This window comes from Apium graveolens, chromosome 8, assembly GCF_009905375.1.
Source record: "Apium graveolens cultivar Ventura chromosome 8, ASM990537v1, whole genome shotgun sequence".
NCBI lineage: Eukaryota > Viridiplantae > Streptophyta > Magnoliopsida > Apiales > Apiaceae > Apium > Apium graveolens.
In genome coordinates this window covers 183,327,061-183,399,149 of record NC_133654.1, presented here as the reverse complement: position 1 = coordinate 183,399,149, position 72,089 = coordinate 183,327,061, and positions in this window count along the sequence as shown.

Here is a 72,089-nt window from a genome sequence, read left to right as displayed (position 1 = left end):
CTTTATGATGATGGTGGTAAGAATGGGACTCCAAGCATCATGTTTATAGCAAAGGAGGTTGAGTATGTTGTTACTCTGGCAACAGTTCGAAAAGCTCTACACCTACCTGAAAACTGTCAATTTAGTTCTGCTGTTGAGGATCCATTGCTACAGCAAATGATGGCTAATCTTGGGTATGAACAGAGTTTCGCAAAGTTGGGTCAACTCAAACGCCCGTAAATTTAAAAGGAATGGAGCTTCTTCTTCGATTGCATCATGAAGACGTTTGCCAACAAGTGCTCAAATTTTGATGCCATTCCTATTCTGACATAAAAAATTGGGTATGCACTCTTAAACCAGTCTCATTTTGATTATGCAAAGATTGTGTTATTTTTTTATAGGAGATAGAATGAAAGAGGACAGGAATGTAGTTTATTTTGCTAGGTTCTGTCAATTAATTTACAATTACTGTACATCAGATGAACCACAATTAGCAAGTGAACAGATAGAACCTTTTAGATTAACTAAGAGAGCTTTTACTGATCTTTTAACTGCTGACAACAAGAAGGGAGTTTTGAGACCCCTTAGCATTCCTTTATCAGTAAAGCAAGCCCTTGTAAATGCTGATGTTGCTACCTATTCATTTCTATATCCTGATGTCCAACCCACCAACACACAACGTCCATCAACACCTACTACTGTCACTCAACAAACACTCACATCAGAACATGCCAACCAACCATCAGCACATAATCAAGTGAAGCCTTCTTCTTCTAGAGCAAAGAGGACTAAGACAGTTCCTCAGTCACAGCAGAAAAGAAGGAAGATAATTTTAAGAGATGAGTCTGATAATGAAGTACAGGTTCAACCATCAGAACCTGTTGCTGAAGTAGCTGAGAAGGTCTCTTATCAGAAAGCTCAAGAAACTGGGAGTTCTAGGCCCCTAAAAAGGCTTCGAAAGCTAAACTCTGATGATGAAGCTCCCAGAGTCTCTCCATCAGCTAAGAAACTTAAAAAGAAAAGAGCAAGGGGGGATGTAGAATCATCAATCTCTGATGAAGGAATGGAATCAGCAGCTGAGGAAGGAGGTCAGGAATCTCTGATCTCAAAAAAACCAATTGTGATTGAATCTCTTCCCACTGCTGAACCAGACTTTACTGAAGCTCACAAATCTTCTATTCAAGAGTCAGAGAATACTCAAGAACACATGCCTACGCCTCATGTGTCTCCTATCATTGATCAAGTATATGCTGATAATCCAGGTATAAGTGCTGAAATAGATATTCACAACTTGAATGTGCCTGAGGTTCTGTACTTGGAAGCTCCAACCATTTCTCAACAGACTCCACCAACAACTCCACTGCTAGATGTTGATGTCAATGCAGATGAATCTTATATTGCTTCACATACAATTATTCTATCACAAGATGCTGATACTGAAGATTCTGCAAGTTCTGTTAAAATAAATGCTAAAAATACTGGTGAAGCTGCTACAAATGAAAATGCTAATGCAGCTGGTCCTTCAGGACATACACCTCTACAAACAGTTAATAAAGCTGATTTGATTAAAAAGTTTGTGAGATAGGATGCACCAGTACCTTGGAGTGAAACCTCAAGAGGAAGAGAATGGATCAAGGAGTGGAACAAAGTTGATTTTGTTCCTACTGCAAATATTCTTGCTGAGCACCTGGCTAAAGCTGATGAGATGCTGATGAATGATGACTTCAAAACACAGCTCAGAGTTACTGCATTGAGTACCAGGAACCTTCAAGGTCAACACTCAATAACTCAAGCCAAGGTGGACAATTCAAGAAACACTGATTCAGCAAGACATGAATGTCAAATTGGACAAGAAAAGGTTTTTTCAGCCAGCCTTTGACCGTATTGGGTATATAGAAAAGACTCAGGAAAAGCAACAAACTCAACTATCTGATATTTTAAAGAATCAAGCTGCTCATCAAGACCAACTCAATGAAATCCAAAACTCAGTGGAATTGCTTGTCTCCCTGCTTCTACCAGATGATGCCAAAAAGGGGGAGAAAGTGATTAAGTCCAAATGCAAAACTGATCAACCACTGAAGGGTAAGGATGATGATAATGAAGACCAAGGAAACTCTAAAAGGAGTAGAGGTCTAAGTCAAGGCAGGGGTTCTTTATCAAGCAAAGCCAGAACTACAAGTCAAAGAACAAGTTCTGATACTGGGAGAAGAACAAGTTCTGATACTGGTAAAAGGATAAGTTCTGATGAACAAACTCTGAAACTTGATGAAGAGATCTCCAAAAGTCTGTTCTTAAAGGACAATCCAGGCATGGATATTGAAAGTCTGAAGGAAGAAGAGATTAGGCTGAAAGTTGAAAATGACAAATCTAAGTCAAAGTCTAAATCTCAAGTCATTACAAAGAAACCACCTAATCCTAAGGGCATTGTGATCAAAAAGAGGAAAGATACTGAGGCATCTAAGGCCAAGTCCAAATCACAGGTGGAAGTTGATCTTAGATTCAAGGGAAAGGCAAAAGTTGATGAACCTGTAAAGATATATATGTCAACTATGGATCTGGAAGCAAAATCTGATGAAGATGCAACTCTAATTTTGAATAAAAAAGCAATATTCAAGCAACCTCTGACAGAGCTCAAGTTATCTTGACATCAGAAGAAAAGGAAACCTCTGACATTGCTCATGTTAAACCTTCAAAAATTCTACTACCTGGGTTTACTAAAGCTCAACAATCTGATCAATCAATAAAGACTTCAACAAAAGTTTTTAAGGGTAGATTGCTCTAGGGGAAAGAAGCTAGAGATAAAACAGGATTAGGTAATGCTGATGAGAAGAGAGTAAACAATTCTACCTTAGATCCTACATCTCTTTCTGAACCAGGAGTAGGGACAACTCCAGAAAGACTAAATTAATTAGAGTCTATACAGATGGTTTACAATTCCAAGCTGGAAGAAGACATAATGCTTTATTTTATGACAGATGGAAGAGTATTCCAGATAAGAAAGGAAGCAATTTGATTGAAGTATTATGAAGAACTGCAACATGTTTTATTTCTACTTCAAGTGAAGAATAGGTCAACAGATGGTGCTGCCAGTTATTTAAAATCTGATATTCAAAGGCAGAAGAAACTTTATTCTATAAAGTCTAACACACCATACTATCCAAAGTACAGAGCTCACAATGGTGAATTAGTTGAGATGAAGCCTAATACTGCCAAGATCACTACATTTCTGGGTATTAAGGGTATTGAATTTAATCTGGAGTCTGACAAAGCTTATCTGATCAGACTGGATTAGGAAATAAGGAAAGCAAAGATTAATAATCTCAGGGCTGCTATCTTTCAGACAGGAGAAGATAAAGTTGAACTTAAAGATGTTAAAAGGAGGATGATAAATGAACTTGAATATGCTGAGAGAACTCTTTTAAAGAACTATCTCAGAACAACTCCTGACATTCAAGAGATCAAATACTAAAGCCAAGTCAAGGACTACAACTGTTGAATTCTGAAGAATATACAGGCTAAAGCTGATATCAGACTTTAAGGATGGTAAAAACTACAAGGACTGTGAGTTGTAGTTATCTAGTAAAATTCTCATATGCATTTGTACTTAATGTTTTTGATATCATCAAATATCTATTAAACTTGTATATTATGCTAATTTACAAGTTGGGGGAGATTGTTAGATATATTTGTGATGTCATGTCTAATAATGATTTGTGTTTAGTTTTTAAATCTTGACTTACAGGACAAATCAGGACTTAACTGGAAATCAGTACTTATACTGAAGTCAAAACTTAAGATATCAGAACTTAAGTTATCAGAACTTAAGATATCAGAAGATATTCATCAGAAGATAATATCAGGACTTAAGAAGACTTTCAGATAAGGAAGGCGGCTGATTGAAAGGAAAGAAGATCAAGACTAAAACAAGAAGAGATATGCATGGAGAAGAATTCTATGAAGAATAGAAGACTTGGAGGAAAAGATAACTAATTAATATTTTTAGGATGCAGACTTATATTCGATATCAATTAGAATATAATCTTGTAACTGTGTGTCTATATAAACACAACATAGGATTTATACTAGAAGTGTTATCTTAATCGAGAATATTATTCATTGTAACCCTAGCAGCTCTCGTGATATTTGTTCATCACTGAGAGAGAACGGTTCCATTGCAATACTGTTTTATTAATAAGATTATTATGTGTTACATACTTGTGTTCTTAATTCGATTTGATTGTACTATACAATGTATTCAACCCCCTTCTACAGTGTGTGTGACCTAACAAATGAGTTAAGTTTCCTGATAAGCAGTGATTAGACTTGGATATTCACTTTTATTTTAAAAATCAAGGTTAGGTTGCTGATCAGTCAGGCACCAACCCCGAGCAAGGCTCGCAGCTCTGCTCTTTCTACTGGATCCAAGGCACACATTGGCCTATTATGACCACGAATATGGTCCATATTTAAAAACAATCCAATTCTATAATAACAACATGATAAATAATGTAAATCAATGAACTGAATCATAAACAACATTTGTCTCAAAGCATAGGGTGATTCATAATACCATGAAGTTATAACAAGGTAAACATGATGATTGGCTTTCAGCCAGGGTAAGAATTAGGAAGTAGAAGGCCAAAGATTTAGTGGTTACAAGGATTGGTCTTCTGTTATACAAGGTATGAAGGTTCGTATGTTAAGCAATTCCATATCCAGGATCAATATGTGGTATATATGTATTTTTGGAGTAGTATCGTATGTATGTGGTTCATATATGAGAATTCACCAATAAATGGTTTACAAAGAATAAGGCTTATGGCTCAAAGATCAATAGCAATTATCTGGGTTTAGGGTTAAGTACTTCAAAGTACTTGCAATATAGAACATGAACTATTTGGAATACTTGCAATATATCATAAGAAGGTTCAAGAGTACTTGCAGTTATACTACAAGAAAGTTCAGGGATACTTTCCTTATCAATCCGCTTTTACTTTACTTGTACTCGTCTACTGATTTTCACTCACCGACCACTTGTTTTCCTTTTCTATGTCTCGCTTCCTCTGTTAGACATCACATGTATTTATCAATACTTATTCTTATCTCATTCTATTCGTTACAAGCTTCTATCTACCATTCATTTTACCAAATCCGACTTACAGATTAAAAGTTGCGATAAAATTGTCAAACAATGCACATAAGGCATATTACACATCAGTCTGATCACATATAGCACATAGCACGTAAGATATTCGATCAAAATAATTTTTTCAAAGAAGATTCGGGGTTAAAATGATTTTTTAGTCATTTAATACGAATTTTTAAACAGTTTTCGAAATTAAAATGGGTCGTTGAATCATTTTATAATTAAATAACGAAGTTCGAACACCCGAATATGACTTTAAAATCATTTCATAATAATTATCGAGCCTTGAAAATAATTTTAGAATAATAATTTAAAGCTCGAAACTATTTTTCGGAACTTTTAAACAAAATAAATAATTAAATTTAATTAAACAATCAATTAAAATTAATTATTAACTAATTAAATTAATTAATCAATTAATATTTAAATTAATTAACTAATTAAATAATTAATTGTCAACTAAAATTAATTAAATAAATAATTTCGATTTATTTTGGAATTAAAAAGAATTTTCTGAATAATAAATAATGAAATTTTGGAATTTAAAAAAATTAAAAAAAAATTATGAAATTATTATAAAAAGAAAATACAATCTTTGAAAATAATTAAAACAGAAATCCTAATTTTGTAAATTCTTAAAACTACAGGGAATAAAACGTAAAGGTTGCAAAACGACAGGGATTAAACGGTAATTTGTCACCGTCTTTTTCCCCGTCGCCGGTCGCCGTCCCCGCCTGTCAGTAGCTATTAACGGCGACTTGAGCTTTTTCGGCAACTCCAAAAACCACCCAGAAACGTGCCAAATAATCAAGAAGTAAAGTCCATGCTACCAGGAACTCATTCGTGCCAAAAATACGATCAAATAAGCGGTAAATCAGCCGTAAATTCAATCGGAATTTTCCGCCGCCGTTAACTTCGATTTTTCGGCGAAGCCTTTCCCGGAACCCTCTATTAACCACATATACATCATTCAATTCGTCTTTCCATGATATACACACTGGTGCAATCAATTTTAACTAATAGCCCTTGAATCAAAAATACTTAAAATTCAATTAAGAACACTCAAAGTTATAAACCCTAATGATCATGTTATACCAAAATTCAACTCCAAATTAAACCCAATTTTCTACATGTTATTGAACTCCAAATTCATCATATAATATACCAAAATGATCAGGACAAAAGTATTTATAAGATTCAGCCATCAAATCACACAAACAACATCAAAATCAAAAATTAATATTTTAATCATTAATTAATTTGAATTAAAATAAATAAATAGGAACAAGACCTTGATTTCTGCACTGAAACTGATGCTTGATTTCAAAAGAGCTTTTCGAGAGCTTTGATTCGGTATATGGCACGCTTGATTCCGAGTTCGATAACGCTTTCGTTTTTAAGTTCGATTCTCAAGAACGCGACGGATTTTCGGTTTCTCTCTGTAAATTCTATGTTTTTACTATTAGTTTATCATTATACGAATAAAATGAAATAAGAAAAAGGCTATTTATATCTATGGAATATTAATACATATTGGATCGTATTGGATCGGAAAATAGGTTACTTAGTCGCTAAGTAACTGCAAAAACAATCCGATTTGATACCCGTTTTGGATAATTATCAAAACCGGGCTTCTTAAAAAATACTTTATACGAAGATAATGTAATAATATCCGGGTCTTTTGAGAATACGGGTTTTATTGATCTATCAAAATGATTATCGTATCAAAAATTTTATGCCTGGACTTGTACGGGTCAAACCGTACTCCGGATCGAAAAAGTCAAAACACAGAAAATTTTCAGAATAATTAGATTAGATTATGAAGGAGTTTTTTGAAGAGTTTCGGGTTGTAAAAATGGTTGAAGTTGGACGATTCTAGTTTTAAAAATAGTTTTGTAATTATATAGAAAATAATTATTAAATCCATAAATCATTATAAAATCATATAACAATCTAAAAATTACCAGAAAAATACAAAAATTATCTATACTTTATTATGGACATATTAAAATTAAAATACTCAAATTCTACCACATATAAACATGTAAATATCAATACCAATCATCAGATAATTCACATAATAATCACATAATAATTATTTATTGATAAAGATAATTATACGATATATCCCGGATATTACATCCTTCCCCCTTAGAAGGATTTTGTCCTCGAAATCTCCTAAGTAAACAAATGAGGGTACTTTTCTCGCATATCACTTTCTAACTCCCAGGTTGACTCTTCAACCTTTGGATTTTTTATATAAGATAAATACTCCTGGAGTTCTATCATCTCATACTCGATTACATGCCTAGAGTCTGGATTGTACTTCTTAAGCATCGATACGTGAAATACATTATGAATGTGCTCCATATGCGGAGGTAACGCCAACTCGTAAGCTACCTTACCGACATGTTTTAAAATTTCAAAAGGTCCAACGTATCTAGGACTCAACTTTCCCTTCTTTCCAAATCTCGACAATCCTTTCCACGGTGACACTTTCAGTAACACTAGATCTCCTTATTTGAATTCCATATTTCCTTTGACGATCTTGTGCTGTAATTAACCTTTTCTGAATAACCTCGATAACTTCTTTTGTCTATTGCACCAACTCTGGTCCAAGTATTTTACGTTCTCCAACTTCATCCCAATATACTGGTGATCGATATTTGCATCCATAAAGAGCTTCGTAGGGAGGCATTCCGATACTGGCATGATAAATGTTATTGTAAGCAAACTCCACTAAGGGCAAATGCGCATCCCAATTTCCTTTGAAATGAATGGCATAAACACGTAACATGTCTTCAATAGTCTGGACATTTTCTCGCTTTGGCCGTCAGTCTAGTGGATGATAAGTTGTACTCATATTCAATTTAGTTCCCAAACATTCCTGAAAACTTCTCCAAAATCATGAATTGAATCGTGGATCTCGATCTGATACAATAGACACAGACCCTCCATGACGAACTACTATTTTCATCAAATACATGTGGACCAACTTGTCTAGTGAAAATCTTTCATTAATAGGCAAGAAATGAGCTGATTTCGTTAGTCTGTCCACTATAACCCAAATGGCGTCGTGGTTCACTTTCGTTCTTGGTAAACCGACTATAAAATCCATAGTAATATGCTCCCACTTCCACTCTGGAATCTCTAATGGTTGTAATAATCCAGTTGGTCTCTGGTGCTCTGCCTTAACTCTTTGACACGTGTAATATTTGCTAACCCATTCCGCAATTTCTCTTTTCATATCTGGCCAACAATAGTTTTCCTTTAGATCTCTGTACATTTTGGTACTTCCTGGGTGAATTGAGTACTTTGAATTGTGAGCAACCTGTAGAATTTCATTCTTCAACTCTGCCACTGGTGGAATCCAAATTCTGGAAGAAAATCTGAGAATACCTTGATCATCCTTTTGAGTGCATAACTCTTCTCCTACCGAACTATTGATATCTTGGTCCATTATTTCCTCTTGACATTTCTTTATCTTCTCTAGCAATCCTGGCTGGAAAGCCATACTATACATCCTTGTTTCATTAGGCTTTCAAATTCTGACTTCCAATTCCAACTTCTGAAATTCCTTGTATAACTCTTCTGGTTCCGTTAACACGTTCAATCTTTCTTTTCGGCTTAACGTGTCCGCTACTACATTTGTTTTTCCTAGATGATAGTTAATCATACAATTATAGTCCTTAATCAACTCTAACCATCTTCTCTGTCTCATATTAAGTTGTTTTTCCGTGAATATATACTTTAAACTCTTATGGTCCGTATAAATCTCGCATCTTTCTCCATATAGATAATGTCTCCAAATCTTCAAGGTGAATACTATTGCTGCTAGTTCCAAGTCATGAGTAGGATACTTCTGCTCGTGAGGTTTCAGTTGTCTAGATGCATATGTAATAACTTTATCATGATGCATCAAAACATAACCTAATACCTTATGAGAAACATCACTATAGATTATGAAATTTCCTTGATCATCTGGAAGTGACAAAACAGGTGTCGTGATTGATCTCTTCTTCAATTCCTGGAAACTTTCTTCACACTTCTCGTTCCATATAAACTTTTCATTTTTCCTGGTAAGCTTTGTCAAAGGCATCGCAATCTTCGAGAAATCTTGAAAAAATCTTCGATAATATCCTTCTAATCCTAAGAAACTTCTCACTTCTGTTGGTGTTTTGGGCCTTTCCCAATTCATGACAGCTTCAATCTTTATGAGGTCCACTTTGATCCCTTCATTACTTACCATGTGCCCTAAGATTTGAACTTGTTATAGCCAAAATTCACATTTTGAAAACATGGCATACAACTTATCCTTTCTCAAAATTTCTAAAGATGTCCTTAGATGCTCCGCATGGTCTTCTGTTGACTTCGAGTAGATCAAAATATCATCCATAAACACACTAATAAACTTGTCCAAATATTCTTTGAAAATTTTGTTCATCAAGTCCATAAATGTTTCTAGGGCATTGGTCAATCCAAAACACATTACTAAAAATTCATAATGACCATACCTTGTTCTGAAAGTTGTCTTTGGTATATCTTCAGATTTAATCTTTAACTGGTGATATCCGGATCTCAAATCAATCTTAGAGAAATACTTGGCTTCTTTCAGCTGATCAAACAAATCGTTGATTCGAGGTAATGGGTACTTAATTGTAAGCTTATTGAGTTCTCGATAGTCGATACATAACCTCATGCTTCCGTCCTTCTTCTTAACAAATAGTATCGGTGCACCCCATGGGGATACACTAGGTCGAATTACTCATTTTTCCAATAATTCTTGCAATTGCTTTGCCAATTCCTTCATTTCAACTGGCGCCATCCTGTACGGGGCCTTAGATATTGCTTCTGTTCTAGGTGCTAAGTCGATCGCAAACTCAATTTCTCTATCGGGAGAAAGTCCTGGTAATTTGTCTGGGAACACGTCTTAAAATTCATTTACCATTAGAATGTCTTCCATTTTTGCTGGGTCCTGATTTCTTTCTATCACATAAGCAATGAAATGATTGCATCCTTGTTACAGTAATTTCTTAGCTTGAATCATTGTCAAGAACTTCTTTACTTGCCGCTGACTTCTAAACGTCGCCACTTTTTCGTCTAGCGTCTTACCTTCTTATTACGACAGTCTATGTGAGCCTCGTGCTTAGATAGCCAGTCAATTCTTAAAATAACATCAAACTCTCCTATCTTTAATGGTATCAACTCAGCACCAAACTTATTACCAGAAATCTCAATCTCACAGTTCGTACACACTTAATTAACAGATACACGCTCCTGATTTGCTAATTCTACCATCATAATCTCACTTAACAATTCAACTGAACAATTCAACTTATCAACAAAATCTTGATAAATAAATGATCGAGTTGCTCCCGAATCTATTAGCACTTTAGCATATAAAGAATTCACAGTAAGCGTACCTGCCACAACATTAGTGTCCATAATAGCGTCCTTCACAGATATATCATAAACTCTAGCTATGGGAGGTTCATTTACTGTTGGAGTAGCTCCCATGATTCTCAGCGTATTATTGACTGGGACTGGTGTCTTGCAATCCCTTGCTATGTGTCCTGGCTTTCCACACTTAAGATATGTAAACCCAATTGCTGGAACTTTACCTGCCTGATTTCTGGTAGGCTGATCCTTGTTCGCTGGCTCTCTGGCTGGTTGATTATGGCACTCCCTTGAATAGTGCCCCTCTGATTACATATATAACAAATCGCATTCAACTTGTTGTAAACTCCACCATGTTTCTTTCCACATACTTGGCAGTCTGGTAGAGCTAGTCTCTGCTGGGTTGGATGGTTCCCAGTGGCTGGACGGTTGACTTGTCCTCCGTCGCCTACAATCCATCTTCTGAAATTAAGATTCCTTCTGGGCTGAAACTTGCCTTTCCTCTGATTAAAATTTGGAAACTTCCCTGCTTGGGACTGTCCTTCACTTCCCTCAAACTTCCTCTTTTTACTTTCCTTCTCCTTCTGTGATATTTCACTCTCTATCTCCGCAATCATATCTTTCTGCACAACTCCCGCATACGTATCCAATTCAAATATAGCCACTTTCCCTCGGATTCATGGCTTAAGACCTTGCTGGAACCTCCTAGCTTTCTTTCTATCAGTGTCCACATATGAGTAAGATCAAATGGAATTAGAATTTTTGGAGTTAAAGCAGGGCTTCATTCTTCAGATAGTAACTAAGTAGGTGGCTTCGTTCTTCAGATAGTAACTTGTAAACTCATTTTTATGTTCCTCCCTTACCTTGATTAAGGCAAATGCCTTCTCAATTTCCTTCAACCAAACTCTGGCCTCAATAGGATCCACAGAACCTTTAAATTCTGGTGGATTCACTGCCTGAAAAGTCTTAAAGGTTACCTGAGGATTGGTCTTCCTCTGTTGTTAAGTCAGGTGGGCATTTTGTTGAGCCAAGATCTGAAGAATCTGGGCTACAGTTGGGTCTATGGGACCTGGATTTGCATTATGGTTATTGTTGTCCTGGGTGTTGTTGATGGTTTCTTCATTCTGGTTGGTGGAACGGTTATTTCTTCTGGGAGGCATTTTCTGTAAAGAATCAAACAACTTATTTAGCCTTTAAATCAAATCCTTTTTATAAAAAAAATCCGTAAAACCGAAGTATCTCTTTCTCAAAACATTTTCAATCGTTGAACTAAGTAAAATGCATGCTTCTTTACAAAATGTAAAAAGTTAAGGGAAAAGGGTACATATTATCACATGAGTTTTATAACTGGTGTAGTAAATAAGATAAAATAGGTATAGTAATGTAAATGACAATGCGGGAAAAGGAAAGGTATTGATGTATATATCAAAGTTAGGTAATACAACATGACAATGTTCAACAAAGGTAAAGGTATAATAGGCCTATCCACTAGTTACTAAGTCTAGTTTATTTATATACCCACCAAAAGTCTGATGATATGCATTACACACTATTATACATATATTAGCTGTCACATCATTCATGTCGTCTATTTTCAGGGAAACTATGGTCCACCAAGCCTCACAAAATCCTCCAATACCTCTCTTGCCCACCCCATAAGAGCATCTGGGGCTGCATACTTGCAAGTAGCTCCATCAAGTCTAGCCTCAAGTGTTCTCTGGGTCACTTAAATCTCATTCTGAAGCTCCTTCACATTCCTGTCAACATCTATAGTCCTTATAAAATGCTATAGTTCCTGAATCTGAGCTAACAAGGCCTCTTGTTCGAAAAGAAGAGCCTCATACTTACGGTATGGAACAGGGTGTGGAGTAAACTGAAAAGATGCACCTGCCACTGAATATCCGGTAGAATCAAAATCAGTAGGTGGGGGTCCTCGAATAGGTGGTCTCACACCAGGAGGTAGAATGGCTTGTAGTGGTATGACCGTCACGACTGGTATTATAGCTGATACTGGTGGAAGAGCAGGGCGTGGATCAGATAATGGTCTTCGAACTGAAGGCTCTGAATGATCAGATGATATCGGGATAAAGGAATCTGCCATTGCTGATGTCTGAAAATTATGTTGCTAGATAAGAATCTCGAATCTCATCACAAATCATACTAAAATCTATCGTATAGCCATACTCAACCTTTCAGCGTACTATTTTTCTATTTCTTAATCCTAATCTTTAGCCTTCTACCCATTCCCGACAATCTAGGCTTGTGGCAGTGACTTTTAAACTGTAGCTCTGAGACCATACTTGTGGCTCCCTCCAAACCTGGGTCAGAAGTTTGGGGTCCACAACACGGACACCCATTATAAACCTGTTTATGAAAATAATATATATGCAATGACTCTACTTACCATAATCCACAGATCACAATAGTTTAAAGTATGCCCACAAGCCACAACCTTATTTATATTACAAACGTATCAAATCCCAATTTATTTATCTTACAACTAAAAGTAAAACTGTTAGATATATTTGTGATGTCATGTCTAATAATGATTTGTGTTTAGTTTTCAGATCTTGACTAACAGGACAAATCAGGACTTAACTGGAAATCAGTACTTATACTGAAGTCAGAACTTAAGATATCAGAACTTAAGTTATCAGAACTTAAGATATCAGAAGATATTTATCAAAAGATAATATCAGGAGTTAAGAAGACTTTCAGATATGGAAGGCGGCTGATTGAAGGAAAGAAGATCAAGACTAAAACAAGAAGAGATATGCATGAAAAAGAATTCTATGACGAATAAAAGACTTAGAGGAAAAGATAACTAATTGATATATTTTAGGATGCAGACTTATATTCGATATCAATTAGAAGATTATCTTGTAATTGTGTAGTATATAAACACAGCATAGGGTTTATACTATAAGTGTTATCATAATCGAAAATATTATTCAATGTAACCCTAGCAACTCTCGTGATATTTGTTCATCACTAAGAGAGGACGGTTTCATTGCAATACTGTTTTATTAATAAGATTATTCTGTGTTTCATACTTGTGTTCTCAATTCGATTTGATTGTAGTATACACTGTATTCAACCCCCTTCTATAGTGTGTGTGACCTAACAAGTGGTATCAGAGCCAATCTGTTAACAAATATACAGTAAAGATCCAAAACAATTATGTCTGAAGAAGAACAAACTCCAACCAAGCCCACCAAAACTGAAGAAACTCCAAAGACTCAAATCCATAATCGATATGAGACTATTAGGGTTCCCATACTGAGACCTTCTGAGTATCCCATATGGAAAGTGAGGATGACTATGTTTTTGGAAGCTACAGATCCAGAATACCTTGACAGAATTAATGAAGGACCACATAAGCCAACCAAGCTCTCTGTTGTAGTTGCAGATCAGCCAGCAAAGACTGTACCAAAGGAGAAAAGTGAATATACAGCTGAAGATATCTCATCTATTGCCAAGGATGCAAAGGTAAGGCATTTGTTGCATAGTGCCATTGATAATGTCATGTCAAATAGGGTAATTAACTGCAAGACTGCAAATGAGATATGGGATGCCTTGGAGACAAGATGCCAGGGAACTGATGCAATTAAGAAGAACAGGTGGACTATACTCACTCAAGAGTATGAGCACTTTGACTCAAAACCTGATGAGTCATTAACTGGTTTATATGACAGATTTGTCACTCTTGAATGATCTGTCACTAGTGGATAAGGAATATGATCTTGAAGATACTAATCTTAAATTCCTTTTAGCTCTTCCTGAAAGTTGGGATTTGAAGGCAACTACTATAAGAGACAACTATGCCCTTGATGAAACTACTCTTGATGAAATTTATGGTATGCTCAAAACTCATGAACTTGAGATGGATCAAAAAAGCAAGAGGCATGGGAGAAAGTTAAGAACAGTTGCTCTTAAGGCTGAGGAGGAATCCCCCAAAGTGGCTGCCTCAAATAAAGACAAAGGAAAGGCTCTCATCACAAAGTCTGATTTAGATTCATCAAGTTCTGATGATGATGATGAGGATTCAAAATCTGAAAGTCCATCTGAGATGGATGCTGATGAAGAGATGATGAGATTGTGTGCTCTTATGGTGAAGGGTATCACAAAGATAACCTACAGGAAATTCAGAAGGGGAAAGAAGTTTTCCAGGAAAAGTGGAAGTTTTGATAAGAAGGGATTCAGAAAATCTGAAGGCAAAGCAAGAAAGTCTGACAGAGAAGATTACTCGAATGTTAAATGCTATAATTGTGGTGAGAAATGCCACATATCTCCTAATTGCAAGAAAGGAAAAAGTGACAAAGGCAAGGCACTTGTCACAAAGAAGAAAAGCTGGACAGACACTTCAGATTCTGAAAATGAGGTGAACTATGCCTTGATGGAAAATGTTGATAGCAGTTCTGAAGCTGTTGAGTTAAAGGTACCTCAAACAACTTATGCTTTTCATACTGATGATATTACTGAGTTGAGATCTTATCTTAAAACCATATTCATTAGCTATAGATATCAGACTTTAACATGTGATAGGTTAACTTCTGAAAATCTGGCTTTTAAGAAAAGGAATGACTATTTAGAAAATGAGTTAGTTATGTTCCATCAAACTCAGAAAGAAAGAGATGATGCTTTTTATGTTAGAGATGAAGTGTTAAAATTGAATCAATCTCTAAAAACTGAGTTAGAAAAGGAAAGAGAGATTATCAGGACTTGGATTAACTCTGGCAGAATAACTCAGAATTTACTAAGTAGTGGAAACTGGAAAGAGGGCTTAGGTTATGGAGATGATAAAAGTGAAACAGGAACTGAACAAATTAAGCCAATTATTGTTAAACAGACTAATTAGCCAAAGGTAAATCCTGTTAAGTTTGTAGCTAAAACTGTAAAGTCTGATTCTGAAAAGATGAAAGATATTGATGCAGAAGTTAAGGCAGAGTCAACTTCTGATAAGTTAAAACAAGATAAACCAGCTGAAGTTAACATAGGCTTAATGACAAAGAAGCAGCTTAAGTATAAGCTGAAAGAGATTAAGAATGTAAACAAGGAAAAGCCACCTAGGAAAAATAGGAATGGAAAGGAAGGCGTGAATAAAAGCAATAATGATAAGCCTGTTCCTAATGCTCCTAGAAAGAAATGCTATAACTGTGGAAACTCTAACCATATTGCTTCTTTTTGCAGGAAGAATAAAAATATCAACTCTTTACCTCCTAAATCAGGAGTTAAGAGTCAGTCTGTTAGGTTTAAACCACAAAATACTTTTTTTCATTGTGGTAGTTTATGGCATTCCATTTACACTTGTAAGGAATATCATAGTTTGTATTATGATTATTATCAAATAAAACCTTCTTTAAAGAAAGTTAGCATTATTCCTTCTAATGTAAGTTCTGATGCAAAGTCTGATACTGTAAATTCTGATAAGAAAAATGTTAACATAAACTTTGATGTTAAATCCGCTGCAAATGTTAACAAACTTAATAAGGCCAAATGATCCAAGCAAGTCTGGGTCCTTAAAACTAATCATTAGTGGTCTTTGTGATTGCAGGGCAACAGGAAAAACATCCTAGTTCTGGACAGTGGATGTTCAGGACATATGACTGGAAATAAAGCCCTGCTATCAGACTTTGTGGAGAAAGTTGGCCCAAGAGTTTCTTATGGAGATAGCAACATGGGAAAAACTCTGGGATATGGCAATATCAATCTTGGGAATGTCATCATTGAAAAAGTAGCTCTAGTCTCAGGACTTAAATACAATCTGCTAAGTGTTAGTCAAATCTGTGACAGAGGTTATCATGTGGATTTCTTTGAAGAACACTGTGAAGTTGTAAGCAAATCTACAGGCAAAGTTGTTCTAAAGGGATACAGGCATGGTAACATTTATGAAGCCAAACTTTCAACAAGTTGTGATGGTTCTACAATCTGACTGTTAAGCAGAGCATCAATTGAAGAAAGCTGGGATTGGCACAAGAAACTCTCTCATTTAAATTTCAACAATATAAATGAACTAGTCAAGAAAGATCTTGTGAAAGGACTGCCAAAATCAGTATTTGCTCCAGATGGCCTTTGTGATTCATATCAAAAGGCAAAACAAATAAAATCTTCATTCAAGAGCAAGAATGAATCTTCAATTCTTGAGCCTTATCACCTACTACATGTTGATCTATTTGGTCCAGTGAATGTCAGGTCTATTGCAGAGAAGAAATATGATATGGTCATAGTAGATGAGTTTACCAGATACACATGGGTGTATTTCTTGCACACAAAAAGTGAAACTGCATCTATCTTGATTGATCATATCAAACAACTGGATAAATTGGTCAAAGACTCTATGAAAATCATAAGAAGTGATAATGGCACTGAGTTCAAGAATTTGATTATGGAAGAGTTCTGCAAAGACCATGGAATAAAGCAGGAATTTTCTGCTCCTAGAACTCCACATCAAAATGGAGTTGTTGAAAGAAAGAATAGAACTCTTATTGAAGCTGCACGAACTATGCTTGATGAAGCAAAGTTACCAACCTACTTTTGGGTTGAAGCTGTGCAGACTGCTTGTTTTACTCAGAATGCAACACTTATCAACAAGCATGGAAATACACCATATGAGATGCTGAAGAAAAAGAAGCCAAATCTGAAGTACTTTCATGTATTTGGATGCAAGTGTTTTGTTTTTAAGACTCATCCTGAACAACTATCCAAATTTGATCTAAAAGCTGATGAAAGAATTTTTGTTGGATATCCACTTTCCACCAAAGCCTTCAGAGTCTACAATTTAAGAACAAGGGTTGTCATAGAATCTATCAATGTCTCATTTGATGATAAGAAGATTACTGGACTTGAAGATTTCAATGATCATGATCAGCTAAGATTTGAGAATGAAGTTTTAAATTTTGATTTTGTAAATTCTGATAGTCTAAATCCTGATACTACAAACTCTTATGGGTTAAACTCTGATGTTATTGAAATTGTGGTGACTACGCCAAAGGAAAATGCACCTGTGCAGGGGGGCATATTGAAGATCCAACCATATCTTAAGAAGCATCAGAACCTAGAACAGGCTCTTCAAGTTCTGATTCATCAAGTTCTGATGGGCCAAGTTCTGATAATTCTGGAAACTCAAATCTTGATTCATCAAGTTCTGATGGGCCAAGTTCTGATAATCTGGAAACTCAAATTCTGGAGAATCCAACTCAGAGAGCATAATTTCAGGGGGAGCATCAGAAAATGTTGATGGAGACAGCAAGGATCATGGGGGAGCATCCAGTTCTAAAGATAACCTTCCATCTGCAAGGAAGTGGACTAAAGCACATACACCTGACTTGATTATTGGAGATCCTGAAGCAGGTATTAGAACTAGAACAACAACATCAAATGAATGTCTCTATCATTCTTTTCTTTCTCAGTCTAAACCAAAGAAAGTGGAAGAAGCTCTTCAAGATTCTGATTGGGTGCAAGAAATGCAGGAAGAGTTAAATGAATTTGAAAGAAATAAAGTTTGGACCCTAGTGCCAAGACCAAAGAATAGATCTGTAGTTGGTATAAAATGGGTGTTCAGAAACAAAACTGACAGTGATGGCATAATTACAAGAAATAAAGCAAAGCTGGTTGTAAAAGGATACTCTCAATATGAGGGAATTAATTATGATGAAACATTTGCACCAGTTGCTAGATTGGAAGCCATAAGGATATTTTTGGCTTATGCTGCTCACAAAAAGTTTACAGTCTTTCAAATGGATGTAAAAAGTGCTTTTCTTAATGGAGAATTGGAAGAAGAAGTATATGTTAAACAACCTCCAGGTTTTGTAGATTCAAAATTTCCTCATCATGTCTATAGACTTGATAAAGCACTTTATGGCCTTAAGCAAGCTCCAAGAGCATGGTATGAGACATTAGCTCAGTTTCTTCAGGAAAGTGGATTTAACAAAGGGACAATTGATAAAACTTTATTCTATCTCAACCATGGAAAGGACTTACTTTTGGTACAGATATATGTTGATGATATCATTTTTGGTTCTACAAATGACAGACTTTGTAAAAGGTTTGCCAAGCTAATACAGTCAAGATACCAAATGAGTATGATGGGAGAACTTAGCTATTTTCTGGGCCTTCAAGTCAAGCAGAATGAAGAAGGAACTTTTATTTGTCAATCTAAGTACACCAGAAATTTGTTAAAGAAATTTGGAATGCAAGACTGTTTAAGTGCATCCACTCCTATGGCCACTGTAACAAAATTGGATAAGAACACTGGTACATCAATAGATATTACTGATTACAGAGGTATGATTGGCTCACTACTCTATCTAACTGTAAGTAGACCTGATATCATGTATGCTACCTGTCTTTGTGCAAGATTTCAAGTAGATCCAAGGGAACCTCACTTAACAGCTGTGAAAAGAATTTTCAAGTACCTTAAGGGTACAGCATATCTAAGATTGTGGTATCCTAGGGAATCAGACTTTAAGCTAATAGGTTACTCAGATGCAGATTTTACAGGGTGCAAAGCTGCCAATTTCTTGGAGGCCGATTAGTTTCTTGGTTTAGCAAGAAACAAAAGTCAATTTCCACATCAACTGCAGAGGCAGAGTACATTGCTACAGGAAGCTGTTATGCACAGATTCTTTGGATGAAGAATCAGTTACTGGATTATGGGTTAGAATTTTATAAAATCCCTATTTACTGTGATAATCAAAGTGCTATTGCTATGACAGGTAATCCAGTTCAACACTCAATGACAAAGCACATCACCATTAGGTACCACTTCATAAGGGAACATGTGATGGAAGGTACAGTGGAATTGCATTTTGTTCCAATAGATCAACAACTAGCAGATATCTTTACAAAACCACTATGTGAAGCTACTTTTACAAGATTGGTAAATGAACTTGGAATGATTTCAGGTTCTTTTTCTAAATCTACTTAGTTTATGTTCTGATACATCAGACTTTATGATCAGTATTTTCAGATATTGCTATCTTTATGTAATATGTGCTTAAATTGAGATTTACCTAAGTGCTGATTGTTGTCTGATGTGAATTTCTAAACTCTGATAGTGATATGAATGTTTCTGTAACTATTCAATCCAATGAGGATAACTGTGCTAGATGCTGACCTAGTAGTCTCTAATATACTAAAGATCCCATGTTTGAAGTAATTATTTATGTGGAAATCTTTTAACACAAGCAAATTCTGATATTGAGCTTGGTTAGGTTTACTTTGTGTATCTTATTACTAAGTCACAAACTAGAATAGTGCTTCTTATCTGTTAAGTTCTGATGTTGGTAAATCTTATGGATGTACTAAGTGCTGATAAGCCTCACTTATCAAAAGAAAAAGTAAAGAAAAGAAATAAATATCAGGTACTCCTTTGAGATCTAGAGAAAAATATATGTGGAAGGGAAGACCCAAGTGCATTGCTGGTATTAAGTAATATGCATTAGAAAAGCAAAATAAAATTTTCTTGGTGACTACATTCTCTGATTACTGGAGAAATACTCTGATAATAGCATAAATTCTGATAAGCAGTCGTGACTCACTTACACTGAGAAGCCACTGTAAAAAGAAATTTCAGAAGATGCTAAAATAAACACAAAATAGTTGAGTTGGACTCATGCATGAACTCGTTCTATAGTAGACTTTAGACTAATGACAGATTTTGAGCAAAGTTCTTAGTTATGCCTTATTTCTAAGATGTACTGAAGTGAATAAGACTTTACTCTTTGTCTGATATTTAGCTTAAAGCACACACTTACACTCCATATGAATGATGAAAATTACTGTGGTGATCAATGTTGTTTTAGATGAACAGTTTAAGTGTCAGTTGCATAAATTCTAAGGAGAAGTTCTAATGGAAGTTCTGATGATTAAGTTCTACTGCAACAATATCATTATTTGTGTGAAGAATTACAGAAATAAACATTCACTTTTTGAGTACAGGAGCCATATTCTGATGACCTTTAAATTCTGATAATAATCAAGTTATGATGCTTACGTGGTAGTAATTATTTACTTGATTTATTTTTGGTCAATACTTGAACGGTTATATTTTTATCAGAATATTGGTTTAAGTGAGATAAAGACAGTAATAATCATTCATTTAGTGGGAACAGTTTTTTTTTGAAAAACTGCATGTGCATAGTAATCATTACTTATTTCCCGTGCCCATTAACTTTTATCTTAACTACTGCATTACTGACAAGTGTAAAGTCTGTTCCACTTCTCAATTACTGCTGTCAAGTGGAGCGTATAAGTAAAAGAGATAAAAGATTTTAAAATATTTTACTTACATTTCTTTCTATACTCTCTCTCTTTTTCTTATTCTCTCTATATTCACTAACGGTTTTTACACAGGCATTTTACCAAACACCTTTCAGGCACTATAAATTCTCACTTCTTTTTCAATGGCACCCAAGGATATAATCTTTAATGGAGCAAAGTTCGTCCCCAACAACTATGTTGCCATTCTCACTAAGAGTGAAGCTCCTTCGGAACTTTATTTTATTCAGGATTTCTTATCTCATAGTGAAATTGGGTTCGCTTTGACGCAGCCATCCTATTTATCTAAAACTCAAGTTCTGACGTTTTGGCATACAGGACTTTATGATGATGGTGGTAAGAATGGGAATCCAAGTATCATGTTTACAGCAAAGGAGGTTGAGTACGTTGTTACTCCGGCAACAGTTCGAAAAGCTCTACACCTACCTGAAAACTGTCAATACAGTTCTGTTGTTGAGGAGCCATTGCTACAACAAATGATGGCTAATCTTGGGTATGAACAGAGTTTGGCTAAGTTGGGTCAACTCAAATGCCCATATATTCGAAAGGAATGGAGCTTCTTCTTCGATTGCATCACGAAGACGTTTGCCAACAAGTGCTCAAATTTTGATGCTATTCATATTCTGACACAACAAATTGGGTATGCACTCTTAAACCAGTCTCATTTTGATTATGCAAAGACCGTGTTATGTTTTATAGGAGATAGAATGAAAGAGGACAGGAATGTAGTTTACTTTGCTAGGTTCTGTCAGTTAATCTACAGTCATTGTACTTCAGAAGAACCACAATTAGCAAGTGAATAGATAGAACCATTTAGATTAGCTAAGAGGGCTTTTACTGATCTCTTAACTGCTGACAACAAGAAGGGAGTTTTGAGACCCCTTAGAATTCCTTTATCAGTAATGCAAGCTCTGGTAAATGCTGATTATGATACCTATTCATTGCTATATCTTGATGTCCAACCCACCAACACACAGTAGCCATCAGAACCAACCATTAATCAAACACAGCAACCACAACCATCAGCACATAATCAGTGAAGCCTTCTCCTTCTAGAGCAAAGAGGACTAAGACAGTACCTCAGTCACAGCAGAAAAGAAGGAAGATGATTTTAAGAGATGAGTCTGATGATGAGGTACAGGTTCAACGATCAGAACTTGTTGCTGAAGTAGCTGAGAAGGTCTCTTCTCAGAAAACTCAAGAAACTGGGAGTTCTAGGCCCCTAAAAAGGCTTAGAAAGCTAAACTCTGATGATGAAGCTCCCAGAGTCTCTCCAACTGCTAAAAGACTTAAAAAGCAAAGAGCAAACAGGGATGTAGAATCATCAATCTCTGAAGAAGGAATGGAAGCAGCAGCTGAGGAAGGAGGTCAGGAATCTCTGATCTCAAAAGACCCAATTTTGATTGAATCTCTTCCCACTACTGAACCAGACTTTACTGAAGCTCACAAATATCTTATTCAAGAGCCAGAGAATACTCAAGAACACATGCCTACACCTCCTGTGTCTCCTATTATTGATCAAGTACATGCTGATACTCCAGGTACAAGTGCTGAAATAGATATTCATAACTTGAATTTGCTTGAGGTTTTGTACTTTGAAGCTCCAACCATTCCTCAGCAAACTCCACTAGCAACTCCACTGCTAGATGCTGATGTTCATGCAGATGAATCTTCTATTGCTTCACATACAGTTATTCTGTCACAAGATGCTGATACTGAAGATTCTGCAAGTTCTATTGAAATAAATGCTGAATATACTGGTAAAGTTGCTACAAATGTAAATGCTGATGCAGCTGGTCCTTCTGGACATGCACCTCTACAAACAGTTGATAAAGCTGAATTGATTAAAAAGTTTGTGAGAGAGGATGCACCAGTACCTTGGAGTGAAACCTCCAGAGGAAGAGAATGGATCAAGGAGTGGAACAAAGTTGATTTTGTTCCTACTGCAAATATTCTTACTGAGCACCTGGCTAAAGCTGATGAGATGCTAATGAATGATGACTTCAAAGCACAGCTCAGAGTTACTGCATTGAGTACCAGGAACCTTCAAGGTCAACACTCAATAACTCAAACCAAGGTGAACAAAATTCAAGAAATACTAATTCAGCAAGACATGAATGTCAAATTGGAAAAGAAAAGGTTTTTTAAGCCAACCTTTGACCGCATTGAGTATATAGAATAGATGCAAGAACAGCAGCAAGCTCAAATATCTGATATTTTAAAGAATCAAGCTGCTCAACAAGACCAACTCAATGAAATCCAAAGCTCTGTGGAATTGCTTGTCTCCCTGCTTCTACCAGATGATGCCAAAAGGGGGAGAAAGTGATTAAGTCCAAATGCAAAACTGATCAACCACTGAAGGGTAAGGATGATGATAATGATGACCAGGGAAACTCTAAAAAGGGTAGAGGTCATGGTCAAGGCAAAGGCTCTTCATCCAAGAAAGCAAGAACTTCTACACAGAGATCAAGCTCTGATGCTGATAAAAAAATAAGTTCTGATAAGCAAGTTCTGACTAAGCCTGATGTTCTGATACAAGGTGAAAGTCAAGAATCACAGAAGTTTATGTAGACACTGAAGCTCAAGGGGAAGGAAACAACAGTCTACTATCAAGACCCCAAGATACAGAAGCTGGATGAAGAAATTTCAAAAAGACTATTTCTCAAAGACAATCCAGGAATGGACTTTGAAAGTCTGAAGGAAGAAGAAGCCAGACTTAAAGCAAAAAATGTCAAATCCAAGTTTAAAGCTTCTATTACTGTGAAGAAACCTCCAAAACATAAGGGCATTGTGATTAAAGAGAAGACAAACTATGGGGTAACCAAATCCGAATCCAAAGCCAAATCACAAGTAGAGGTAGATCCAAGGTTCAAGGGAAAAGCTAAAGTTAATGATTCTATAAAAATATATTTGCCAACCATGAATCTGGAAGCAAAACCTGATGAAGATACTAGTCTGATTTTAAAGAAGAAGAAGAATATTCAAACAACCTCTGACAGAGCTCATGTTGTTCAAGATCAGGAATAGTAAGTTCTGATATGACAATGAAGCAAGCAACCTCTGACAGAGCTCAAGTTGTCTTGATATCAGAAGATAAAAGAAAGGAAACATCATACATTGTTCATGTTAAACCTTCAAAAATTCTACTACCTGGGTTTACTAAAGCTCAACAATCTGCTCAACCTATGAAGACTTGAACGAATGTTTTTAGGGGTAGATTGCTTCAAGGGAAGGAAGCTAGAGATAAAACAGGACTGGGTAATGCTGATGAGAGAAGAGTAAACAACTCTACCTTAGATCCTACATCTCTTTCTAAACCAGGAGTAGGAACAACTCCAGAAAGACTAAATCAATTGGAGTCTGTACAGATGGTTTACAATTTCAAGCTGAAAGAAGACATAATGCTTTATTTTATGACAGACGGAAGAGTATTCCAGATAAGAAAGGATGCAATTCGATTGAAGTATTATGAAGAACTGTAACATGTTTTATTTCTACTTCAAGTGAAGAACTGGTCAACAGATGGTACTACCAGTTACTTAAAATCTAATATTCAAAGGCAGAAGAAACTTTACTCTGTAAAGTCTGACATACTATACTATCCAAATTACAGAGCTCACAATGGTGAATTAGTTGAAATGAAGCCTAATACTGCCAAGATCACTACTTTTCTGGGTATTAAGGGTATTGAATTTAATCTGGAGTCTGAAAAAGCTTATCTGATCAAATTGGATCAGGAAATAAGGAAAGCAAAGATTAATGATCTCAGGGATGCTATCTTTCCTTCTTAACTGGAAAAGAACATAAACGGATTCGCAAGAGTGAGCTAACTAGCTCAGCAAGTCATGATGACAATACTGAGATTAAGCAATGATCAATTGAAATGATATAAGGAGTTAAGTTTCCTGATAAGCAATGACTAGAATTGGATATTCACTTTTATTTTAAAAATCAAGGTTAGGCTGCTGATCAGTCACACACTAACCCCGAGCAAGGCTCACAGCTCTGCTCTTTATACCGGATCCAAGGCACACATTGGCCTATCATAACCACGAATCTGGTCTGACCACGAATATGGTCCATATTTAAAAACAATCCAATTCTATAATAACAACATGATAAACAATGTAAATCAATGAAATGAATCATAAATAACATTTTTCTCGAAGTATAGGGTGATTCATAATACTATGAAGTTATAACAAGGTAAACATGATGATTGGCTTTCAGCCAGGGTAAGAATTAGGAAGTAGAAGGCCAAAGGTTTAGTGGTTACAAGGATTGGTCTTCTGTTATACAAGGTATGAAGGTTCGTATGTTAAACAATTCCATATCCAGGATCAATATATGGTATATATGTATTTGTGGAGCGGTATCGTATATATGTGGTTCATATTTGAGAATTCAATAATAAATGATTTACAAAGAGTAAGGCTTATGGACTAAAGATCAATAGTAATAATCAGGGTTTAGGATTAAAGAACATGAACTATTTGGAGTACTTGCAATATATCATAAGAAGGTTCGAGAGTACTTGTACCTATACTACAAGAAAGTTCAGGGATACTTGTCTTATCAATCTGCTTTTACTTTACTTGTACTCGTCTACTAAGTTTCACTCATAGACCACTTGCTTTCCTTTTCTACGTCTCGCTTCCTCTGTTAGACATCAAATGTATTTATCAATACTTATTATCATCTCATTCTATTCGATACAAGCTTCTATCTAACATTCATTTTACCAAATCCGACTTACGGATTAAAAATTACGATAAAACCGTCAAAAAATGCACATACAGGCATATTACACATCAATCTGATCACATATCGCACATAGCACGTAAGATATTCGATCAGAATAACTTTTTCATAGAAGATTCAGGGTTAAAATGAATTTCCAGGCATTTAATACGAATTTTTGAACATTTTTCAGAATTAAAATGGGTCGTCGAATCATTTTATAATTAAATAACAAAGTTCGAACACCGAATATGACTTTAAAATCATTTCATAATAATTATCGAGCCTTGAAAATAATTTTAAAATAATATTTTAAAGCTCGAAACTATTTTTGGGAAATTTTAATCAAAATAAATAATTAAATTTAATTAAATAATTAATTAAAATTAATTATTAACTAATTAAATTAATTAATCAATTAATATTTAAATTAATTAACTAATTAATTAATTAATTATCAACTAAAATTAATTAAATAATTTAGATTTATTTTGGAATTAAAAAAAATTCAGAAGAATAAATAATGAATTTTTATAATTTAAAATTATAAAAAAAAATCTGAAATTATTTTAAAAAGAAAATACAATCTTTGAAAATAATTAAAACAGAAATCTTAATTTTGTAAATTCTTAAAACTACAGGGAATGAAACGTAAAGGTTGCAAAACGACAGGGAGTAAACGGTAATTTGTTACTGTTATGGATAAAAAACTAAGGTTATCATTTGCTGTATTTATTACTAAGGTCCGGGACTCTTCTCAATATCTGATTTTTTCCTTATTAATTAATTACGAAATTAATTAATATTCGGGGTTTTTGGGCTTTCTTTGTTCCATCAGGCCTGTTCTGGTCCATCAGGCCTGATCAATGTGTTAACCTTTTTGGTCTGAATGTCATACATCTCTTTATTGGGCCTAGCAGCCCAAATCATTTATAATTAATGTAATACTTAATTACACAATCAGGATTTATTTATCCCTATCATTTGCCCCCCAACTTTTGGGAAACCGTGTAAGATTTTGCAAAAGTTAAGTTCGTTCATTCCCTTTTAGGGTACCGTTTTTGCGTAAAGTGTGGAGCGACCTACACGTTTACAACGATTTGCCTTGTACGCGACTTCAGGGTCGTTTTAAAAACTTCCCCCCTTTTTTCTTTTATTTTCTCACCTTCTCCCTATTTTTAGGAATTTTCTGGTATTTTTTCAGGAATTTTCCCTTTTTCCCGGGATTTTTCCAAATTTTCTGCAATTTTCCACAAATATTTTCAAATTTCCAGCCCTTTTTCGACCAGGATCCTAGTCGAAATTTTGACCTGGATCCTAGTCGAATTTTGGACCAGCTTTGCAATCCTGGTCGAAGGACTTCGACTAGGATCCACGACCTGGTTTTCGACCAGGATCCTAGTCGAACCTTCGACCTGGATCTAGGTCGAAAATTTGCCCTTGTTTTGATTCCTGATCGTAAGGTTTCAACTAGGATTCACGACCTGAATTTTGACCAGGATCCTAGTCGAACCTTCGATCCATTGATCTAGTTCAAAAATTCTTTGCTTATTTGCTTCCTGGTCGATAGATTTCGACTAGGATTCACGACCTGGGCTTCGACCAGGATCCTAGTCGATTCTTCGACCTAGATTTAAGTCTAGGTTTCTGTACCCCATACTTGAATAACGTTGTGCTTGATTCGACCTCGATCCTGGTCTTGGTTTTGACCTCAATCCAGTTCAATTATACCCGTAATTTTCGGGTGTCTGTTCGAAAGATTTCGAGCAGAATTCACGACTTGAAATTCGACCTGAATCCTAGTCTTTTATACCCGTTATTTTTGGGTGTCTGTACGAAAGATTTCGAGCAGAATTTATGACTTGAAATTCGACCTGAATCCTGGTCTTTTTGGGCTTCCCTCTAATCCATTTTGGATTGGGCCTCTGTTTGGGCCTAATCTTCTTTTTGGGCCTTATATCTTTTAGGGCTTTGATTTGGGCTTTGTATTTTTCCAAATCCTAATTGGATTTGGGCCTTTTAACTCCTATTGGGCCTCTTATTTATTTGGGCTTAATATATCAAAATACCCTGTTTAGAATTCTCTAAAATTCTCGGGAATATTCTGGAATGTTCCATTTTCTGGGCTTTCTCTTTGGGCCTCTATCCTTACTGGGCTTTTGTTCCTTCAACTTCACTTTTCCCCCTATATAAAGGAGTGAGGAGAGTCTTCTACTCCTCACTTTCTCATTTCTAAATTCTTCTTCTTTCTTCTTCTATTAAGAATCTCAGAGCAATAACAGCAAGTCGGAGTAATCTAAGCCCCGAAGCCTTTTTTTTAGGAGCATTACTTCAGGTAAGAGTTCTCCCTTCACTTCTTGTGCTTGTCTTTGCATAGTTTCCGTTTTAAAAGTGTCTCCTTATGCCTTTTTTTTTCAGAGATGGCTATTAAGAAAATGACCCGTTTGGCCAAGATGAATGTGGCTAGAAAGTCCAATGAATTCCCCATTCGATCAAGGTACACTTCCTTGATTGATATGATCAACACCTGCGGGGACGAGTATCCTTCTGATGCGCATCTAGACGCGCACGACCATATTAGTGCCTTGCGGGATCCAAAGGAGCTGAAAAAGTTGAGTGGTTATTTCAGAATCAAGGATCCTTTCAAGCTAATTCTTGCAGGTCTGGCCGACAGGGCCTGTCAGTGGAGGAAGGACGCACTATGCGTCTACAGGGATACTCTAAGGGCAGGTATCAGACTCCCCTTTCACCCGTTTATCCTTGTTCTGCTAGCTGATGTGGACATCAGCCCTTGCCAACTCCCTCCTAACTCTTGGAGGCTCATTCTGTGCTATCTGTCGCAATGCGCCAAGCACAACGTCCCTACTTCTGTTGCTGTTTTCAGAAAAAAAATTCAGTTCAAGAACAGCCCTGACAAGAATCCGGGTTGGGTTTCTCTTAACCAGCGCCCAACTATTGCCCACATAGTGAACGGGAAGTCAATTCCTGACAACAATTTGGGGTGGAAGAAAGATTTTTTGTTCGTCATTTGGGAGGGTGGCGATTGGGGCACCCTATTCCACTCGTCTTTTGGGCTAGCCGTAGATGGGAGCCCAAATGATATAATTTTGTCTGAGGAGGAGACCAGGGCTTTCAATCTCCTGACGCAAGATAATGGGACTTCACATTCTTGGGATCTTATCAGGGAGACCGTTCTTGTAGAACGCGGCCTTTCTCCCATCCCTAAGAAGAGTATGTTTGCTTCCTTATCTAGTTCTTTTTATTTCCTTCATTTTCTATTTTGCTAATTCCTCAACTTACTTATCTCATTTGTTGCAGTGGTTGAGAAAATTGAGGAGGCTATAAAGCCTAAAGACTTGGAGACGACCAGGATGAAGCGTGCTGGAAAGGTCTTTAAAGATCCGCGCCTTGGGGATCGCTTCCCGGAGTTCCTACTCCAAGCAATGGAACCAGGAGAAGAAGGCCCCAACCAAGTTTTACGTACCAAGCAAAAGCCAGGGTCTTACTTTCAACCTGCTTGGGGAATCCGGGGAAGGATTCGATTGTCGGCAGCACAGCGCTTGCCAAGGAATGGTCTAAACATTCCATCTCCCCGGTTGACTATCAAGACTTTGTCCTTCAACAGGACTTGGAGGGGAACGAGCTTTTCGGAGCTCAGGCTTTGGCGACGGTACGTCTTTTTCCTTAGCTCTTCATAGTTGCCTTTTTGATTTTCCCGTCTCTTACTTTTGCTGTGTTTCTTGTAGGCGAAGCCCATTTTCAAGGGGCGATTCACCAAGCCAAGGCTTGGAAGGTTGGCCTGGAGGACGCGAAAAAGAAGATGGAGGAGGCCAACCAAAGAATAGAGGCCCTTGAAGCCCAACTTGCCTCATCTACTTCGGACTTGGAAACGGCTCGGGCTGAAAATGTTATCCACAAGGCTCAAAAGGATAAAGCCTTTGACGGCTGGATGGACACTCAGGAGTTCAAAGATTTGATGGTGGAGCATGATGCCCTCCTTCATCCAGTCAGCTATAAGGAAGGCTGGGATGCCGCTGTGGAGGCCATTCAGGATGAATTTCCAGAAGTCTTCAAACAGTCCTCCTTCCCTTGCACTGTGCGAGTTCCAGCACTTGGGGGTGTTACAGACAAGTTTGCTGATTTGATCAAGGATGGCCCATCGGGGATTCAAGGCCAAGGCCAAAAGAGGAAGGAGCTCGAGTCCAGCTCTGGAGAGGAGGAAACTTCTTCTGAAGAGGAGCCTGAGCCCGTTATAAAGAAGGCCAGGGTAGAAGAGCCTCTAAAGGCAGCGCCTCATAAACCAGCGTCTCCTGCAGCATCCAAAGCGTCCGAAGGCAGTTCCGAGGGAACCTCTACGGGAACTTCCGAGGGGACGACTGACACATCCGAGGGGACCACTGAGACATCCGAGGAGACTTCGGATAGTGGTTCCGAAGAATCCCAGCCTTCCAAGGCCTAAGTTTTTTTTATTTATTTCTTCTTTATTAGACAATATTTGAACTTTGTAATTGACGTTTCGTATTTTTCCGAAGTATCGTCGTATTTCTCTCTTGCTTTTTCAAACTCAAGTTTATAACTTGGTTTTATTTTTCATAATGCAATTAATCTAGCAGGCCAAGATTAAGTTGAAGGTTTTATACTATAACTTGGGATCCTAGAATACCTTACATCAAATGGGTTCAACCCTGATAAAATCTAAACATATCTTCTATATAGAAAAATCCTAAGCAAGCAAAGCTTCAAGGTGCTTTTAAACCTACTTGTCATTCTGACAAGTGAGAATCGTACTTTAACTATTTTACGTATAGTAAACCTTTAGGTTTTGTGCATGCCAAGTTCTCGGGACTTCAAAACCATCCATAGTCTCCAGCTTGTAGGTTCCTCTACCCTGAACGCTCTTGACTTTGTACGGCCCTTCCCAATTTGGGGCAAGCTTCCCTTTCTTCCCTACACCAGAAGCTTCCACTTTCCTCAAAACTAAATCACCGTGTTTGAAGAATATTTCTTTAACCCTTAGGTTGTAGTAGAACGAAGCTTTTTTCTGATATTCCACTATCTTTGCATGTGCCTCATCTCGTACTTCATCAATTAGATCCAGGGCTAACCTTTGCCCTTCTTCATTTTCCTCAGCATTGAAAGCTTGAATCTTGGGGGAGGAATGTGATATCTCTACAGGGACAACTGCTTCTGCACCATATGCTAACATGAAGGGAGTTGCTCCAGTCGTGACTCTACAGGTAGTCCTATAGGCCCATAGTATGGGGAGTATTTCATCCACCCAGTTATTCCTTAACTTCTCGATCCTTTTCTTTAGTCCATCCAGGATTATTCGGTTTGCCACTTCAGCTTGCCCATTGGCTTGCGGGTGGGCCACATATGTAAATCGTAACTTGATTTCATTTTCCTCACAATACTTCTTGAATTCCTCGTTGTTGAACTGTGTTCCATTGTCAGTGACTAGGATGCGGGGAATTCCATACCGGCAATTAATACTTTCCCACAGGAATTGTGCAACCTGCTTAGTTGTGATCTTATCCAAGGGTTTGGCTTCAATCCACTTGGTGAAATAATCAATGGCCACAATCAGAAACTTCCTTTGTGTCGTAGCCATGGGGAAAGGCCCTAATATATCTATTCCCCACATAGCAAAGGGGATGGGCGAATTGATAGAGGTCAGCATCTCGGGGGGTTGTCTAATAATTGGTGCGTGCTTCTGACAACGGTCATATTTTTTCACATATTCTTTGGCATCAGCCATCATTTCTGGCCAATAGAAGCCTAAACGGGTTATCTTATGAGCCAAGTGTTGCCCGCATATGCCTTCATGTACTTCTTCAAGAGCCAAGCGAGCCTCATCAGGCCTGAGACATCTTAAGTAGGGAACCACGAAAGATCTTTTATACAGAATTCCGTATATCAAAGAGTATCTTAGTGCTCGAACAGCCAATTTTCGTGCTTCAGTAGCATCGTTTGGTAATCATCCGGTTTTAATGTGAGCCTTAACGGGATCAATCCATGACGTCCCCAGGCCTAGAAGAGCCACAAGCTTAACATCAATGCTCCGTGTTTTCAAAACGCGATAGTATACACTTCCAGAACTTTCTTCCATCTCCGATGAAGCAAATTTTGACAACGCATCTGCCTTAGCATTTTTTTCCCTTGGAATGTGCTCAACATGGCATTCATCAAATTGGGTCATCACGGCCCTTACTAGGCGGACATACTTAGCCATCGTCTCATCCCTTGCCTCAAACTCTCCCTTCACCTGGGATATGACCAACTTCGAGTCTCCACAGACTTTTAAGTTCTTGACTCTAAGTGTCCCTGCTAAGCCAAGACCAGCTATCAGAGCTTCATATTCTGCCTCATTGTTTGTATTTGGAAAGTCTATTTTCATGACATACTCAATTAAGAACCTATCAGGGCTTTGTAAAACCAAACCTGCTCCACTTGAATTCGTTTTTGATGCTCCATCAAAATAGAGAACACAGTATTCTTTTTCCTTATTAACCTTCTCTTTATCCCCCTTATCAACTTCCTTGTCTTGAGGTATGCTATCTTCCTGCCCCCCGACTTCTTGGTTGGGTATGGTACATTCCACCACGAAGTCAGCTAGTGCCTGGGCTTTTATTATCATCCGTGGCTTATACTTGAGATCGAACTCTCCCAGCTCTGTTGCCCACTTGATCAATCTCCCACTTGCCTTGGCACTGTGAATGATATTTCTCAGGGGCTGATTCATTAGCACCTCAATCTGATGAGCCTGAAAGTAAGGACGCAGCTTTCTCGAAGCCATTGCCAAGGCTAGAGCAAATTTCTCAATAGTTGAATAATTCAACTCAGCACCATGCAGAATTTTGCTGACATAGTATACGGGTTTCTGGACTTTCAGTTCCTCCTTAACCAACACAGCGCTCAAGGCACTCTCTGAAACAGCTAAGTACAAGAATAAAACTTCATTCAAAACTGGCTTGGCCAACAACGGGGCCTGCACCATATATTTCTTCAATTCTTTGAAAGCCTTCTGGTTTTCCTCACTCCATACAAAGTCCTTAATGTTTTTTAGTGACTTGAAGAATGATAGACACTTGTATCCTGACTTGGAGATGAATCATCCAAATGCAGCAACCCTTCCTGTGAGCTTCTAAACATCCTTGATAGTTTTTGGTGGTTCCATGTCCAGGATTGCCTTTATTTTATCGGGGTTAGCTTCGATCCCTCTCTTGGAGACCATCAATCCCAAAAAAATTCCAGATCTTACTCCGAATGCACACTTTGTAGGATTTAACATCATTTTGTGGTACCTCAGGACCTCAAAAGCTTCCCTTAAATGGGCTATATGATCAGTCTTTACTAGACTCTTGACTAACATGTCATCAACATAAACTTCCATAGTCTTGCCAATAAGATCCTTAAAAATTTTATTTACCAACCTTTGATAGGTGGCTCCTGCATTCTTGAGACCAAACGCCATAACAAGATAACAATAAACACCAAAGTCGGTGATGAATGATACCTTTGAAATGTCCTCCTTGTGCATCTTGATCTGATTGTATCCCCTAAATCCATCCATGAAGCTCAACATTTCATGCCCAGCAGTGGCATCTATCAAAGTATCGATCCTTGGTAACGGAAAACAGTCCTTAGGACAGGCATCATTTAGATCAGTGAAGTCCACACACATCCTCCATTTTCCATTAGCCTTCTTCACCATTACAGGGTTTGCTAACCACTCTGGAAATTGAATCTCCTCAATGAAACCAGCCTCCAAGAGCTTCTCCACTTCCTGTTTTATAGCTTCTTGCCTTTCTGGAGCAAAACTTCTTTTCTTTTGTTTTACCGTCTTCCGATTTGGGTCCACATTCAGCTTGTGAGTAATCAGTTCCGGGTCTATGCCTGGCATATCAGCCGCTGACCATGCAAAAACATCACTATTTTCTTGCAAAAATTTCACCAACTTCCCTCTAAAAGGCTCCTCGAGCGTTGCTCCAATAAAAGTCACCTTCCCAGGATCTTCGGGGGCCAAAGGAATTGAAACCAAGTCTTCTACTGGCTTTCCCCTTTTCTCATCATTCTCTCGGATATCCAGATCTTCAATAGGAAGAACCTGCCCCCCAACTCCATCTGCCCTCAAAGAGGCCACATAACAGCTTCTAGCCATTTTTTGATCTCCTCTTTCTTCTCCAATCCCATCTCGAGTCGGAAACTTCATAACTGAATGATAAGAAGAAGGGACTTCCTTGAAGGCGTGTATCCCTGTTCTTCCCATGATAGCGTTGTAGGTCGAACTAGCCTTCACCACCACAAAATCCAACATCTGAGTTGCTTGCCTTGGTTCCTGTCCAATGGTTGTTGGCAACTTGATTATTCCTTCTACGGGCATTCCACTCCTGCAAATCCATATATCGGCATATCGGTTGGGGTCAATTGGGAGTCATTATATCCCATCCTTAAAAACGTGTCATGGAGCAAAATATCCACTAAAGCACCATTATCCACAAGGACCCTTCTTACCGGGCTGTTCCCTATTATCGGGTTATGACCAACGGGTCGTCATGGGGAAATTTCACACCCTCCAGATCAGAATCATCAAAAGACATTGTTACTCATGTCCTGGCCCTCTTCGGGTTTTCCCCAACATTATGCATAACTTCTCGAGCATATGCTTTCCTGAAGTTCTTGGATAACCCAGTAGCAGTTGGTCCTCCAAAAATTGTGTTGATCACAGGCCCTTGGGGGCGCGGTCCTCTGAAGATTGTATTTATCACCAGTCCCCTAGGTTGGGGATTTTGCCCCTGATCTTCTTGATCTCTCCTTTGGTCATCAAAGTTCCTTCTCACGTTGTTGCTTCTATCCCCTCCTTCTCCTGTATATTTGTTCAACCTTCCTTTTCGAAAGAGGAACTCAATTTCATCTTTCAGTTGCCTACACTCATCGGTGTCATGACCAACATCTTTGTGAAATCTGCAATACTTGCTCTTATCTAGCTTGGAAGGATCAGCCTTCAAGGGCTTAGGCCAACGAATATCTCTATCTTTCTCGATCTCCATCAAGATCTGGCTTCTAGGAGCATTCAGCTTAGCGTATTCAGTGAACTTTTGCCCAGGTCCACCCTTCTTGGGGGTTGAATCAAAGATTTGCTCGGTTCTAGGATACTTGTCCTTAGCAATATACTCCAGAGCAGTTTTCCGCTTCTTGCCTCCAGTGGGCTCATTACTTACTACGGCCTTCCTCAAGCTTTATTCAACCTTGATATACTTCCCTGCCCTATCCTGGAGCTGCAACATGCTTTCAGGGGGATGTTTGGCCAAGGACATTTTAAAAAACTCATCCCTAGTTCCTTGTTGCAGTGTTATCATGGCTACCTTATCATCAAGGTCTGGGACTTTTAAAACCTCCTTTGTGAAACGATTCAGGTAATCTCTCAAGGATTCCTTTGTTCCCTGCACAATGCTCATAAGAGATGCTGAACTTTTCTCATGAACTCTCCCACTGATGAATTGCTTAATAAAATCCTGACTTAATTCTCTGAACGACCCAATAGAGTTTGGGGGCAAGCGACTATACCACCTTTGAGCCATACCCGACAGGGTTTGAGGAAAGGCCCGACATTTAATAGCATCTTTCACGGGCTGCAGCAGCAGTGTATTAGAGAATGTTCTAACATGATTAGCGGGATCTCCCGTGCCATCATAAGCTTTTATAGTTGGCATCTTGAACTTCCTTGAGATATGGGCATTCATTATATCTTCAGTGAAGGGCGGAGTAGGATCATCAGGATCTCCAAGGGGAAGAAGATTGCTTGGATCAGCCCTTGGGACAATAACCCTTCTCTGCACTAGACCATCCAGGTCTATGATGGGAGGAGGATTTCTCCCCCACTGGGGGTCTGGTGGTCTGGTGCGCCTCCAGGTCATGCCTCAGCCTTTGAATCTCAGCCTCATGAGCCCTGATTCTTTCCTGCACTTCTTGGGGATTCGTCCCTTGGGTGCTTTGAGGGCGTTGGCTACCATCAGCCATCGGCTCTTTGCCAGCACGTCTCCTTCTTGGGGCTACTTCATCATCCGAAGATTCGGAGTCTCTCTCAGTGTAAGGACCAGAAAATTCCTGATCCTCGGGGATAGGAGCCAAACCTCGTATGTATGGGGGCGAACGCCCTCGCGCTTGACTACGTCCAGCATGTCCACTTCCTCCAACCTCGGGGTAAAGGGGCATCCCATAAGGGGGGTTAGTAGTAACAACAGTTGAATATTCGTACCCGACGGGTCGAGAATTCACAGGTGCATGTACTTGTTGAACTTGAGGATTCGTACCTTGAGTAGCCGAGGGGATCGTCCCTTGTGGCTGAGGTTCAGTTGCCCCTATCTGGGCTTCTCCTTGCATGGTTGCATAGGTTAAGTGAGGAGGCACCTCCACAGTTGAAGAAATCACTTGGGTTGTCCCCATTGGTGTTCCTCCTCCAAGGGCTCTAACTATTCTCCGTGTTCTCGCCATGGTTATTGTTGTGCGTTTCCCACAGACGGCGCCAAATGTTATGGATAAAAAACTAAGGTTATTATTTGCTATATTTTTTACTAAGGTTCGGGAGCTCAAGGCCTTTAATCGTTGCTCTCGTGTTTCGTAGCTAATTCTGCCTTTACGAGATGCCTACGTATCTCTGTGAATTAGAGAATCAAGCCAAAAAATGTAGTTCTGATTTGTGGGGTGAGGCCCCTTATATAGATATTGGGAGTCCTTGAATTGGACTTGGGTTAGGAGACTTGGTGGGCAAGTCTCAGAATTAGAATGGACTTTGGAGTCCTAAATAGTAGGAAACTGATTCCTTATCCTTCTAGGTCCCTTTGAGGCTAATCTGCAAGGATTCATGTCCTTATCGGGACTCTTCTCAATATCTGATTTTTCCCTTATTAATTAATTACGAAATTAATTAATATTCAGGGTTTTTAGGCTTTCTTTGTTTCATCAGTCCTGATCTGGTCCATCAGGCCTGATCAATGTGTTAACCTTTTTGGTCTGAATGTCGTACATCTTCTTATTGGGCCTAGCAGCCCAAATCATTTATAATTAATGTAATATTTAATTACACAATCAGGATTTATTTATCCCTATTAGTTACCGTCTTCTTCCCCGTCGCCGTCCCCGCCGGCCAGTCGCCATTAACGGCGACTTGAGCTTTTCTGGCAACTCCAAAACCCACCCAAAATCGTGCCAAATAATCAGGAATTAAAGCCCATTCTACCAGGAATTCATTCGTGCCAAAAATACGATCAAACAAGCAGTAAATCAGCCGAAAATCCAATCAGAATTTTCCGCCCCCATTAGATTCGATTTTTCGACGAAGCCTTTCCCGGAACCCTATGTTAACCACATATACATCATTCGATTCGTCTTTCCACAATCTACCCACTGGTGCAATCAATTTTAACTAATAACCCTGGAATCAAAAATGCCAAAAAATCAATTAAGAATATTAAAAGCTATAAACCCTAATTTTATTATTTTGAGAATTAAACCCAATTTTTTATATGTTATTGAACTCCAAATTCATCATATAATATACCAAAATGACCTGGAAAAAATTATCTAAAAGATTCAGCCATCAAATCACACAAACAACATCAAATTTAAACATTCATATTTTAGTCATTAATTAATTCGAATTAAAATAAATAAATAGGAATATGACCTTGATTTTTGCACTGAAACCGATGCTTGATTTTGAAAGAGCTTTTCGAGAGTTTCGATTCGGTATATGGCACGCTTGATTCCGAGTTCGATAACGCTTTCGTTTTTTAGTTCGATTCTCAAGAACACGATATATTTTCGGTTTTTCTCAATAAATTCTATATGTTTACTATTTGTTTATGATTATACGAATAAAATGAAATAAGAAAAAGGTTATTTATATTTATGGAATATTAATACCCGTTGGATCGTATAGGATCAGAAAATAGGTTACTTAGCCACTAAGTAACTACAAAAAGGATCTGATTTGAAGCCTGTTTTGGATAATTAACAAAAACGGGCTTCTTATAAAACACTTTATGCGAAGATAATGTAATAATATCCCATCTTTTTAGAATACGGATCTATCAAAATGATTATCGAATCGAAAATTTTGTGTCGGGACTCGTACAGGTCAAACCATACTCCGGCAATAAAGTCAAAACTTGGAAAATATTCAGAATAATCAGATTAGGTTGAGAAGGAGTTTTCCGAAGAGTTTCGGGTTGTAAAAATGTAAAACGGTTGAAGTTGGACGATTCCCGGTTTTATAAAATAGTTTTGTAATTATACATAAAAAAAATTATTAAATCCATAAATCATTATAAAATCATATAACAACCTAAAAATTACCAGAAAAATATCAAAATGATCCTCAAATTCTATCACATATAAACATGTAAATATCAAAACCAATCATCAGATGATTCACCAAAATTCACCTAATAATCACATAATAATTATTTATTGATAAAGATAATTACATAATATATCCCGGATATTAATTTTCCCCCTTAGCCAAGTTTATTCCATATTTTCCCTCTTTACCGCTTTCCCCCATACACTCTCATTTAATCAACAGCCTCTCTTTCTCACCCAACTTTTTCATCTCTGAGCTTTTAACCCTAATTATAAAACTCCTCCATACAACTGAAACACACAACCCATCTCTCATTTCCATCTCTCAGCATAAATCCTAATTTTAATTAAGTACAGATGAAGTTTTGTAAGTTGTTAATTCAACCCTTCATTTTTTTTCCTGGTTTCTTCAAATAGAGCAAGACTGGTATATCGTTTCTTAAAATGAGAGCTCGATTGGTCTAATATATTTTTATATATTATTTTTTGTTTTTAACTTTAATTTCTTTCAACAGATCTTGAACTTTATTGAGTTTTATATTAGCTCTTGATATGAGGGTTTCAGTGATGAGCCAAGTTCGTGTCATAAGTCTAAGGATGAAAAAAAGATGTTTTCTCATATAGTGATGAGGTCGAGGGCATATTTTGCGAGAGGAGAGATGTTAGAGGTAGGGGAAGGGAAAGAGAGCTAAGGGTGTAGAAAGAAGAAGTAATATTTTGGTTTTTGGTTGTAATGCTCGACTCACAGTATGATTTTATTAAAGTGTGTAAGTTGTAATAAATTATAATCAACATTTGACTACAGTCGTCATTTCATAGTCTAACTAAAACCATATGTCAATAATATTACTTCTACAATATTAGGTCGATAAAATCTAGCGCTGTGCGAAAATCCAAACTAAAACCAAAATCGAAACCGATCTGAAACGTCAAAAATCGTCAAGAACCAGATCATAAAAACCCGAACCGATCCAAACCGAAAAGTTGAAGAACCAATCTGACTCTAATTCTCCGGTTCCAATTTTTGGTTCAAACTGAAACAAAAAAACCCGAATCTAACTATTTGTTTAAATAAATAAATATTTTAAACAATTTTGTAAAATTTTAGAAATGATAAACATTTTTATATAAATAATCAACGTTACGGAAGTTATACAGAACATATTTTGTTCTAGGGTCTACAATATTATTCTCCAACATTTCTATTACATTTTCTTGTGCTTGCTCTAGGCCAGTTTCAACCTTTTTATAATAGTTATGTGATAATCTTGTTTTGGGACATTCAAATTATATTCTTAGTCTACTATATTAAGTAATAAAAATACAATTTTTTTGTATCCTTTTTAATCTGGAAATATCAGATTATATCATATTTTTCCTGAGCACAATCTAGGAAGGCTTTGGGGGAAGATTTTTAAAGTGGGTTTCAGTTCAGTTTCTTGTATGTTGTAATATATACAGGATTACATAGTTGCTTTTGCATTTTCATTCTCTGCCTTTTCATGGTTACATAGTACTAAGGAAGTGTTACCCGATAAAGATATAATTGTTTAAGCGGGTTGGATACAGTTATATCAATAAATCGAAATCAGGATGTAAGATCAATAAAATCAATAACAGTTTATTAATTCTGATATAAACTGTTACAAAACTCTCCCAAAAACTTATGATATTCTTGAGAGCTGCTAGGTTACAATGATATTCGTGTTAAAACTTATCTAAAATACCAACATATTATGTGTTTATATAATGCACAGCTGCTCTATCAATTACAAGATATGTCAAAAATATATTTATCCCATTTTTATACATATCTCAACCAACAGCTATGTTCCTACAAATCAGGAACTAACACTAAACTACTCCTCAATTACTGAGACTGTATAAATCAACAGATTTTGATTTACTCTGTAATCTTGACACCTAGTCAGAGCCTGATGATTGACTTCATCCTGATGTAAATCCCGACGCCATGCAAATCCTGATTCTCGGAAAATCCTGATTCTGAGTTAGAGTATTTTCTCTTAAAAATATCCCCTAATATATGCTTTGTAGAATATGCATATATTCCATGCTCAGCTTGATGCCTAAAATAGAAAGACAAAATGTTGAGTAGAAAGTTGTAGAACATACTCAATTATTGTTGTTGATATCAATTTCCTGGATCTTCATAAACCCTTGAGTATCTCTTCACAAAAGCCTTGACTCTCTCATCAATCTTCTTTCTGAGAAATTGTTTTAGCCTGATCTTCAAATTTCTTTCATAATCAGTTTCTTCAGACAACTGATATATAGCAGCTCTCAGATTCCCAATAGGTGTCTTTCTATCATTAGATCATCAAGTAGTACATAACAAGTTCTCAAACCATCAGGATTTAATGTCAACTGTCTTGAATTAAGAATTGTTCCAAACATAACTGCACCTCTTTTCATGTTCACTTCTTGATGTCTGTAGTCCATGTACATAGGAGTGTAATGCCCAAGATACTCAAAACCTCAATCTTGAATTCTTCTTCTGATTGCATAGAAAATTAAATTTGACCATTCCTTAGATGATTGATTCTCAACCATTAGCAGATAATGAATATATTTCAGCTCATTGGTTGACATCATCAGTAGCTTATCAGAAGAAAGTACTTGGACTTGATCTCCTTCCAGCATCAGCATAATCTTCTCCTTTGGTTTTGAGCCATTATGCTTGTCAATGATAATTTTTAAAGCTTCAAGCCTGTTAAGATGATCAATAGTAACTTCCTGACCAGGTCTATCATCCAATGTAAAATTTACCATTTTGAATTTACAAACTCAGCTTCATGATGCCTAATTTCAGCTTTTATGTGTGGCCCCAAAATATGAGACCTTGTGATTGTGTCAACTAAGTGTGTGTTTGAAGTGTTGTCCACATCAAATTCAACTTAATTTTCATGTCTGATTCCTCCAGGAATGAAATTCACTTAACCAGAACAGTTTACCTCATCAATCTTCTTCCACTTGTAGTCCTCTTTTCTATTAGGAAAGTAAGTTCTTATCTTTTCCTTCTCTTTCAGATCTTCAAGATTTAAAACACGCCATCTTTCTAATCCAGATTTCTAAAGCATATTATTGAACTCATCATTAGCCTTGTTTAATGCCTTCCTGATTCTAGATTCTTCTCCTCTTTCATCTTCATCAACTTCAAAGTTATGAGAATTAAGGTACTCTTGATCTCCATCTTCATCAATATCAGGATTTGCAGCATTTGGCCTCATATCAGGATCAGAAACTGAACTTTCAAGATTGACTGTGTCAGGAATAGCATTGTCAGGATTTGTGTTGTCAGAAGCTGCAATAAATTTGAAGTTACCCTGATCTTTCAACCAATGACATTTCTGGTTCCTCAATAGGTACATCCATTTCAGAAGTCACTAGCCTTATTGCATTTATTCTTGGCTCACGATTTAGAAATTATATATCAATGAGAATTCTTGGAACCTGAGACTGAGATGTCTCAGGAATTTCTTAAATCCTGATACAACTTGACCTTGTCCTTCTTTGAGAGGGAACAAAGGCTTGATCAGATCTAGGAGTTCTTCATCTTCCTCTTTAGCACTTCTAGGTCCTCTAGCCCTTCCTCTTCCTCTAGAGGGACCTTCACTAACACTTTAAAGTTATTTTAGAATTTCTTCCTGATGCCTTAACATTTCTTCCTCTTTCATATTAGGAAATTCTTCACTTAAGTGAGTGAGTGCTTTTCTATCAAAAATATCTTCAACTCTTTAATCTGTGTGATGAAGAGTCATAATTTCACCTACCCCTATCTTGTAAGTCCTATAGAACCTTTGAGCATCTTCAGGATTATCAGTGATCACTTCATCCTCCTCAGGATTTGCAGTTATAGTTTTCTTTTCCATCAGTATTTTAGAGTGAGTCACTTTCTAAGTTCTAATAGTTTTTGCACCATATGTAGAGACATGAGTTGCCTGTGTGGTATGTGTTTAAGTCTTGATTCCAGCCCTGTATTGTACCATAACAACATCAGAGGTCCCTGTGCCTAAATTTCTACCATCATCAGGATTGGCATCATCTTTTCTCAATACTGATTTAGGTGCAAATTTTGTCTGAGCTATTATCTCCCTCTTTTTGGCATCAAGATCCTGTAACAAGGAGAAAATAACATCCATTTTGTGATTTGTAGCTTGCTGATTAGACTCAATAAAACTTAGCATGTCATTCATCAATTCCTGATAGACTCTATATTTAACATCCTTTTGAGTAGTCCATTGTGCTTATTGGTTCTTTTGATGACAATAGAAAGATCAACAATATCTTTTTTTCAAATCAGTATTTGAATCTTTGAGAATAGAAAGAGAGGGGGCATTCTTTTAACCAATAATGTAGTAGCTTTAACAACAGTTTTTAACTTAGGATTTGCGATAGAGTTAACAACATGGTCCACCAAAGTGTGAACAATATCATAAGAAATTCTTTCATTTGAAAGCCTCCATAAGTGATTCCATTCATGAGCTCTCTGAGCATTAAAAGTAGCATATCCAGATGAAGATCCATATGTACAATGATTAGAATCTTCCAAAACAGCTTTAAGTTGAGCTGCATCAGGATCATCATCATCGTCATCATCACTTCCAGTGCTAAACTCCTCAGGAATATCATGATCATTAGGAACTGGTTCTTCAACTATGTCTTTAAGCTTTTCATCAATCTTAGATTTAGGAAGACCAGTATCCTGTGAAGAGCCTGAAATAAAAGAACCAATAACACCTAAGTCGCTCTATTATTTTAAAGTGATCTCATCACTTCTTACACATATATATTACTTTCAATAATAATATCTTGTTTACTCTTTTCACTCAATTTTACCTCTCCTTTTTCCAGCACAGGAGACTACCTCTCAGAAATTTTATTTTTCACTAGTTGTTTTCTCTCAGTCTCACTAGAAAGACTCAAATCACTCACAAAAGAAGAAATAAGAGATGGCTGAGAAGAGTGATCTGCAGTCATATAAATAGGGGTATCCTTATACAAAGGTCTATTTATAATCATACAAATATATAAAGTAGAAGTTGGAGAAGAAATTTTACCTTGTGTGCTTGGATCCAAAGGTATAGCAGAAAGATGAGTCACCAGTATAGCTCTAGCGTCCTTCTTTGCAGCCACCATGTCAATATTAGGATCGGGAATTGAAGTGCCAGGATTTGCTGCGTCAAGATCATGATGAGCAGTGTTAGGAATTGACCTGGAATCAGGAACTACAGCTTGGTCTGCATCAGTACTTTGAACTGATGGTTCTTGTATGACCTGAGGCTGTGAAGCTTCTTCAACCCTTTGAGTTGAAGATTCTTTTGGGCTTTCTTCAAAGATTGGATCATATATCACTGCATCCAGTTTTGCAAAATGCTCCTGATGAGCTTCCTTTCGTTTTACATGGGCTTAAACCTCCGTTTCCACACGATCAGGACCACATTGAGCAATGTTAGGAATTATCCTTTGAATGAGTATGTTTGCACTCTCACTTTGAGAGAGTGATTCTTGTAGGACTTGAGCTTGAACATCTGCTGAAACCCTTTGAGAATCAGGTTCTGGTTTGTTGTGCTCTTTAGGTGGAGACTCGAACTTGGATTTCTTCCTCATAAAGACAGCTTTGTCTTTAGCTTTTCTCTTTCCCATGGTGTCAATACCAACCTCCTTTTCCAGCTATCTCATTCTTTCAGGAGAAACTTCAATGAATTTGGCTGGAGGAGAGTCAGAAACTGATGATATGTCAGGAATAGATATCACTATTTTAGGAACATCAATTTTCTCAATGTCAGGATGTAGACTAGAATGTGCAGGAGTAGCATGGAATTTTGTTTGCACCTTGACCTTGTCTTATTGTGCTTAAGGTTTGCCATCCAGCTTGATTATCTTTCTTTTCTTCTTTGGAGCAGCCTTCGCAGCATCAAGCTTAATTCCTTCCACAGTGCCAATAGCCTCCACTGGCATAATATTCAGTTTGAAGACAAGTGGACTCTCATCACTCTCATTAGTATATAGCTCATTAATAACATGACTTCTTCCTGCCCTCTCTTTCTTTTTTTCCTCAGCAAGTTCCTGTCTTACTCTTTTGCCTTTGGGAATGTGTTTCTCAGAGCCAGACACTCTCCTTTCTCCACCTTGTTCCTTATTTTATTTTGGTGAATGTGGAACAACCTTTTAACCTGACTGTCCACTTGACGCATAAGTTCTAACTGGTTGTTGAGATTTATAACTGATTCTTTTGGGAAGAACCAGAGGTGGTTGAGTGTTTGGATTACCTTTTAGTAAGTGAGATACTTGGGTTAGGAACATGATGAGTTGTGTCTTATTCCACAACATTAGGATTTGACAGTGAGTATATATGTGGCATTACCCTTTGCAGGAATTTCCCACATTTGAATGGGTAGATCAGCCCTTCCTGCAAACTTTTCCTTTCTTTTTTCTAAATCATGCATAGATTTAGAGGTGATTTGAAAAATGGAGACTAATTCATCTTTTTTAAAAGTGACATCAGGCAATAAATAATTGAAAATCAATTGCAAAAATCTAGTATAGCCTATGACACCATCCTTGTCACCTAACCTAGCTATCGGGAATTACAATATAGTATTCCCATAATTGAACACATGATTGAAAATTAAAGAACAGCCTAATTGCAAGGAAACCAATGACAATGCATCAAAAATTGATACCTTATTGAGAAAGCAGCGACTGATACAATCAAAGTAAAAGTTCCATTCAGGAATTATATTCTTGTCACTCCATTCAGGAAGATCAAAAGCCTTTTGCACCACTTCAAGCCGTGATTTCATACTCCCTATCAGCATGAGTATAGAAGATGGTGCCTTTCTATGAATCTATGCAAGCAGTAGTACAAATATGCATCTGTTTAAACCAGAACTTTGAAGGAGCAGTTAAAGCATAGCCTATGTGACTCTGAGCAAGAAAATCTTGAATCATATGAAAATCAGAGTGAGTATCATCATAAGACAATGGTGCTTTGAAACTGTTTGGACCAAAAGTGTGATATCCCGGATTTTCAGCAATTATTATTATTATTCTTTGAACATGTTTATGTGCTTTTCTGATTCGAAAGAAATAAAATTATGGATATTTTATTCCTGTTTAATGGGTTTGTGTCTTTAAATGCTTAATATGCTAATTGGTAGTTTGATATAATCCCTTTTTGGTACTACGAATGTATTTACTTATTTTTACTATTTTCAAAAGCTTGATTTAAAATCCGATCATTTTATCGACATCGGTAAATTTAGTTCATTTTACAAGTTGGGGATCGAGTTGATAGTTTTATCCGCGTGATATTTGATTTTATTCAATTCGCCCTTGTAGCGTGTGAATTGTGAAAATATTTAAAAATAATATTTTATGACTATTTTGTTACGTGTTAATTGAATTATTTTGTGTTTATTATTATTGTTTAAATTGTGTTTGGCCATGAAGTAGCATGCGATAGAGTTGTGGGTGGTCCTGTAAGGACCAAAGTATTTTTCGAACACTCGTTACGTGTTTAAAATGTATTTATATGAACTTATACATAATTTGTACGCATGTCAGAGTGCATTTATTATGTGATACTTATTTTATCTCGTAATGCGTGCATTTGCATATATTATATGTATTTTCGGGGTTTACTGTTAATTTAGGAAATATTTCGGTTTCTTAAAAAGATTGAACCGATCCCCTACCAGGACATCAAAGCCCACAAAATCGTATTTTTATTTTATAAAATCGTGGGACTTTCAAATATTTTATATTTTGTATTTCTGGATTATTAGTAATTTTCGGGAAATATTGATATAAATATCGTATTTATTTAAAAATAATATTTTAATAGTAAATCCCTATAGATTATTATTTTCGGGCTTGTTACTTTAAATTACGAGATAATGTACCAATTTATGAGTTATCGGGTACAAATTACCGTTAAAATAAATAGTTTGTGAATAGTTTTATTTTTTATATAAAAATAAAAAATTAGTAGATAAGCTTGGAGTGAAAAAATCATTCTTGAACATAAATCAATCGATTGTATGAGCTGTAGGTTGTTGTTTTTGACGTTCTTTATATCAAATTGAAGCTCTAATCGAGCCGGTTCTTTTGATAGCAGAATCATTGAATGAGGTTATATAATTTGCAAAAACGATGTTCATCGTTTTCTTAAAAATTGGGTTCTTCAATTTTTGTTGATTTTTAATTGTGTTGGATGTTAAAAACAGTTTCTACATGATTATTATAATTGAATTATACATAAATTGTTATGGTTCAAGTACATGGAGTATATAGTCGATTTTCTTATTTTTTTTCGGGTTTTTGTTTGTGATTTTCCGGTTTGGTCTTGGTTTGGTTATCAGTTTTGATGCCATTACTAGATTATAGATGTTGTTATCTTTATTTTCATATCTGAATCGTGATATTTGGTTAAGTATTAGGGATAATCGGTTTCTTGCCGAATTTTGATTGTTCTCGCCGGTTTTAATGGCTTTTGTGGCCAGAATTAGAGTTCTACATATTGGTTGTTGTTGTTGTTCCTGGAGAGGAGAGTAGGGGGATCGATTTAATTCAATTTTGCTAAGAAACCAGGCTGAACAGAGAAGTTTGGAAGCTGTATAGGGCTCGCCGGATATTCTGAGGAGGTCGTAAAACCTCGCCGGTTTCTGGGCTTTCCACAAATCCGGCGGGTTGTTCTTGGCAACCTGGATTTTTCTGGCAACCCGAAACCCGACCCGTTTTATTTTACTTCGAACCCGGTTTTAATTCCTCTTTCCCCCAAACTTCATTTACACATCTTTTTCTGCAAAATTGTTTTTAAAAATGATTTAAAAATTAATTTTTAATTTCCAAAAAATTGAGTTATATTTTAAAAATTCAATTTTGGTTAATTATTTTAAATAATTAACTGAATTATTTTAATTCCAGAAAAATATTTTCTTATACTATTTTGATAAATATTAATTTGATTTAATTATTTATAATTTATTTTATTTAATTATTTATTCATTTAATTATTTATTCATTTAATTTTTCGATTAATTCTTTTAATCGATTAATTCATTTAATCGATTAATTTTATCTATAAATAGATAAATAAAATTTAATTATTTATAATTAAGCTAAATAATATTCCTAAATTATTTTGAGCTTTCAAAAATATATTAAAGTATTAAATATTTAATTAATATTATTATTAATTGAATTATTTTTATTTTATTCTTAATAAATTGACCGTTCATTTGTTTAATACAAAATGAACGCGTCTAGACTCAGTTGAATATTCCGTTTCTATTAAAAATACTTCTGAGACACAAATCCATTTGTTTCTAAAGGTTGCTTGTTTTGTAGGTCGGTTCTGAGTCGCGTATTTATCGAAAAATTATATTTTGACCCGATTTCAGTTTTAAACATACCGAGTTGAATCTTTTGACGAATTGAGTCATGTGATATATGAATTATGTGATACGCAAATTATGTGTTACATGCTATATGAATTACGTGCGTATGTGGTTTAAGAGTCTTGTGTTTAATTTTTTAGTTATTTGTGGGTTATCATATGGGTAGATGACAGAATTTTGACGCGTAGTTCGTCGAGTAATTATTCTGTAGATGATTAATGATGTATCTTTTAATTATAGATATGGATCGTTCGCGAAAATCAGGACCAGACGGAATGGATCAAGAGTACAGTGGAACACTAATGCATATCAGGCTTCTAGCCATTGCAGGAGCAACATATCAATGAATTGTTGAAATAGAAGACGGTGATATCTTGAGATAATTGTGTTATTGCGAGTGCGATTAACTGCTAAAAACCAAAGACAAGTTTTTCTATACTGTTCTATTTCCAGAATAGTTATATGTTTTACATATTAAACTACTAAAATTTATAAATGATTACATAATCAATAATTTAGATTATTTTATAAAGATTTTTGGAGACATTGCTTATACATATAATCATTGGATTACTGAAATCATGCTATTCTAGAAATTGTTTTGCTAGAACATAATTCAATTTTAGATAGATAGTGAATAACTACTCTATCCAGACATACTCTATACAGTGGATTTTGATTATATATTAAGCGAATAACTAATCATTCTAGTTATTTCACCATCAGTTGATACGGTTACTTCTGACCATGTGAAATAACGAGTCGGTTATTTGAGGATTTCAATTGATTCGATTCCTTTATAATTTTTTTTAATTGGATGAATGTGTAAGTGATCGAGACGGACAGTCTAGCGGAGGGCTATGTATTACATGACCATATTTATAATACAACTTTTTCCACATGCATAAATATTGCCTTGTTATTTGAGCACTCGTGTTATGGGACATATTTTTATGAATAATGATTTAGTGTTATTACAGTGGTTGATCAACATGTGATAGTACATCCGTCGGATAAAGATTCCAATCTAAAAACTTATCGTTTAATCGTTAAGCTTATGATAGCTTATGATAGCTTTTATTCTCGTACGTATTCTGTGATTGATAATCATAAATAGATGATTTATCATAAATTGTCATTGCATGGTTTACATTAAAAGTTGATGCTGATATTTAATTTGTTGTTAGATATCAAAAGTGGTATTAATATATATGATTATTGTTGACTTCAGTATGGGATGTCGTGAGCATCAAAGTTAATATTAATATCTATTTTGACGTTGACATCAAAATGAGTATTAATATCAAGATTGTGGTTTTGAATAAAGTTTATGATTCAGTCCATAATCACTGTTTCATATTATTGTGTACGATATTTATGTAAACACTATGTTACGAGTTTTATTCTCGTCAAGATTTAAAGTATTGCTGAAGAATTTTCACTCAAAAATATCAATAGGATTTTGAATAGAGAAAACAATTATCCGATTCTATAACAAATTTTCTGATTCCGCAATTATGATTTTAAATGTTCTGCTCTATTGCAAATGTGGGTTTTAATATCAAAAGACCATATATTATGTGATACTGAACTTGCTATGCCTTTCTTTTGTTCATACTTGCCTATTTTAAAATTTAACCTTCCGGTGAGGATTAACTGGCGTTGTTTAGCTGCGTAATTCGAGAGCAAAGGAAGAAGCTTCTGGAAAGGTGGTTGGTCCGGGTTTGCGAAACTAGTGTCAGTTTTGTTATGTAAAGCTTTTTATATATATATTATAGTTGTATTATCGTGTACTTGGGCCTAGTATACTTATTTTCGAAGTTATTCTAGCGGGTTTAATATTGAATTTTAAAATTGTTGAAAAGAGTTTGAAAAGAAAGGGAAAATATATTTGTAGAATTTGGATATCTTGTTTCTAGAACTGTAACCCAAAAAGATCTTGGCGTAGTTTAGGGTCGCAATGTTATATTTCAACTGCTGGCATTTGTTTATTGATTAAACAGGTTATTTTGGATTAAGGTTTCATCATGACGACCAAATCCTCTGACCCCGGATTTGGGGGCATTACAAAAAGTGCGGTCATGAAGAATATACTTGGTAGAAACAAGTTTGGAGATGGGATCAGTTTTTGCCACTGATGAGAATTAGGGTTTTATAGAGAAATCAAGTGTGTAAGGTTTGCAGAGAGAGAGAGTAGAAGGTCAATAAGTTGCGTATATTTTTTGTATTATGAATATGAGGAGTTTTGAGAAAACTGATATTGGTATAACCATACATTAATACAAATTTTATACATGGAAACAGTTAATTTGATGAGAGTAACTGTGGAACAGATAACGTGTTAAAATAGTTATTAGTGCACGACTTTTAAGAAGCATTAGTGTGTTACTACACCTATAAAATAGCATATACCTTAACACATTACCTTGAATAACAAACGACTCTTAATTCAAGCACAAGAATTTTTCTTGAATATACTAATTAAATCAAGTATGGATTAGAAAAATAATTTTATAGAATCAGAAATTACTAACAATCAGTAAAGGAACTGGTCAGGACTTGATTACCTCACTAGGATACAACTTGTTAAGATTTATCTTACCTTATTAGGATCTGATTATCTTTGTCAGGATTTTACTACTCTTGGCATGATATACGGCGTCGAAATATGACTTATCTCGTCAGAGTCTGACCGGTCCGGTTAGGTATTGACTAGTCATTTCTTCTCATAACTGATCATCCCATGTTCATGTATGAGCTTAGCAAAAGTTGCTTCCGGTAATGGCTTTGTGAAGATATCAGCTACTTGTTGATCAATGGGAACAAAATGAAGCTCAATTGTTCTTTCCATGACATGTTCTCTGATGAAATGATATCTGATACTAATGTGTTTTGTGAGAGAATGTTGAACATGATTTATATCATAATAATGGCACTTTAATTGTCACAGTAGATAAGAATTTTTGAATAAGACAAACCTTAGTCCAAAAGCTGATTTCTCATCCAAAGAATCTGAGCACAATAGCTGCATGAAACAATACACACAGCTTCAACTGTAGAGGTGAAAATAAATTTATGTTTCTTAATTTGCCATGTAACAAGTCTTCCACCTAAATACTGACATCCACCTGAAGTACTTTTTCTGTAACACCCCAAATCCGGGGTCAATATTTGGTGTCACTAAACAATCCTTACATAGAATAAAGAAATAAATAAATAACCCCTTGAATCCGGATCATTTACAGGTTATGGTATGAAACAAGAATCTGATCTTCTATAACTTACAACAACTAAAATACAATTGTAAATACCTCTGAATTAATGCTCGAATCATATTCTTCTAACTTCTTCAACCTCTCGCAGCAGAGATTTCTCGAACTTCTGCTGTCTATCTAAGCTATTCATTTTTATCCTTATCTGTTTCTGGCAGAAATAAGAATTGACAAAGCAAGAGTGAGCCAAAAATGCCCAGCAAGTATATAATTTGAGTTTCAAACATTAATTTCAAAGAAAACTTCCAGACAAAATCTCTGAAATATTCTGAAGGGCGAAACACGAAATCATTTAAAGGATATACCTCGTTATCTTAAAATCAATTTGATTTGCATTGCTATGAATCACATAGGACATAATGACATTTTTGTAAGAGCTTTAGAGATCGCGTGTTTTCAAAATAGCTTCTGGTATCATTTCATAATTGAGCAATGAATGCAATAACTATTCATAAAACGACGTTCAAGAAATTCCTAACTATTCAGTATCCATCATTATCGACTAAGTTTCCATAGACTTAGCCTGCTAAACCAGCCTGATAAGGACAGGTTGAATAATTAAGAAGATCTCAATTCATTCAAGATCCTAACTATCACTGAGCAACTAATGCTGCAGCAACAATCTGAACCTTGAATATATTTAGAAACATTGTAATTTTCCGAAACTAAGTGCTAAGAAAGAATAACTTTAAACCATAATCACATTTTATTTCAAGAGGGAATGCCATTAATGGTGAACAATAATAAATTAGACTGGACACTAGAAACCAACATATGCACTATAACCTGCTGATCAGTCAGGAGATAGTGCGGATCTATACCCAACTGCATAGACCCAACCAACATATGGGGCACCCAGGCAACTATGGCCTAATAATTAATGGTCTGGGTAAAACCCAGCCTGTATAGTAACAATCCAGCCCGTAGAGTATTTTGATATCAAATCATTTTGATTTCAAAACATCCCAAATTAGGGTTCGCAAATAACCCGAACGAATGGGTATTTGCTCAAGAGAGCAATTGAATTATAGGAACAAGAATAAATGAACAAGCATAATATGAGTAATTGCAGCGAAATGTAAAACATTTAACTATTCTGAACTTAGAATAGTAGCGAATAATATTTGCAGTATTTAAAAGAAATTCAAGATTACTTGCAGTATTTTAAAAGAAAAATCCAGAATACTTGCCTCAATAAGCTTTAACCGTTATTACTGGTTGACTTTGGTTCGACTTTGACCTTTCGGCTTTATCGTCCACCTACTATCCTATTCTCGATACGATCCCAACATTCAGACCCTTTGGTTGGAACTTCGTTGATCTCGATGTCTAATCTCTAGATCGTTCCTAGTCCGATGTCATGTCTCGGGTCTTCCGTCTAAAACCTACAGGGTTGAAATACCCTAATTCAGATAATCGCTTAAGCTTACATCAAATCACTATTCTATTTTACCCGTACGATTTCCTAACCGAATTCATATTTATATGTATTATCGAAATACACATAGCAATTACGGTTCACATCTTCAAAAATCGGTTCGGTATTTAATTTCGGAAAATACGTATGTTTGTCATTTTGAAAAATAGGGTAATCGATTATTCACAAAATATCTTGTCTCAATCGCAGTCCAGTTCATATAATATAATTGTATATGATTATTCGACGTTTCCAATAATTATAGGTTACGTTCCCAATATTTCGGAATTAATTTCCTGAAAATCGGGCAGCGCCTCCTTCGTTTATCGGCCTACCCGTCGAGATCAAATCGACGTCAATCACAACATAACAACAACCAATCATTCAATTTACAATCCATACGCCAGTCCCAATCACCAATACAATTCAATTATTAATTATTATTATTATCCGTATTTTTATGTTTTTATTCGTAGGACTCAGATTATATCATCATAGTCCACCGTCGGCTCGCCGAGGCTCATTGCCGACGACGGTAAAATTCGCGGGTTCCTGTTTATAACGGGCGTCCAACACGAATCTCACCGATTAATTATTAAAATTTACCGCACGAATATATTTTTATTTCACAAATTCCAATCAAATATTTTCCTGCATTCAATATATCCAATAATTCCCAAATTAATATCTGCACAATAATTCAGAATCGAATTAACAGTTGAACAAGGCATATTCGAACCATACAAACAACAACACGCACGCGCCTTACGCGCCAACTGGAAACAACATAAGTACGGCCGGATAGCTATTGAAGGCCGGCGACCACCACCAGACACCCAGCACAAACACACACACACACACAGGGCACACACACAATTCTCACACACAGCACAATCCCATACCACAGATATACACAAATACATAAATATATGTATACATGCATAATCGAACGAGAACAGAACCGAAGCCACCAAACCCACCGTAGTTCAAGCGGCGGCTTACCGGCGATGGAAGAGGAACCACAAAAACAGAGGGAAGGGGAAGAAGAGTATGGGGGAGACACCGGGAGAGATTAATTAAGAGAGGTAGAGAGAGTTCAGAGATAGAGAACGAGGGAGAGAAATCGAGATGAGAGAGGATCGAAGAGAGATGAGTGATTGATTAAGGAAATACATGAACTGCAATGAACAAACGGGTTATACCCGATAAATAATCTGCCCCCTTCTTTATTTCATTTTATTACTTATTGAATTAACGAACAACACGATACTCAAAATTTGGAATATCTGACGAGTAATTACGAGTATCATAATTCCGAAATTTTCCCAAAATAATATTTAAAATTTATCGAAGTAATTAAAATTTAAATAAATAAAATTATAAAATAATATAAATAATTTTAGAAACAATTTTAGCATTTTTAAGAATAAATATTCAATAAAATCACTTTAAAAGTGAATTAAGTTTATACAGCTCAATAATTAGTTATAAAATTAACCTTTGCGTCTAATAATTCACAAACGATTAATAACACAGCAACACATAACTGACAGGACCATCACATATTTTATTTATTTAATAATTTGATAAATACATTCACATATCTGATCCGAAAATGGGTTACTTAGCCGCTAAGTAACTAAAAAGACGATACGATTTTAATACCGAATTTGGATAATTATCAAAACAAAGCTCCCTATAAAATACTTTATACGAAATTAAGGTGATAATGTCTCGCCTTTTGAGAATATGGATTCTTATCGATATATAAAATGATTTGCGTATCGAAAATTTCACACCGGGACTTGTACAGGTCAAACCGTACCCCGGATCGAAAAAGTCAAAACACGGAAAGTGTTCAGAATTATCAGATTAGCTTAGGAAGGAGTTTTCGGAAGAGTTTCGGGTTGTAAAAACGCAAAAACGATTAAAGTGGGATGATTTCTAATTCCAAAAATAAATTTTATAATTATGTAAGAATAATCATTATTAATCCTATAAATTCTCATAAAATCATATAATAATCCAACAATTACTAGAAAAATACCAAAATTATCTAGATTTAATTCTGGATAATTGGAAATTAAAATATCTCAATTTTATCAGAAATAATCATCCAAATATTATTATCCATCATCAAATAATTCACCAAATTCACATAAAATCACATAATAATTATTTATTGATAAAAATAAATACATAATATTTCCCGGGCGTTACATTCTTCCCCCCTTAAAAGGATTATGTCCTCAGAATCATGCTAAGGAACAACCATTGCTACATTTCGAGTATCTAATCAAAACTTTTCAAGACTCACTACATTAATCACGTTTCAACGGTCTCCTACCGTCATCAGATTTATCAGTTGCTCATGCACCCTCTAACTCCATCTTTCATTTCACATATTTGAGGCTAAATTACTTTTCATAGTCATACACACATAAATGCCTTATGGACTCGGTACACTTGTGACAACAAGACCAACTCATTCACAATCGTTTCATCTATTTCACTATTTTAAAGGATTAACTTAATTTGCACTAACCTTTTCTTTCCAATTCTAATAGATCATGTTTATGAAATTGCTATTTTCACTGACTGTCCTACTTTACGTTTCAGGTCTCTTTTTTTTTCTTTGATTAGCCTGACCCGTGATCGTTTCCAATCGTATTCGAGAATCCTTAATCAGTCTCTTGCATTTTCTATCCGTTTGCACCCGATATCCTGAGTTCATGACGTCTGATGCTTCGAAATGTTCTACATCTATTCAAATGCTAAAAAGAAAAATCTCGGCAATTGCATTTACTCACCACTTGGTAGCATAATTCCATTTCTTTTCAATCACTATTAAGTAGCTTCATCAAGCGAGAATCCCCTAATATCTAAAAGAAAGTACATTAATTAGGAACAGAATGAATTAAAATTTTGTTCAAAATCCGGTCTTTTGATATTAATATTCATTTTGTTGTCCTATCAAATTAGATATCAATACGAACTTTGATGCTCACAACGTTTCCTACTGAAGTCAACATCAATCATCTGCATTAATACCACCTTTGATATTCAACAACAAAGTAAGTATCAGCATAACCCAGAAGACGGATCAAAATTTATTCTTCAATTTCTAACTTTTTCAATTCTTTTAACCATTTCTCAACAATCTTAATGGTATTTCCTCTTTTCTTTCTATTTGGAACATCTGTTTCTAAATGGACCTCTCCGGTTTGGTATTTACCCACACACTGGAGCTCATAACCAGAGTTCATATCTTTAAAGCTAAGAATGCAGCTGCTATTTTCCAGTTCTTTGCAAGCATATCTTCAATCGTTCGACTTAGTTTTCCTTAGTCCTTTAATTGGCGAGGATGTTATCAATAAATACGATCACTCTATCTCTGGTACATTGTGTTTACTTTAACCTTCAAACTTACAATTTCTGATAATCGACGCGTAGCTTTATACCTTCATTCTCTTTTCTATGACCGCTTTTACGCATAGCGCACGGTACCCTTTATTTCATTATTCTTTCATTCCACATTCCTGAAGTTTTCCTTTACTTATTATTTTATCCCTATTGAGTTAGACGATACAGAGCTTTTGATACCAGTTTGACTCTGTGCAGTAACCGACGAGAAATCATCACCTCATTCCTTGAGGTAATCTTGATAAGGCGTTCATTCGAACCTTCGGGACTTCACTTTAGTTCTAAAGAATTCCATTTTGAGATTCATTGCAACGTGCTTCTTCAATCGTTTGCCATTAATACCTTTGTTTAATTACTCCTGTTTACAAGTATTCCTTGAATGAAATTCCTATCTTCACTTATCGACGTTTCACCTCATTCTTCTAATAGTTCTGACACAACCGACGTTCCCAACTTGCATATTTTCTGGATTATTTTATAAAATTTCTTTATCATCCTTTTGATTCCACTTCTTGTCTTGATTAGTTCTTTATTCTCATTATTCATTATCTTCTTCATACATAACGAATTTCTTTTTCTTAGTAATATTACCCTGTTTATTATTGGATAGGCCATTTCTGAAATTCACACTGGAATGAAGACTTTTATTTGTACTATTTAAATTCTTACTAACAGAGTTATCGAATTTCCTCGGTAGCTAGTTTCTTAGCCTTGCTTGGCGTATCACAAATCGCGTGTTTGACTTCTCTTCATTGATTCTCATCTCTTTTCCTGAGTTCACATGCGGACTTCATCAATCTCCGTCATTCATTGGATGCTTGAATTTGCGAGCTTTCCATTATTCTACAGCAACTTTTATTCAACTGCCATTCAAAAGAAGTGTACATTTAAATATTTTATTAATTCGTCATTCGATATGGGTACACACCCAAGTTCTTCCTGGAACGCTATTGCAGATGATATATTTTCTTGGCTTTATCTCATACCTTCAGGTCTTGAAATATTCTTCTTACTAGCATGAACCAATAACTTCCTATTCTTTTTATTCATCGAAAAGAGCATATTCTTCTGTATCACACCTTGCACCTGATTATAATAACATCACGCTAATTGAACTAGGCCTTTTAATTTACGTTAACTCCATTACTTTCCAAATTTCTTATTGCTTTGATTTCGGAGCTGGAAATCATGTTAGAGCTTGACTCAATCTAATTGGAATCGATTTCCATTTAACTAACCATTAGTTGGCAAAGTGAATCACTCAACTCCTTTAAATGATCACTTAAACCAAGTGCTGACTAGCTAACTGGAATCAAAGACCAATTACATAAAGTCAGTTTGGTCATAACAATTTTCTCAAGAACCGAGATTGCAATTATCTGGAATGCTGACGAGAATGACAATATACTTCTTTGTTCTTAACTATAGGGTAATTTCTGAAAATTTGGGCAGCACTTCCCCTACACCATTGACTACCAGTCGGACTCAAGCCGACACCATTAATCAACCAAGTCATCCACAATCATATCCACCCATTTTTATTAACCAAAATCATTAATTTTTCCACAATTCACATTTTATCATCTTGATCAGCACCTGTCTAGCATATCATATATCTTTTGAAATGAGACTTAAGGTCTTAAATCAATAAGGATCAACATAACCACTCACTTTCCAGTTCTTTCAAAATCTTATAAAATTTTATTAGTGAACTTTAAAATTTGTCTTGTTTTTCAAAATTTTATTTCGCGAGTATCTTAACTTATTTCTTGTCATTACCCATTGTGTACAGTTACTTTTAAGAATTAAGCCACATCCTTCCATCTTAAATCTTCTTCGACAAATATCTTTCAGCGATGAAGGGATGTTTCACGTTGTAATTGCATGTCTGAGTCATTGTTCAGAATTCCCTTGATCTTTGATCGTCGTCCCGATACTCGTTTGCTCCGTTTGACGCACACAACTTTACTTCCTTATTTTGTAATTGATCTAATTATTACGGTTCACTAACGATTCGTTCCTTATCGAAATTTTCCAATTCGAAGTATATCGCATTAACGTAATCTACTGTACTCATGTGATCCCTGTAGCAAGGACAACTGTCTGACTTGATATCTTTGCCATGTCCATATTTGTCGGTGTATCCATTTTTCCTCGCTCACTGATGTTCTCCATTTATCGATTTGCAGTCGTATCTATGTTCGTTGTATGATTCCACGTATCACACTATTTCATTTCTTTTGAACCCGTCAAAGAACAGATTCTACGCACGAGAAGAGTTTGTGAACATGATTTTGATTGAAAAGCTGGATAAGAAATAACAACGCAGCAACCGATTGGAATAATTTGTAAATCAGAAAATTGAAGGAAGAAAAATGAGTAAAGAATGAGACAACCATATTCGTACTCAAGATGGCCAGTCTTTCATACTATATGGTATACAGTACATGATTAGGTGGCGTCCCACCCGACTCTTCGTCATTTCGACAAAGCGTCATATCACAATACTGTTGTCTTAATCAGGAATCAAGGATTTGAGAAGAGAAACAATTCAGAAGGAATACAGGAATTTTTCTTTCGTTTTCGCCTCATATAATTTATTAACAGAAGAAGCTCATACATATTCAAAAATCAAGAAAAAAAACATATACTGTCGTATTAGAAGAAAGAATGTTAATGTCGATCACCTCCACGCTTCACTTACGTATGCCTTCAGGATCGTGCGGATACAGGTTCACGATTCAAGTCACATCATTGCTTCGAAATGCTTCCTGGAACTGTCTTCACATCAACTACTTCAATAATTTAATCTTAAACGCGTCCTTCCGAAATTTATAACCATTGCTTTAGATTCCATTTATTCCGCATAAAATAACCATCAATCACGCAACGCCTCAGTTTTGTCGATAACATATGATTCTTCTGCCTACCGTCTAGAAGATTCTGCCATTTCCTTCAATCATCCTTCGTCCATTCGAATCAAGAATTTCGTTAAATTTTTTTTTTTTTATAAATTGGGTAATTAATATGTTGATTCAATTATTGATTTTATTAACAACGCTTACCTTTATTTTTATTTTTCACAGAAAACTTTAAATTTTTCTTCCTGCCAATGGGTCTACTTGGCCCTTTGAATTAACAATACTGAATCTAATTCTATTCTTCTTTTTAGGTCATTTTCTGTTTATAATAACAAAAACTTAAGTAGTACCTCGACAATCAAATTGTAAAATTTATTTTATGCAAAATCTTTCAAAGTTGATTAAGGAAATCTTTTCCAAAATCTCATTTTTAAAGTTTTGAAAAATCAAATATTTGGTCGTCATTACTATATAAGTTACTTGCTATTTTTATGGTTTACCAATGAAATGTCTAATTTAAAGAATATCCATATAAAAGTCCTTCTACTTTGGTACGCCTTTCATGCTTTTCCTTGGACTCTGTTCGCATTTCTTAGTCGATGAAACTTCATTTACCGTTGTATATCATTTTATTCGCAGCTCGAACCCAATGCTAACGTCTGCCATTATCTTTCATATTCTCATTGTCATCCTTGACGTGATGCTTACGATCACGCATGCAATTTGACATTATGTCTGTAGATAGGGTCACACATTTTTTTTACTAGTCTTACCTATATCTAAGAAGGTAGATATCATTCCTCGCGCAGCTTCCAATAAGTGATAGGATCCTTCTCACAACGGCGGCGCCTTCGAAACATGCAACGTTGGTTCTTCGTCAGCTTCCATCAACTAGTTGCCTTCGAGGTGGAACTCGTCCTAATACCTAATTCTAAGTTAAATCGTAGCTTTTCTTACACACATTCCCACAAGAATCGATCGCATAGTCTCTAAAACCACATGAAAAGTAGGGTAACATACCCCGTCTCCATTGATGAGAATTAGGGTTTTATAGAGAAATCAAGTGTGTAAGGTTTGCAGAGAGAGAGAGTAGAAGGTCAATAAGTTGCGTATATTTTTTGTATTATGAATATGAGGAGTTTTGAGAAAACTGATATTGGTATAACCATACATTAATACAAATTTTATACATGGAAACAGTTAATTTGATGAGAGTAACTGTGGAACAGATAACGTGTTAAAATAGTTATTAGTGCACGACTTTTAAGAAGCATTAGTGTGTTACTACACCTATAAAATAGCATATACCTTAACACATTACCTTGAATAACAAACGACTCTTAATTCAAGCACAAGAATTTTTCTTAAATATACTAATTAAATCAAGTATGGATTAGAAAAATAATTTTATAGAATCAGAAATTACTAACAATCAGTAATGGAACTGGTCAGGACTTGATTACCTCACTAGGATACAACTTGTTAAGATTTATCTTACCTTATTAGGATCTGATTATCTTTGTCAGGATTTTACTACTCTTGGCATGATATACGGCGTCGAAATATGACTTATCTCGTCAGAGTCTGACCGGTCCGGTTAGGTATTGACTAGTCATTTCTTCTCATAACTGATCATCCCATGTTCATGTATGAGCTTAGCAAAAGTTGCTTCCGGTAATGGCTTTGTGAAGATATCAGCTACTTGTTGATCAATGGGAACAAAATGAAGCTCAATTGTTCTTTCCATGACATGTTCTCTGATGAAATGATATCTGATACTAATGTGTTTTGTGAGAGAATGTTGAACATGATTTATATCATAATAATGGCACTTTAATTGTCACAGTAGATAAGAATTTTTGAATAAGACAAACCTTAGTCCAAAATCTGATTTCTCATCCAAAGAATCTGAGCACAATAGCTGCATGCAACAATACACACAGCTTCAACTGTAGAGGTGAAAATAAATTTATGTTTCTTAATTTGCCATGTAACAAGTCTTCCACCTAAATACTGACATCCACCTGAAGTACTTTTTCTGTAACACCCCAAATCCGGGGTCAAGATTTGGTGTCACTAAACAATCCTTACATAGAATAAAGAAATAAATAAATAACCCCTTGAATCCGGATCGTTTACAGGTTATGGTATGAAACAAGAATCTGATCTTCTACAACTTACAACAACTAAAATACAATTGTAAATACCTCTGAATTAATGCTCGAATCATATTCTTCTAACTTCTTCAACCTCTCGCAGCGGAGATTTCTCGAACTTCTGTTGTCTATCTAAGCTATTCATTTTTATCCTTATCTGTTTCTGGAAGAAATAAGAATTGACAAAGCAAGAGTGAGCCAAAAATGCCCAGCAAGTATATAATTTGAGTTTCAAACATTAATTTCAAAGAAAACTTCCATACAAAATCTCTGAAATATTCTGAAGGGCGAAACACGAAATCATTTAAAGGATATACCTCGTTATCTTAAAATCAATTTGATTTGCATTGCTATGAATCACATAGGACATAATGACATTTTTGTAAGAGCTTTAGAGATCGTGTGTTTTCAAAATAGCTTCTGGTATCATTTCATAATTGAGCAATGAATGCAATAATTATTCATAAAACGACGTTCAAGAAATTCCTAACTATTCAGTATCCATCATTATCGACTAAGTTTCCATAGACTTAGCCTGCTAAACCAGCCTGATAAGGACGGGTTGAATAATTAAGAAGATCTCAATTCATTCAAGATCCTAACTATCACTGAGCAACTAATGCTGCAGCAACAATCTGAACCTTGAATATATTTAGAAACATTGTAATTTTCCGAAACTGAGTGCTAAGAAAGAATAACTTTAAACCATAATCACATTTTATTTCAAGAGGGAATGCCATTAATGGCGAACAATAATAAATTAGACTGGACACTAGAAACCAACATATGCACTCTAACCTGCTGATCAGTCAGGAGATAGTGCGGATCTATACCCAACTGCATAGACCCAACCAACATATGGGGCACCCAGGCAACTATGGCCTAATAATTAATGGTCTGGGTAAAACCCAGCCTGTATAGTAACAATCCAGCCCGTAGAGTATTTTGATATCAAATCATTTTGATTTCAAAACATCCCAAATTAGGGTTCACAAATAACCCGAACGAATGGGTATTTGCTCAAGAGAGCAATTGAATTATAGGAACAAGAATAAATGAACAAGCATAATATGAGTAATTGCAGCGAAATGTAAAACATTTAACTATTCTGAACTTAGAATAGTAGCGAATAATATTTGCAGTATTTAAAAGAAATTCAAGAGTACTTGCAGTATTTTAAAAGAAAAATCCAGAATACTTGCCTCAATAAGCTTTAACCGTTATTACTGGTTGACTTTGGTTCGACTTTGACCTTTCGGCTTTATCGTCCACCTACTATCCTATTCTCGATACGATCCCAACATTCAGACCCTTTGGTTGGAACTTCGTTGATCTCGATGTCTAATCTCTAGATCGTTCCTAGTCCGATGTCATGTCTCGGGTCTTCCGTCTAAAACCTACAGGGTTGAAATACCCTAATTCAGATAATCGCTTAAGCTTACATCAAATCACTATTCTATTTTACCCGTACGATTTCCTAACCGAATTCATATTTATATGTATTATCGAAATACACATAGCAATTACGATTCACATCTTCGAAAATCGGTTCGGTATTTAATTTCGGAAAATACGTATGTTTGTCATTTTGAAAAATAGGGTAATCGATTATTCACAAAATATCTTGTCTCAATCGCAGTCCAGTTCATATAATATAATTGTATATGATTATTCGACGTTTCCAATAATTATAGGTTACGTTCCCAATATTTCGGAATTAATTTCCTGAAAATCGGGCAGCGCCTCCTTCGTTTATCGGCCTACCCGTCGAGATCAAATCGACGTCAATCACAACATAACAACAACCAATCATTCAATTTACAATCCATACGCCAGTCCCAATCACCAATACAATTCAATTATTAATTATTATTATTATCCGTATTTTTATGTTTTTATTCGTAGGACTCAGATTATATCATCATAGTCCACCGTCGGCTCGCCGAGGCTCATTGCCGACGACGGTAAAATTCGCGGGTTCCTGTTTATAACGGGCGTCCAACACGAATCTCACCGATTAATTATTAAAATTTACCGCATGAATATATTTTTATTTCACAAATTCCAATCAAATATTTTCCTGCATTCAATATATCCAATAATTCCCAAATTAATATCTGCACAATAATTCAGAATCGAATTAACAGTTGAACAAGGCATATTCGAACCACATAAACAACAACACGCACGCGCCTTACGCGCCAACTGGAAACAACACAAGTACGGCCGGACAGCCATTGAAGGCCGGCGACCACCACCAGACACCCAGCACAAACACACACACACACACAGGGCACACACATAATTCTCACACACAGCACAATCCCATACCACAGATATACACAAATACATAAATATATGTATACATGCATAATCGAACGAGAACAGAACCGAAGCCACCAAACCCACCGTAGTTCAGGCGGCGGCTTACCGGCGATGGAAGAGGAACCACAAAAACAGAGGGCAGGGGAAGAAGAGTATGGGGGAGACACCGGGAGAGATTAATTAAGAGAGGTAGAGAGAGTTCAGAGATAGAGAACGAGGGAGAGAAATCGAGATGAGAGAGGATCGAAGAGAGATGAGTGATTGATTAAGGAAATACATGAACTGCAATGAACAAACGGGTTATACCCGATAAATAATCTGCCCCCTTCTTTATTTCGTTTTATTACTTATTGAATTAATGAACAACACGATACTCAAAATTTGGAATATCTGACGAGTAATTACGAGTATCATAATTCCGAAATTTTCCCAAAATAATATTTAAAATTTATCGAAGTAATTAAAATTTAAATAAATAAAATTATAAAATAATATAAATAATTTTAGAAACAATTTTAGCATTTTTAAGAATAAATATTCAATAAAATCACTTTAAAAGTGAATTAAGTTTATACAGCTCAATAATTAGTTATAAAATTAACCTTTGCGTCTAATAATTCACAAACGATTAATAACACAGCAACACATAACTGACAGGACCATCACATATTTTATTTATTTAATAATTTGATAATTACATTCACATATCTGATCCGAAAATGGGTTACTTAGCCGCTAAGTAACTAAAAAGACGATACGATTTTAATACCGAATTTGGATAATTATCAAAACAAAGCTCCCTATAAAATACTTTATACGAAATTAAGGTGATAATGTCTCGCCTTTTGAGAATATGGATTCTTATCGATATATAAAATGATTTGCGTATCGAAAATTTCACACCGGGACTTGTACAGGTTAAACCGTACCCCGGATCGAAAAAGTCAAAACACGGAAAGTGTTCAGAATTATCAGATTAGGTTAGAAAGGAGTTTTCGGAAGAGTTTCGGGTTGTAAAACGCCAAAACGATTAAAGTGGGATGATTTCTAATTCCAAAAATAAATTTTATAATTATGTAAGAATAATCATTATTAATCCTATAAATTCTCATAAAATCATATAATAATCCAACAATTACTAGAAAAATACCAAAATTATCTAGATTTAATTCTGGATAATTGGAAATTAAAATATCTCAATTTTATCAGAAATAATCATCCAAATATTATTATCCATCATCAAATAATTCACCAAATTCACATAAAATCACATAATAATTATTTATTGATAAAAATAAATACATAATATTTCCTGGGCGTTATATTTTCTTTCTATTTTGTATCATGCAAAATCAACATCTGAAAAACCAATCAGATTAAAGTCTAATTCTCTGGCATACCAAAAACCAAGAGATTGAGTCCCTTTCAAATATCTCAGAATTCTTTTGATAGCAACCAAATGAGGTTCTCTGGGCTTTTTTTTTTTGAAATCTTGTACACAAACAGGTTGCATACATAATATTTGTCCTACTTGCAATTAGATATAATAATGAACCAATCATACCTCTGTAAGCAGTTATATTAATCTCATTACCTTGATCAGGATCCAACTTAGTAGTTGTGGCCATGGGAGTTGTAGTTGTAGTACTTTCTTGCATGCTGAACCTAGTCAATAGATTTTTTATATATTTAGACTGATTTATAAAAATACTCTCATCAGCCTGTGTAACTTGCAATCTCTGAAAGTAGCTTAATTCTCCCATCATGCTCAATTGATAACTTGACTTTATAAGATCAAGAAATTTCTTGCACAATTTGTTGTTAGTAGACCCAAATATTATATCATCAACATAATTTTGTACTAAAAGTAGATCTTTACCCTTATTAATATAAAATAAGATTTTAACAATTGTACCTCTCTTTAAACCACTTTCAATCAGAAATTTGGCAAGTGTTCATACCAGGCTCTTGGTACTTGTTTGAGTCTATATAGTGCTTTATCAAGTCTGTAGACATGATTGGGAAATTTTGGATCAATGAATCCAGGTGGTTGCTCAACATATAATTTCTCTTCCAGTTCTCCTTTCAGAAAAGCACTTTTGACATCCATCTGAAAGATTTTGAATTTCTTGTGAGCAACATAAGCTAAGAAAATTCTGATAGCTTCCAGTCTTGTAACAGGAGAAAATGTTTTATCATAGTCAATGCCCTCTTGTTGTGAATATCCTTTTGTAACAAGTCTAGCTTTATTCCTGATTATGGTGCCATCTGAATCAGTGTTGGTCCTGAAAATCCATTTTGTACCAACTACTGACTTGTTCTTTGGTCTTGGTACAAGCTTCCATACTTCATCTCTTTTAAATTCATTCAACTCTTCTTGCATAGCTGTAATCCAACCAACATCTTGGAGTGCATCTTCTACTTACTTTGGCTCCTCCTTAAATAAAAAATTGTGATACAAGCATTCATGCTCAGTTGCACTTCTAGTTTGAACACCAGCATTAGGATCTCTAATTATAAGATCAGTTGTATGATCTTTTGTCCATTTATTTTCTCTTGGAAATTTCAGTCCTGCATCCTGATGCTCCCCTTGAATTAGATGCATCATTAAAGTTATTATTATTTGAAGCTCCTTCTGTGTCATTGCTCTCAGTTCCCGACTGTGTAGAGCTTTCATTTAAGGACTATTCACCAAATTGATATTGATGTTCAGTGGAATGATCTCCTCCTAATGAACTATCATTTGTTGAATTTGTATGACTTGAATAATTTATAATTGATTCAGTATTTCATGATCCATCATGTTCTCCTGATGTATCATCATAATTTGATTCACTAAAGATGTGACTTGCTGAGTGTTGATGTTGCTCCCCCTCAATATGTGCATTTTAAATAACTAATTCTAGGTCAGGAACATCATCTTCGGGATTTGACATGTCCTCATGATTTGATGAGTCAGCAGGATTAGAGTCAATTCCTGATTTGGCCTTTTGATTGGGAAATAACAGTTTTTCATGTGAATCTTCTTCAAAGACAAGAATCTTCTTATTATCAAAAGAAACATAAATATATTTAACAATAGTTCTTGTTCTCAGATTAAAAACTTTATAAGCTTTGGAAGATGGATATCCAACAAAAATACCATTACCAACTTTTCTGTCAAATTTTCCAATCATCTCAGGATGTGTTCTCAGTACAAAGTATTTACATCCAAAAATGTGAAGATGCTTTAGGCTTGGTTTCTTTTCCTTGATCATCTGATAAGGAATCCATGCTTGTTAATGAGAGTTAAATTTTGAATATAACAGACAGTATTGACGGCTTCAGCCAAAAAATAAGTTGGTAAATTGGCTTCAACAAACATTGTTCTTCCGGCTTCAATCAATGTTCTGTTTTTCCTTTCCACTACTCCATTTTGTTGAGGAGTTCCTGGAGTTGAGAATTGTTGAGAGATTCCTTTGTATCTGTATAATTCATCCATCTTTAAATTTTTGAATTCTGTGCCATTATAACTTTTGAGTATTTGCACTTTGTATTTTGAGCCATTTTGAATTAACCTCATGTGATCCAGAAGAATATTTGGAGTCTCATCTTTCCTGTGCAAGAAAAATACCCATATAAATCTGGTAGATTCATCAACAACAACTAGGGTGTACCTTTTATTGTTGATAGACATGATGTTCACAAGACCAAAAAGATCCAGGTGTAGCATTTGATATGGCTTTTTAATGGATGATTCTGACTTACTTTTGAAAGAAGTCCTTCTTTGCTTGGCTTGGTGACAGGAATTACACAGACCATTAGGAGAGTAGTACATGTTTGGTAGTCCTCTTACCAAATCTTTTTTGACCAATTCATTGAGATTACTAAAATTTAGGTTGTGCCAGTTCTAACTTTCATCTACTTATATTTTGCTTATCAGGAAGTCTTAGGTCCATCAGCATTTGCATGAAGTTTGGCTTCATAAATGTTTTCATGTTTGTATTCAATAAAAATAACTTTCTTTGTTATCTTATAAACACTTCACAGTCAGTATCATAAAATACAACATGGTATCCTCTGTTGGTAATTTGAATGATACTCAAAAGGTTATGCTTCAGTCCATCTACAAGAGCTACATCTTGAATGATGACATTTCCAATAATAATGTTACCATATCCCAGTGTTTTTCCTACATTTCCGTCACCATAGGAAACCATTGGGCTAACCTTCATCTCATATTCTGATAATCGGGATTTATTTCCAGTCATATGTGCAGAACAACCACTATCCACTACTAGCACATCCTTTTTATTTCCCTGTGATCAGAATTGAGTAGATTAATTAGCATTTTTGAGAACCCACACTTGTTGGGTTCTTTTTGACATCTTATGTTTTTGTGCAGCAGAAGACTACCTGACAGAATGTGCTCCATCAGGATTTGTCCTATCTATTTTAAGTATATAAGATGCATGATTATTCAAATTGGCAGTTCTAGCAGAATTTGTAATTTTATTAAACTTGGGAAAAAGATCATAATAGTTGTGATAGAGACTATAATACTCATTACAAGTATAGATTGAATGTCAAACACTACCACAGTAAAAACAAGGATTCGGTGGTTTATAAAATACTATCTACCACTAACATCAGACTCGGGAATAATAACAGCTTTCTTTTTACTCTTCTTGCAATCAATAGCAATAGGACTAGTATTATCACATTTAAAGAAAGTCTTTCTAGGTGCATCAGGAATATACTTATAATTATTTGCCTTGTAGCATGTCACTTTTATCTTGTCAAACTTATTCCCTTAAAATACTGACTTCCATTTTTCCTAAACTTTCCTTTATCATTACCAGAATACTTCATATTAAAATTACCTTTTCTCTGTGATTTTATGAATCTCATCTGCCTAGATCCTTTCACCAACATTGTAGCTATCTGAATTACTTGAGGATCATCCAGCACTATCTCAAAATCCTCATCAGTATTGGTGTCAGGATCTGATGACTCGTCAGTATCTAACATCTCAACAGTATTCCTTCTCTTTGAGTTTTCACTAGTCCTTTCCCTGAACTTGTGAGTTTCATCATTCAGTACAACAAACTTCATCTTGTGTCATTTTCTATTCTTCCTCTGTTAAATTTTCAAGTCATGGGTTTTCAACATCCCATAGATTTCATCCAGTGAATATTGATCGAAATCATACTAGTGCTTGATGATGATGTATTTTTATTGCATTCTTCAGGAAGAGCCCTTAGAAACTTAGTATTAGAATCTTCCTTGTCATATTCTTTTTCAACTAATGACAGATCATTCAAGTGTGTCAGGAATTTGTCATAAGTGCCAATAATGGTTTTATCAGACTTTGCTTCAAACTGTTCATACTCTTTAATGAGAACATCTCTTCTATTCTTCTTGATTGCTAAGGTTCATTGACATTGAGTTTTCAGTGCATCCCATATAGTTTTGGCAGTTTTGCAAGCAATCACCCTATTTGACATAACATTATCCAAACTATTATGAAGAATATTACTGACCTTGGCATCTTTAAGCATTGCAGCTTTTTCAACATCCAACCATTCTAATTTTTCCTTCCTTATATATTGTTCAGGGACAGTTGGTGTCATAGGAACAACCTTCTCAGAATAGGGTGGTTCATCATTGATTACATCAATATAGCTATCATCAATAGATTCAAGAAATATCGGCATTTTTACTTTCCATGTTAAGTAGTCAGCCTTCTTCAGAATTTGGATCTTTATGCTTTCATACTTACTTCCTGACATTTTTGATCTTTTCTAATTAAAAATAAATTAGACTGCACTAATACCTCTTGTTACCCAGTAAAGATATAATTGTTTAAGGGGGTTGGATACAGTTATATCAACAAATCGAAATGAGGATGTAAGATCAATGAAATCAATAACAGTTTATTAATTCTGATATAAACTGTTACAAAACTCTCTCAGGAAATTCTGATGTTCTTGAGAGCTGCTAGGTTTTAATGATACTCGTGTTAAAGCTTATCTAAAATGATAACCTATTTTGTGTTTATATAATATACAGCTACTCTATCAATTATAGGATATGTCAAAAAGATATTTATCCTGTTTCTATACATATCTCAACCAACAACTACGCTCCTACAAATCAAGAACCAACACTAAACTACTCCTCAATTACTGGGACGGTATAAATCAGCAAATTTCAATTTACTCTGTAATCCTGACACCCAGTCATATCCTAACTTATTTCATCCTGATACAAATACTGACTATTAGCAAATCCTGATTCCCAGCAAATCCTGCATCTAACTTAGAGCATTTTTTCTTAACAAAAAGTACTATATTCTGAGGTTAAAGTGCAAGAGCAATTCAAAACATTGAGAATCTTCTTTCCATGGTTATAAGTTGATCCTTTTACTCTGGCATTTGAGAATTCAATATATAATACATTTTTATTTTTATTTTAATTATTCTTAGTAACCAAAATTGATCCGATTTAAATTGAACTGGGGTTTTTAAAACTGAAGACATCCAATTTCGGTTTCGGTTTTACGTAAAAACATATTCGGGCCGAGGTTTGCTCTTCTATAGTTAAATAACATCTAGATATTTTAAATTTCGCTTACGATTCATAATATACCTAATTTTCACTTTTATCATCACCCGGTCAAAGGTAACTTTAATTTAATTAAAGTATATTAATTCTCGTATAAAAATACATAATTGTCTAAAAATCCTTACACCATTATCATTATGAGAATTACACTTTGACACATTTAACATGTAAAATCTCATGGCAGGTCATCCCAATATCATGAGTCGTTACATGCACCTTTTTATTTCACTTTAGTATCACCAATATCTATGACCAATGAGACATGATCATCAGTCAACAAACATACTAGTGTTTATATATTACTATTATACTTTAATAGTAACACCTGACTAGGAAAATTTAAGATAAAGACAATATTCATGTAATATCATTTATAAGTCAGATATATACTTGTAGACATATAATATGTTCATAATTCCAAGAACGTTTATTATGCTAATATTTATAAAGCAGTAAATAAAGAAAAATAAATAAATAAATCATTTTTAGTATAACATAATATATATAATATAATGTTTTTCCTAAAATATAAAAATTTTGTCTTTAGGGCACTAATACTAACATGTGATCTAATGTGAGATGAGTTTTAGGATTCTAGTACATGTCAATTTCCCTTTCATCCTAGTTACTCTACCAGTTGTAACTATTAGAGAAATATTTTAGGTGACTTTTTTGCTTTGTTGGAATTGAATTGAAGCACGACTTCAGGGTCGGCTATTGGGGAGTGCAAGAATCCAAATAGCTTAGAGCCCTAAATCCAAAGGACCCCCAAAATATTCAGCCCTATTATATAGTAATATGACAATCAAATGCATAGTATTTACTTAGTTTTAGGACTGTTCATGATCGATTTTATATGCCTTTCTGAATTCTAGGCTCATAATTGATATCATGTCACATTCATAGCCACATTAATATTGAACAGACAAAATGTTGAAATAAATTTTAATATAGTTTTGTGTTTAAAACTAATGCAGCCTATTATTTTCATCATTTTCATTTTTACAATTTTTTTATACTTCTATTTACTTAAAATATACTAATTAATCATTTTTCACATTTAGCACATGACCTCCTAAAATATCGAGACGGGTCCGCACGACTCAGCGATTCTTTTACTAGATTAGTTGGAGCTGAAGATGACAAATCACTTTCGGAAGTTTCAGAATTAAACTAAACATGAGTGGTGTGAGCAACATCCTTCGCATATAATTGATCTTGTGTTTTGTTTGCGGTGCTACTCATATAATCATTAACTTGTTATTTTTCACTCCTACTTGAATACTTTTTTTAACTCACATTATGTAAGATTACATCTCTATAAAATTTGATAAAACTAAATTATAAATAAAGAATATTAAATAGTTATTATATATATATATATAATGTTTGTTATGAAAAATGGACCAATGTTGCTAAAAATGAATGACAAGGTCTAAGCCATGCGTATATTGTGATGTACTAGTTTAGTGAATTGACAATATTAAAGTCATAAGATAAGTGTTTTATAAAACAAGTCATAAAATAGATATAATGATAAAAGTAAAAAAGAAATAAAAAATACATATAAAAAAATTTGAAAGTCACATAGGTGACTTAAAAGTGATAAATAATTAAATGGACCTTTGCAATATGATCCATATATTAGAATATTTTATAATATTCAGAATATATGGGCTTAATTATATTTAATATTTATTCTATACTTGGACTAATTAAGTGGTCTAAAATAAAGGGTCCAATAATATCTTATTAAGTAGGAGTTTTGTAATGTGTAATACCCAATAGGAGTCCGATTAGGATTAATGGGCTCTAATTGGACTACTATATAAAGAACATAGGGTCTTGGTCCCGGAATAATTCGCAACCTCTCTTCCTCTCTTCTCATCAGTTCGAGAGAGATACAACTAGACGTCAAATCAAGTCTGTGAAATATCAAGTCCCACAATTCGTATTCATATCCACCATCATTGAATCAGGTACGCTTCCGTATTAGAGTTTAATGTGTCACCTTAATGATATCGCATAAGATGATCCTGCTTATATTTTGATTTAACACCATAAACGACATGTGTGGGTTGAGAATGAAAAGAAAAATGAAAAAATGAACGAATGTATTTAATATATTATTTTTTAATTATATACATAAACCTTGTAGCATAGGTTTACTAATTTTTTGTGAAAAAGATAAAATAAAAATAATAAAAATTAAATTAATATAAATTGATTTGTAGATGAAGGCACAAATTTAACGTACAAGTCGCTTGATTCACTCAATGAATTAACCGGACACATATCTCATGGTTTTATATTTCTTTAGACTTAAACATTGAAAAATATACATAGAAAGAAAAATTAAAAGAAACGTGGCAGCTTTTCATTCGTCTCATATACGTGGGATGTTGTAATCAATATTAGTTTCACTCTTTGGTCCAGAAGTTAAAATAATAGCAATTGAGACATCAATTAAAACATGAATCATAAAAAATAAGAAGACATATATTAGAGCAAGACACATAGACAACTGATTTTTGATCTAATCCTGGTTGTATAGATTGAGGCCATCAAATTTCTACTTATTGGGTAAGAAGATTACTTGACTAATTTATAAAAAATATTTACATGCAAATTTTAATATTAGATATTAGCTATAATATATAAACATATTGTTAAACTTCAAAAGATTTGGAACTAGAACCAGATT